Source organism: Microcaecilia unicolor, chromosome 8, assembly GCF_901765095.1.
Source record: "Microcaecilia unicolor chromosome 8, aMicUni1.1, whole genome shotgun sequence".
NCBI lineage: Eukaryota > Metazoa > Chordata > Amphibia > Gymnophiona > Siphonopidae > Microcaecilia > Microcaecilia unicolor.
This window is the reverse complement of record NC_044038.1, coordinates 158,314,097-158,375,044: the sequence shown is the minus strand read 5'-3', so window position 1 is coordinate 158,375,044 and position 60,948 is coordinate 158,314,097. Positions and strand designations below refer to the sequence as shown.

Genomic DNA, 60,948 nt, shown 5'->3' with positions numbered 1-60,948 from the left:
TCTGCTTTTTCCAGGGTTTCTTCTGCACCAACTTAACTTGCTCATCTAGAAAGCCACCACCCTATCCACAAAGAAACATTTTCTGATGTTGCTCTGAGTCTACCTCCTTGAAGCCTCATACCATATGTAACTTTATTTTAATTTTATTAATGGGAATCTGAACCCACTATTATCTTTTTTTTTTTTTCAGTCGTTCTTCTTTTTTGGAGGGTTGACCATACACCTATCTGTAGGTAAACAGCTTTTGCTGTGCCCCTGCCTTATATTCTTGAAGTTAAAAATGGAGCTTTTCCGCTGTCCAGCCTGCCGTGGCTGTCTCCTGGATCCTGCCACAGTTTTTTGTGGACATTCTTTCTGTAAAAGGTGCTTAGGGAAGACTTTGCCCTCGAAGTGCCAGGCCTGTGGACAGCGGCTAAAACACATGGGCATGAAGGACTTGAAGAACAATGTTGTGCTGGTCACTGTGCTGGACAAGTATCTACACAGAGAGGCCAAAGTAAGCAGATTGAAAAGCAACCTGCAGGAGCTAATGGAGATTAAAGATTATGAGGAAGCCCTGAAAACTGCCCAGAAGGGTGTTGAAATGGGTAAGACACCGGGATGGGCTGCTGCTGGTAGGAAGGGGTAACAACTAAAGAGTCGAAGGTCTTTGAGTCTGAAAACAGGAGACCATTTAGAAATTGTTTTTCTGTGAATATATTGGGTCCGATATTCAGATGGCGGTGGTGAGCGCCGATGGAATTATTCCCAGATATTCAAAACGGGGCCCTGTCTGAGCTTCAGCTTTGAATATCCAGTTATTTTTGAGCCGGCTAAGAAATAGCCGCTTAAGTCAATATTCAACAGAAGTGGCCATGGACTAGTGCATAAAAATAGGACAGACTTTGACTCTTTAGTTGTTACTGAATATTAGCACTTAAGCGTCCAAGTGCTGACTCCGCCCCTGGTACGCCTCCAACATAGCCGGCTTTGAGTTTGGTGCTAACCACGATATTCAGTGGCACATAACAGGTTAAGTGCCACTGAAAATTAGAGGCTAGCCACCACTAAGGGATTTAACCAGTCAGCGGTCGGCTAAATTGCTTTCAATATTGGCCCCATTCATTTTAAACATAGGAAGAGACTTACAGGTTTGAATGACTGTGCTTAATTGATAAAAAAAAAAGATGCTCTTAGCATGCATGAAAAGGCTAACCGCAAATGGTCAGATTCTATATACGGCGCCTAAAAAATCTGCTCAGAACTCAGTTTTGCCTAAGTGTATTCTGTAAGATTTACGTTCGGTATATAGAATACTCTTAGTCGATGTCATTGAGCCTAAATCTGCGTTCGCCCATTTACACCAACAAAATCCTGGTGTAAATCCTGGCATGTAGATTTAGGTGGACTGGGCCATATTCTATAACTATGTGCACAAATTTTGGAATTCCCATGAAATGCCCATAAACACGCCCCTTTTGAATTGTGCACATTTATTTTGAACTGTGCGTCTTGGCATTTACCGCCAGCTGATTTTTACTGTGAGCTAAAAACGCTAGCTGGGCTTTGTAAAAGACCCCCAAAATGCTAAAAAGCCCACAGATATAACATAAAATGGGATTTTTAGCATTTAGAGCACACTAATCATTAGTGCGTGATAAATCCATCAGCGCATCTTAGTAAATGGAGCCCTTTGTAAGCACTTTAGGGTGGGGACATATTGTACCTGAATATTTATCACCACTGGACAGTGTTATATACATCCAATAGCTTCTGAAAATAATAAACATTATAAGACCAAAGATAAAGGTATTTACATCAGAGAACTACTTTATACAGTGTGCACGTTTAACACTCATAGGATTTATGAACCATACAAGCCAGTCAGAAAATGAAACTCAACAGGATCAAATTAGAGTCCACAAATTCTCAGCCTAAAATAAACCTAAACAGCATTATTAAAAACTCTTTGAATGGTGTCAGGGCAGCTTGACCTGTGTCTTCTCTTTGTTTTGCTGGTATGGGTGTCCTTGACATTTCTCTTAGTTGCATAATTTCTGGGGTTTTGATTAATGGCACTTTACTAATGGATTACAGAGTGTTTGAACTCATGCTGCCCGATATGCCAAGTGAGTTAAGCTTTCAGTAGAGGCTTATCTGTATATTTTAAAAAGTCATATGGATAATATTGGGACAGTTTGGAGAGGTTTCAGCTGGCATAAATATCGGCATTGAACTTTGGGCTCAGGAATCGGCTCTAAGTGCCATTCTATAGAGGACGCTCATTCTGGAGTGTCCTTTATTAATACCAACAACAATAATAATAATATTAGAAGAGGGGATTATTTATTTATTTATTTGTTACATTTGTATCCCACATTTTTACACCTATTTGCAGGCTCAATGTGACTTACATAGTACTGTAAAGGCGTTCGCCAAGGCGGGTAGAGAAACAAATACATGGTGATGTTGTGGTCGATTAAGGTTCAGGCACAATGGGAATCGAAGAGAGGAGAGGTTATATAGTGTCCATTACGAGCTTTGGTTTTGCTGTGTTGCAGAGTGTAGGCATTTATGTTGGGTCGGTAGGGTATGCCTTTTTGAACAGGTTGGTTTTTAGTGATTTCCTGAAGTTTAGATGGTCGTAGGTTGTTTTCACAGCTTTTGGCAGTGAGTTCCATAGTTGTGTGCTTATATAGGAGAAGCTGGATGCGTAGGTTGCTTTGTATTTGAGTCCTTTGCAGTTTGGGTAGTGGAGGTTTAGGTATGTTCGTGATGATCTGGTTGTGTTTCTGGTTGGTAGATCTATGAGGTCTGTCATGTAGCCTGGGACTTCGCCGTAGATAATTTTGTGGACCAGGGTGCAGATTTTGAAGGTAATGCGTTCTTTGATTGGGAGCCAATGCAGTTTTTCTCGGAGGGGTTTGGCACTTTCGAATTGTGTTTTACCAAATATCAGCCTGGCTGCTGTGTTTTGAGTGGTCTGGAGTTTCTTTGTGAGTTGTTCTTTACATCCCACATAGATTCCGTATGCCAGCAGTCTGAGGAAGGCCTCTGTTAGACCACTGATCCAAAATGGGAAATGTGATCCATCTGTTGTGAGTAATTGTAGGCCAATTTCCTCTCTCCCATTCTTTGCTAAAATGATTGAAAAGGTAGAGTATGTTCAACTGGAAGAACATCTGCAAAAACACAATATTTTGGATCAAAACCAGTTTGGGTTCAGGGAACATCATGATACCAAGACACTTCTTATACTTATTTATTTATTAAGGAGGGTAAGGTGGGAGATAGATTCTGGGTCAATGTCGTTTTCTCTTCAGTATATGTAAGGTAGATCACTACTTGATTCAGGTAAAGCAAGTTTTGATAATTATAATAATTTTCAGTTGATTACCTTAGATGTTTTGGCAGCGTTTGAAACCATTGATCATAATATTTTGCTTAATCGGCTATAAGCAATAGGATTAGAAGGGAAAGTTTTAAAATAGTTCCAAATCCTTTCTCACGTAATGAAAATGTTGCATTGTGAAGGCTAATACTAGATCAGATGAGATGTATTGCATAATGGGAGTCCCTTAGGGCTCCTGTCTTTCAGCAGTATTATTTAACATTTTCTTACTTCCCTTGTGTCAACTCTTACATTGCTTGAGTTTACAGTTTATAACATGTGCGAATGATATACAATTTCTTTTATCTGTTGATAAGTCATTTGACGATTGTTTCAAATTGTTATACCTTTATCTTACAAGTATAGAAAATTGGATGAGAGGAAATTGACTAAAACTGAATATCTCAAAAACCTAAATCCTATTTTTGTGTAGTTTTGAATCAGATGATGTTCCTCTTTCTTTTCAAATGGGTGGTTTTACTACTCCAATTCTTAAAAGTATTCAAAACCTTGGAGTCATGATGGACTCCACATTGACTATGAAGTGCAGGGGTCACCAAGATAATTCAGCAGGTATTTACAAGTTGAGGATAGTCAGAAAAATAGTTCAGAGCATAGTTTGTCCTTCATTTGACTACTGTAATGGTTTATGTATGGGAATTCCTAAAACTTCCTTGAAAGCTCAAGTACCATAAAATGCAGTAGCCAGGGTAATTTCCGTAGTCTTACATTACACCTTCATAGGGCCAGATTTTATATATGGTGTCTAAAAAATCTGCATGGAACTAAGCTTATTCTGTAAAATATAGGTGTGGTGTATAGAATACGCTTGGTTGATACCATAGTGTGACCAATTATGCCAATAAAAACCTGGTGTAAATTCATGGTCATAGATTTAGTCGCAGTGACCTATATTCTGTAATTACGGGTGGAAATTTTGGAATGCCCATGAAACGTCCATAAAATTAGAGCTTGTTAAGTGCTGATTACTTTTTTGCTCCAATTAGGTTATGAGTGTATCTCCGCACAGAATCTAGGCTCCATATATAGAATCCAGGGGATACATAATTACAGATTTTACACTGGCTTCCTATTGAACAACGAATTAAGTTTAAAATTCTGTTTCCTGTTTTTAATGTTGAAACAATTGCATTTCTGTTGCACTTCTCTCTAGCTTAACATTCTACCAGCCCACTAGGTCGTTAAGATCATCACAAAAATATTAACTAAATGTTTCCTAAACACAAGTAATATGACGAAGAATATAGATCTATTTTCTATATCATTGGTCCTAAATTGTGGAATACCTTGCCCTATGAGCTGCATGCTGTTCAGACTATTGTACACTTTAGAAGGGGCCTAAAAACTTTTTTTTCCAACAGGTATGTGGGACTGAGTAAATTATTATACTGTTGGAGACTAATATGTGGCATTTATTTTCTCAAGCATATTGGTCTGGGAATGAGCTATTAAGCAGTACTGATTATTATAAGGTCTTGGAAAGTTGAGCAAACTAATCATCTTTTAGAATAACGAGTGGAGGAGAAAAGTCACAGTTGTATTTTAATTTTGTTTTTATGATTTATTTTATGGATTTATTAAGTTTGTCTTGATTTACTATGTTTTTAATTGTTATCCATTGAGAATGTTTAGATAATATGGATTACAAGTGAATGTTATTACTATTACTATTATTCATAAATCAAGAAAATTTCTTAACCCAACAAATTTCTATAGCCACATGCTCCACATACCAAGCCCAAATGACTAGGTTCAGTTAAGTGTCTGGGTAAGCAACCATCCTTTAGCTTTGTAATGAAACATCAAATAATGCAATTCAAAATAATCAAAAGTGTTGGCATGAACTTTTCTCTTGGAGCCTGTTGGCAAATAGACCATTTGCTGCTCATTCTACAAGTCCTTCCTCTCCCCTGAAGATTCTCTATGCTTGTCCCTTGCTTTCTTGAATTCAGATACCATCCTCATTTTTACTGCCTCCACTGGGAGGCCATTCCATATATCTACCACCCTTTTCATACAGAAATATAGCCTTTCACTCATCCCATGATCCGTTGCCTAGAGCTTCTTTTCCATTGAAAGCTTCCTGTGGAGGTATTTGCATCTCTCTCTGATGTCTCCCCTTTTCCTTTTTTCCTTCATGTTTAGATCTGTCCCCAAATACTTTGTTGAATACTGTTGACCTTTTTAGTCCTCTGGATCTAGTTGGTTTAAATCCTTTTGAAGTTGTGGCCTCCATATTTGCACACAGTACTCCAAATGAGGTCTCACCAGAGGCACTATCACCTCTTTTTGCATGTTGGCTATTCCTCTCCCTATGTACCCAAACATTTTTCCTGGCTTATGCTGTTGCCTTATTTACCTGGTTGAGCTTGTACTGGTAGCGTTGCTGAACAAATTTTTGTCTCACCCCAGCCCCTGAAGATATGTCACTCAGAATTTGGTGTTCTGAAGTGTACACAGCCTTGAAAAAATACCCAGAAGCCCTTGAAGACCTGGAGATTGTTTGTAAGAGAGAAGCTGAAGACTTTGAGGTGAGTGGCTGCCAATGGACATGCCCTTCATAATTAGGGTGACCGTCTACCTCCTTTTCAAAAGAGGCAGGCTGAACCTGTTGTGGCTTAACATCTTTCCATGCATGGAGTCCTCTTTTCCTCCAGTATATGTGAACTGATCTTCTGCCCAACCATTGTGGACATCCTGAAAATTGACTGACTGAAGGGTCACCAGGATAGGTTTGGGAAGTCCTGTCCTGCATTTATATTTTGAAAATATATTTATTAAGTTAACCAAAACAACATACATTTGGAATAAAAAGAATACAGTTGAACTACCCGTAAATGTTCATGGGAACATAACCAACGTAGTCAACTTTAGCCCATTTGTAACCATGCAAGACCTTGTGTACAATAACTCGAGGGGAATGTGCACTACAGTTGAAGGAGTAATACTGGCATCCATTCATGCTGTCTGGCTTACTTTTCTGCCACCCTACCTTTCCCATCCCTCCAACCCTCCCACCCAATTCCATAATCCCACACTAAAAAATATTTTGTATTTTCTAGTACGGGAGGTGTGCCCATGGGTGGAGAGTAGGTGTGCCTGCACTAATCGGGTAGCGTGGGCACATTATTATGAGCTACTCGATTAGCACAGGAGTAGCGCGGAAGCCCTTACTGCCTCCTAAATAGGTGGCAATAAGGGCTCCCACAGTTATGGGCTATGGGCTAATGGGAAAATTAGTGCATGCTCAAATCTAAACAAGGTTCTAAATAAATAGCGTAGGCACACTCTTTTTATGAAAAGGAGGAAAAAGCCTCGAGCAAACTCCTGGACTCAACAAACAGTCTTCAAGGAGTTGGACTTCCTCATCATCAGCAAAAAACCTCCTGGGGCTCTTAATAATACTTTTCTATATTTAAAACTCTCAAACTAGGTATAAATTCAAATTTAGCTTTGTAGTATTGATCTTAGTACATTGGGCTTTCGCTGGCTAGATTGAGTGGAGATTTATTGGCCTGTGATCCTGAAGCAGAAAGGGCAATTCGAAACGCTGGCCGTCGTTGATCATGGTCAACTCTTGGAGAAACGTGCTAAGATCAATACTACAAAGCTAAGTTTGAATTTATACCTAGTTTGAGAGTTTGAAATATAGAAAAGAATTATTAAGAGCCCCAAGGAGGTTTTTTGCCGATGATGAGGAAGTCCAACTCCTTGAAGACTGTTTGTTGAGTCCAGGAGTTTGCTCAAGGCTTTTTCCTCCTTTTCATAAAAAGAGTGTGCATAGGATATTTATTTAGAACCTTGTTTAGATTTGAGTGTGGATACAATCAATAAGAAGGCTCAGTTCCCTATAAAATTGTAGAGTTGAGTTTGAAAATTAGTGCATGGCCATTACAAATAAATAGTGCTAGAAGTGGTCACAGCATGTGGAAAACCCATGTGCTGATACCACCACCAGCCACTTTGTAGCATGGCTTAGTAAAAGTACCCCTTAGTGTGCTTCATCCCGGCACCTAACTTTAGGTGACCTACAATATAGGGAATTAACCCCGAGAATATACATTTCTAAGGAGCCCATTTACTAAGCTATTATAATGTATTTGCACACAATAAAATGCATTACTGCATGGTTAATGAAAATAACAGCCACAATTTACAATTATCATACATTCTCATGCATTATATGTTGGTCTGTTGCTAAATCAGGTAGAATATGACTGGTAATGAGCTGTTTTGCATGCAAGGCAACTCGTTGCCATGTTGCTATATAATAAACTGTTTTTCATCAACCATTAGGGTTACTTTAGCTGTTTGGCAGATATTAAGTAAATGGGGTTTTGAGACAGGTCATGAATCCCATGTGAGGAAAGAAGGTATTTAGGGTTCAGCTACAGATGGACCAGCAAGAGATGTGTCGTCACCCAGCAAGATTCTGATGTACAGTGTGAATGATGGGTAGAGAGGAATGGAAGGGTATCGTTGCAAGGGGGTCTTGGTCGGGATCTTTCTTTCATGGTGTGTCTTGCTTTTCAGGGCTTCTATCAGAAAGGGAAGGTGTTCCTGGAGATGGGTGAGAAGGTGATAGCTCTATACCAGTTCCATCACTGCCTGACATTGACCCCTCATTTTCCTGCAGCTCAGAAGGAGATTGTAAAGGTGTCTGTCATGTCTCATGGTGCGATTGTAGAAAACCAGCACGGATTCAAAAGGCGTGAGAGAGCTAAAGGGGCCCTTCTATTAAAGGGCATTAAGCACTTACTGAGGAATTCCTTATATTGCACTGAAAGTTAGGTGCTACTTCCAGCATGGAAAAGCATTCTAACAGATGAATGGTGCCAAACTGGGGCAGAAATGGCAGATCCACATGAAAATACACTTAGATGCTCATTTATAGAATAACGCCTAAGCGTTTCCATGGCAATCTGCAAAAGGGGCATGGCCATGGCAGGAGAATGGATGGATTGGGGCGTTCCCTTAAACTGCATGTATTGTTATACAATAGGGCCTATCCACACCCAACTTGTAAACTAGGATTTACACCTAGTTTCAGTTGCTGAAACTCACACCTGAGGAGTGCGGATCTCTATGCTGCATGATATTCTATAAAGGACACCGCTTCCAGAACACCTGTTATTGAATAACATCCAGCGGCAAGCTTTTTGGCAAAGAGCCCGGGAATATACCGGTCGCGCTGTGAAGGCAATATTGATGTATATTGTTATGCACATTATGTGACACATTGTATTACATCAAGCTGAGATATATGTGAAGTTTATATTAGGCAGTAAAGGCAAGTGGTGGATGAATGTTGATGAATGTGAGTGCAGTTAGATGATGTATGTCATCTGTTTTTGTAATAACGAAATTGTTGAAAATAAAAAGTTAAAGTTTTTGTTACACTACTGGAGTTTTTAGTGTTTCTGAATTTTGAATGCCATATACTGAATCTAGTCCTTAATGCACAGAAGGGCCCTTTTACAGAGGGCCGGTAAGTCCAACTCGGGCTTACCACTCACTCTTCTAGTACTACCACCGGCCCAGCGCAGCTGTCGGCAGTAGTCCTGCCCTGTGTGCCATTTCCATGGAAAAAGAAGACCCCTGGAAATGGCTTGAGTGGCAGTAACCCGGCAGTAATCAGGCATCACTGCATGCTGCCCGGTTACTGCTGGGTTAGAGTGGGAGCCCTTATTGCCACCTCAGTGGGTGGCGGTAAGGGCTCCCCTCCGCATGGCCCTGTGGTAAGAGTTCTCTTATTGCATGGCCATGTGTGTCTGGGGGCTTTTTACCCATTACGGTAAAAAGGGCCCTGGCATGCAAGAAAAATGGCCCCTGCCACTAGCGCAGGGTCCCTTTTCTCCCAGCTTGGTAAAAGAACCCCAGAAACAGGCTACCACATGACCGCGTTAAGGGGTTTTATGATAGTTAGCCTGTTACTGCTTATTAAACTGTGCATTACTTAATTTTAAAAAATATCTGTGTAGGGGGCGTGACATGGATAGAAAGTGAGTGCGAAAGGTGTCTGGTAGTTAACATGCTGCACTTACTGCACACTAACCCAGTGATTCTGTAAAGGTTGAAAAAAATTGTGCGTGCAAATTTAGGCACATTCCCAATTTGCGTGGGCAATTTAATAGAATAATGAACCAATTAGTGTCAATAATTGACTTTTTAACAAGCAATTATTGACACTAATTAGATTTAATTGGGACCAACAAACGTAAAGTTGGGCACGAGATCCGTGCTTAAAATTTATGTGTGGTCCAAAAAAGGGAGCATGGAAATGAGATGGTCATGGGCGTTTCGGGGCAGAATGAGGGCATGGCTTTGAATTACGCATCTATTTGCTATATATTCCAAGGGAGGTCTGAGTGTTGTTTCCCCAGGAGTGTGTCTGTTTTCATTTTCTATACTAAATTAATAACTGGACCTCAATGTTTCCACTCCTGGATTGTCACCTTCAAAGGTGCATCATTGCCTTGCATTATCAAATGGATTCCAGGATAAATTGTGGAGCTAGTCCTATCATTGGTCCTATATTTTCTAATTTTAATTTTACCACCAGTGCAGACACCAATGTAAAAAACTCCTAATGAGAAAAACTATTCGTGTCTCACTGTTGGTTTCTTTCAAACATACACACCCTGTGAAAATGTAGATCCCCTATGGGTGAGGTTTATAAAAGAGGGTGCTATAATAATAAAATCACGATGTAGGGTCCCACGGTAAACACTCACCACTTAGGGAAGGTACAAAGAAAGATGGGGAAATTCTGTATATTATACAGTGTGCAATTCAAGATGTTAAACGAATTTCCCTAGATGTTACAAAAATGTAATGATGACAATTTTGCACACTAAATGTTGGATTTAAATAATTTATTGCACGTGATGGTTTTAAAGTGCAATGAATGTTTTATAATAACAAGTAAGTTCAGCTCACAATAACTTTCAACTCTTGTATAATTTCAGGAAAACATACGCTGTGAAGCGATCAATTTCTATTCAAACCACAACTTAACACATCAGATAAGTACATTAATCAATTTTTCCTCTCTTTACCCAAACTTTCACCAGTTTTCATACACATAAACAAGGGAATTGATTCTTTGTGTTCAATTCTTTGTTTCAGAACCCAAATTTCTACTTAAAGTGACTCAGACGGTTTATGGACTACTGTCAGCAATCAGGTAAGTACCCATATTTATACATAGTCCCTTAAATTACTGAACGAGATGGTGGCTGGAACACTTAGCTGCTCTGTAGACTTTTCTTGTATGATGGTAACTTTGGTCTTTTGTGGTAGTTGGTGCACGTGTCGCTCCTGTGATGGTCCTCCTATGTTGCCCAACAACCTCTGTACCTGTACTCTAGGTTAACCAAAAGAAATTGAAACCCTGTCTCCCTATCTTGTGGGAATTTTTATAAGGATTTTTGTTATTTCAAAACTGTGGCCAACCTACCTAGATTAAATGAACAGATAATTAATGTTCCCTATTGCAGAACCTGCCTTGTTACTTTTCCCTGCCTAATGAGGAACGCTCTTCTGCTTATATTGACACACCTTAGGGTCAATCATTCCTTTCATACTTCTGACAAAAATCATTTAGGAAGAAACTTCAATCTTACCAACATTTTTTTTTTTTTATTTCTTACACCTCACTGATGTCAGGCTCACTTTCTCACTTTCCACACCTTTTACACCAATGCCCTATTAAGCAGTGGTTCCACCAAGGACAACAGTCTCGTCCAATCTCTTAATCAGCACAGATTCTCACTACAGTCAGGTGTGGTCACAACCCCGCTCCGCAGCAGGTCAGTGGAAACACACCAGAGTTCATGCACACTCACTGCCACTAGCCACCTTCACTTGTTACCAGCAGGTTATTATACAGCTTATTGTTACGTCTGTGCTCACCTCGCCCTCTGGTGGCCAGAACTAGTGGCTGCTGTGGACCGTCACCCGTTCCAGATTTCAGTCCGGTCCGGATCTTCCGGGCTTCCAGACTTGCTTGCTTGGATTGAACCTACACAGCACCCGTAGTTTCCTGGTGATTGTTGCAGCTGAGCTCCAGGTGCTGCTGGGCTTATTAGCCATTCTGACACCTTGCTGCTTGGCCTTTGCATTGCGTCTACGGCCCTGGTATGTTGGTGCTTTTGCACTTCAGCCTGAGGTTGTTTCCTTGCTCTAGTTCTTGCCTGAAGTCTTGCCTGTTCTAGTTAGTCTATGTTTAGTTTAGAGTTTACTGTATTGCTTGTTTCCCAGTCTTGTGTCTTGTTTGTATGTCTTGCCTAGTTCTGGGTTTATCTGTGTTTGTTCCCTGCTTCAATGGCTGCTTGCAGCTTTCCGTTCAGTCTTGTGTCTAGCTGTGTTTGTTCCATGTTTCAGTGGCTGCTCGCAGCTTTCAGTCCTGTCCTTTAGCCTATCCTTTCCCTGCCTTGCTGTCCCTGTGCTGCCTAGCTGTTATCCAGTCCTGCCCTGTCCAGTAAGTCCTGCCGGCCACCTGAAGCCTTGAGCTCAACTCTTGGTGCCCTGTCTCTAGCGTGGGGTGGTTTTGCCTGCCACTGCCGCTCCTCGGCAGTGGCCCAAGGGCTCACAAACCCAGTTTCCAGCTTTGAAAACGTGACACTTATAGCCTATTTCAAACTCAGGCAAGCCTTTCTGTATAACCACTGAGCAAACTAACACATATGCACTCCCTCAGTGCCAGTCAGGTATGCTGTGGTTATCAGCTTGTCTATTCACACAAATTTCTTATACATATAAGGGCAGAGCATCTTTCATGCAAGTCTATCTCCCTTGTACCTTCAGTCCCTCTGTTCCACAAAATTCCACTCTCTCTCAGTCATCCACTGCCCTGCAATGCAACACAATTTTTCCCTCAAACTCGCACACTGAATTACAGTCAATTTCTCTCTCTCAGACCAGGACACTCATCACCCAGGTCTGGCTCCTTCAGCTTCTTCAGTTCCTCTTACCTTGTATCAGACAACTCTTTATTTAAGCTCTCTCGTCTGTATAAATCAACTCTTACACACACACAGGCACAGCACCTTCCACACACAGGTCTGTCCTCTCCTGTGTCTTTAGTTCCTCTGACCTTGTCACCAGCCCTGTCTCCCCTAGCAACAGGACTGCAGCTTGGCCATCTGACCTAGCAGCACCAACAAGACGCTAGCTTGTGGCAGGTGAACTAACTTTTATAGTTTGTAAACCTTTCACAAACTCCATTTTGAAATCAAATTTTCCCATTAAAGTGTATGGAGAAAATGGATTTCCATACAAAAGACACGATAAATTACATTACACTTTAATAAGAATTATACCATCATCCAGGCCACATTTTCCTGAATCCAATCCATGTTTTATATTTTTTAAACCATAAACAGGCACCATTTCACATCATTTGCATGTAAAACCCCCCAAAGTGCCAGCAGACCCTGGGCAGCCCTAGCAGACCCAGGATGGCTCCTTTACAGGGGACACCCAGCATTTTATTTATTTATTATTTTACTACCCCATCTACAAAAACACAGTACTTAAACTTTTAGAAACCTTCATTTTTCTGTAAATTTTCTTCTAAGCTTCCCCCACACCTTATATTTCATCATTCAAGGAACTTTTGCTGCCCATTCTCAAACCTGCACTTATCTTATATAATGTGTTCTCCAGCCGGCTGGTGCAGTTGAGTCTCCTCTCTCTGACTTCCTCCGCTGTGACTTCCTTCCCCTCGTTATGGGTGTGGACAGCTATTGTCTCAACAGTCTTTCCGTGCCTTGAATTATTTCATTCTTTTATAGGTGTGGATATAAGAAGCTATTGTTCATCCGACAAGAACGTCTTGTTTCATGAATAATTTCGCTGCTTCAGGAAAACCTATATCCTTCTTTTACTTTTTTGCATCCGGTTCCGTTCACCAAGATGGCTGCGATATTTAAACTAACGCTGTCATGAGACTGATCCAATCAGCTGCTATTTGCCATTAAAGTGACCTTTTAATAAAATGCCTTCCATTCTACATTTTTATTCATACCGTTTGGTATTATTGTATTGAATTGGAAGATCAGTCGCTGTTCACGTTGCCATAATTGTTTTATGTCCCCCCCTCTCTTGCCCTTATGTATTATTTCCAAAATCATAAATTTCATCTGGTCAAAAGTATGCCCTTCTTTCACACAATGTTGTGCCATAGGCGCTTCTGGTCTTTTATGAATTACTAATAAAAAAGGCCCATTTCTGTATGAAAGGAAACGGGCGCTAGCAAGGTTTTCCTCCTCCCCTCCCTCGCTCTCTCCCTCTGTCCCCTCCAAGTCCCACAACCCCCTTTCCTCCCCTCCGATTTCCATGGCTTCCTCCCTCCCTCTGTCACTCTCCTTCACTCTGTCCTCCCTCCGAGTTCCAGTCCCCCCTCCCTCCCTCTGTCATTCTCCTTCACTCTGTCCTCCCTTTGAGTTCCAGTCCCCCCTCCATCCCCATCCCCCAATGTGCACGTCACCCCCCCTCCAAAATCACCAACCCCCTCTCCCCCTCTCTTACCAGGGGTCCCGGCGGCAGCATTAAAGAGCAAGCAGGCTCAGCGACTCTGCTGCCTTCCCTTCTCTTCACTCTGACTCTGGTCCCGCACTCATTTCCTGTTTCCGCAAGGGTGGGACCAGAGTCAGAGCTCAAAGAGAAGGGAAGGCAGCAGACTCACTGAGCCTGCTCGCTCTTCAATGCTTCCGCCGGAACCCCGGTAAGAGGAGGAGGAGGAGGGGGTAGGGAGCCTCCTGCATGCAGGCGTCGCCGCTTCCAACAGTTTTTTTTCCACTTGTGTTTCAGCTGTTCCTGTGGTCCCGCGGGACCACAGGAACAGCTGAAACAGAAGAAAAGGCTGTCGGTAGCGGCGTCCCTGCGTGCAGGAGTTAAGAACTTTTAAGCAGGTGGCTGTTAAAGGGAGGGCGAGAGAAGGGTGGAGTGGGAGTGGGGTCCTGAAACGTCAGAAGGGGGTTGGGGGGAGGGTGTTTGCGGCGCCATTACCATCATCGGAGCTCCAGCAGCACTACCAGTAGTTTTCACCTCTAACGTTCTGTTTTGCCTGTGTCCGTAGTTGGTCTGCTGGGAACATGTCATAATGCGGCCAGTGACGTCAGTCTGTTCTAATGTGCCTAGCAGACCAACTCCAAGGGAGCCACGGTCCCAGGCAGGTTAGAACGTTGGACGTGAGAATTATTATATAGGATGCCATGTTTATGTTCTATTATTCGTGTTTTAAACCTTCGCGATGTATGCCCAATGTAGATCTTACTACATGAGCATCGGCATGCATATATTACATTCGACGAGTCGCAGTCTGTTTGTCCTCTCACTTCAATTTTTTTCTGACCATGTTGGCACAGAAGTACCGATCCTTCTAATATATTTGGACAGATACTACATTTTCTACATCTCTTATGCATTCCTCTGGTAGTTTCTACTTTAGTCCACACATCTGACCTGCACAAAGTATCTTGCAAATTAGTGTTTTTGGTGCTGAAATAGGGTCCGTGTCGAGTCTTGTGAGGAAATTACACCATAAAAAATTTTTCTTTGGGAGGGGGGACAGCCCTCCCCAAACTATACCCGTGATGAGCAAGAATGTCACAGTGCAGTTGTACCACAACAGTGGAAAGAACTCGCAGACTCCCCAAGCCTCCTTTATTGATTTTGATTTTCATTACTTTATATATCACTGAGCACCAGAGTATTAAAGTGGTTTACAGAACAAAAAAAAGAATATGAAATACAATGAGGGGTATAATTGAACGAAAACGTCTATCTCCATGGGCGTTTATCTCCGAGAACGGGTCCGTGAAGGGGCGGACCGAACCGTATTTTCGAAAAAAATAGACGTCCATGTTTTATTCGACAATTTGTGAGCTGGGCGTTTTTGTTTTTCAGTGATAATGGAAAATTAAAGTGCCCAGCTCAAAAACGAATAAATCCAAGGCATTTGTTCGTGGGAGGGGCCAGGAGTCGTAGTGCACTGGTCCCCCTCACATGCCAGGACACCAACCGGGCACCCTAGGGGCACTTTTACAAAAACAAAAAAAAGGTAAAAGAGCTCCCAGGTGCATAGCACCCTTCCCTTGTGTGTTGAGCCCCCCAAATCCCCCTCAAAACCCACTGCCCACAAGTCTACACCATTACTATAGCCCTAAGGGGTGAAGGGGGGCACCTACATGTGGGTACAGTGGGTTTGGGGGGGGGTTGGACGACTAAGCATTAAGCAGCACAATTGTAACAGGTAGGGGGGGGATGGGCCTGGGTCCACCTGCCTGAAGTCCACTGCACCCCCTAACAACTGCTCCAGGGACCTGCATACTGCTGCCAGGGAGGTGGGTATGACATTTGAGGGTGAAAATAAAAAGTTGTGAAACATCATTTTTTGTGGTGGGAGGGGATTAGTGACCACTGGGGTAGTCAGGGGAGGTCATCCCCAATTCCCTCGGGTGGTAATCTGGTCATTTAGGGCACTTTTTGGGGCCTTATTCGTGAAAAAACAGGGTCCAGGAAAAGTGCCCTAAATTCTAGCTACAAACGCATACTTTTTTTCCATTATCGGCGAAAGGCACCCATCTCTGTTCGGGTGATAACCACGCCCCAGTCCCGCCTTCACCACGCCTCCGACATGCCCCCGTCAACTTTGTACGCTTCCGCGATGGAGTGCAGTTGAAAACGTCCAAGTTCGGCTTTCGATTATACCGCGTTATTCGTTTTTGGGAGATAAACGCCTATCTCCCGATTTAGGTCGCAATATAGGCGTTTTTGTCTTTCGATTATAAGCTGGAATGTATACTAAATAACTAACAATTAGAAAAATAAGATAACAATCAATATGATTCAGAAATTGCAAAAATGAAATAACTAACAAAATCAATCTCTACAATAAAATTCAAAGCATGATTCCAATAAAAAATCATATGGAACAGTTCCAAACCATGTTAAAAACCAATACCTTCATCCTATACAACCCCCCCCCCCCCCAAAAAAAAAAAAAAAAAAACAACACCCCAGACTGAAGATAAAACCTGGGGCACAAAGCCAAAACGGGGAAGAAACAATCTCCACAGAAAAGTCCAGAAACAAACAGTGGAGATAACCAAACAGGACAAACCTGAGACCAAGTGCCTGATCTCTTCCCTTAAGACTTACCAGAAGTTGAGTTTAACCTCTGGAGACTGCTAAAATCTTTTGTAGGTCAGTCTCTGTGCCCTGGATTGGATAGGCCAATGAACTTGAACCTTTGGACCACTGCAACACTCCTCTGGCAACCAATACATAAGCAACAGATGTTTCTTGTGACACTAACATTGGAACTTCTGCTTGTTTACTTGAAGGGAGAGGAGGAGGCCGGAGAGAACCATGCTCTTCTCCACCAGAGGCAACTCAAGCCATTTTCAGCACAACCTTGGGTCTCTCTGAATGGTGAAGAAAGAAACTTCAGCACTTCCAGAGAAGCATCAGAGCCAGGAGAGGAGGCAGTAGGTTACCATTTTAAACCCAAAGGTTAGTGGTGAATAGGGACTAAGCATATATGATAAAAATATTTGTTAACTATCACTTCATCCACATCGCCTATTGTATTGACTGTATTAAGAAAAAAAGTCATTTTAAATTCAGTCTGAAAGAGGCTGTCCAGTTCCTGGTCTGTGCAGTGCAGACAATACTGAGAACATTTTGGTATCATGCATCGAGATCACATTTAAATGCAACAGCATAAGATCTCTACTCATCTTCTGTCTGATAGCAAGGCAGCCGAGACCTGTGACCAGAAGTGTTTGAGTTCAGCACTAACTGCAATATTCAGCGGCACTTAGCCGGTTAAGTGCCGCTAAATACAAGTGGCTATCTCTCTCATGGCTGTTCATTGTGGATATCCTGAAAACATGACTAGATATGCATGCCCCGAGGACTTGGTTGAGAACTACTGCACTAGGGTAATCTGGTTAAACGTTGTCCTAATAGAAGCTGATGAGCGATAAGGGCATCCTTTAGCCATCAGTCTGAATTTGAGAGATTCAAATGTTACAGAGCATATGCTACAGAATACCAGTAGATGGAGTCATAATCTGTTGTATAATGGTAAACATGATGATTTTATAATGGCAGTGTCAGTCAGGTTTTTCATTCAAGATTTAACATTCCTCGGTATGTTTCTCTGATTAATGCAGCTGAGCTGTGATTTCATAAAGTATCTTCAGCCAGTCTGTGAAAGTGTGGGCTGCCAGCAGGATCACTGCAGGAATTATGGAGCTTATAATCATTGCATTGCTGGAACCAGCACTATCCTATCTGCTTTGCAGGTCACTTCTTGCTATGCTGTTTGCGTCTGTGGTTTAGGTGTTCTTTATTGACAAAAGTTGCTTTAAAAAACATGCATCATCTGGGCTCTGTGGCTTTTTATGACTTCCAGGCATGGACATGCTAGTGAAAAACAGTGTTCTTCAGAAATGTGTTTATACATCAAGCCATAGGCAGAAAAATGGCCCCACCAATATTTTGCTGGATACATCACCAGAAATTAGTGCTTTGGCCCTGTTTCAGGGTGGACCCCTCTTTCCTATCTTCAGCTGATCTGTTAAAAACTGTTTGAAGATTTTGATAGCAAGATGATCACATTTGCCGTTCCTAAGATGTACTTAACTTGGAGATTATTTTTAGATCAACCATGCCTCCTCCTCATGGCAAGATAATTTGGAGGCAGTACCTCCAAGAGTGTGTTTTACCAGGAATAACTAGTCTGGTCAAGTTCTTTCCTGCTGTACCATTGGGCCTTGGGAATGAATAGATTTGGCCACACTTCTGTTTACCAGAACAAAAGACAGTCAGAACACACTTTTTTCTGCATAATTTCTTACACACACAGACATAGTTGTACCACAAATAGGTCGACTTCTCAAGCATTTGGGTGGTTATATATATATTGTAAGATTATGTATGACTTATTCAATATTTTTTCTTTGTAATCCACTATAATGCTTTATTGATGAGTAGAGTATTAAGCCGATGAATCAAATCAAATCAAAGCAAACCTTACACGACACAAAGGTTTCATATTGGTGTGAAAATGGACAGGTGCCAAGATATTGGCATGATTTTCAGGATCATCTCTATCATTGTTGAATTAGTATGGCTAATATGCACTATTGGTATTTAAATGTTTATGACAGTTTTATATTTGTGGGGAAGGCCATAGAAGAGAATGACCCTGAGAGAAAGAGGTGACAGAACATATCTTGATACATACTTGAGCACTTTAAAATTGAATCCACCTTTCTTTGCACAACACAGATATGTTTCCAAGCAATAGGTTCCCAAAGGACAGATATCTTTGCTGTCATTGACATTATTTGTGTGACCAAAAACAATTGTAGACATTCAGGGGCTTGAGGCTGAAGAGTATTTTGAGCCTCAGAGGCCTTTCTGAGTTAACTGATTGTTTGGGTTTGAGAGTAGAGCTCATGTCTATGAGCTTTGAGGTAGAAAGCAGAGTGTTTGATGAAGCCATTATAGTATCTATACGACAGAGTGATTGTAGAAGGGAAAGTGGTCAGATGCCAGCGCTCTCATTCCTCCCAGGGGTATCCCCATGAATGTTTCCTTCTTTAATACAGTCTGTTGCAACATTCTTTCTGTCAAGCTCTTGTCTCACTTTAGAGTCTGACCCAGTGGTGTTCCTAGGTTGGCTGCCACCCAGGGCGGATCGCCACTGCACCCCACTGGCACATCACCCCCCCCCCGATGCATCACACCCCCCCAGGAAATCACATCCCTGCAAATCACGACACACCCTCCCCAGCGCATCACCTCCATTCCCCCAAGAGCATCACTCTTACCTCCTGGGGATGCAGGGAGCAGTAGCACAGCTATCGGCTCCGCCAGTTCCCTGCCCTGGAACAGGAAGTAACATCAGAAAGGGTAGAAAACCAGCGGAGCCGAGAGTTGCGCGGCTGCTCCTTGCACCCCCTTGCAGTGTGCACCCAGGGTGAATTGTCCCCACCACCCTGCCCTTGGTACACCACTGGTCTGACCACTAAACTTCAGGCATCCATAGCTGTATATTCCTCCTGCCTATTTTGCTGTTTCTCCTGCTTCTTCCTCAAATCCAAGTGGTCAGCTACCTATATTCTGAACTCTGTTTCTTTACTGTGTCTCCCAGACTGCCTTTCTCCAATATAAGCTCATGTCTGGTCAGTTTAGGATCTTCCTGGACTACATTTCCCAGCATTATCATGACCTCACTTCCTTTCAGGGGTTTTATACAGTATGCTGCATTTCAGAGTTGTGTGGGTGCAGGAAGGACCTTGCGTTGCTCCCTTTTATGACTTATCCGGTATGCTGTTTTTTTGCACAACCCTTTGAATATATATGCTTCCACATCTTCTAGACATTTTATACAGCGATACTAATATTTCCTCGACATTAAAGGAATGCTATATAGCCCCTGACGCAGCCCTGCTGGGCGAAACACGGTCTGTGTCGGGCTGATACTAAATATTTTTGTTATTTAATAAAATAATATTTCTCTCTTATCAATCTGCTCTTTTGTGTTTCCATTTTGGAGTTTGCAGACTGGTTGCCCTGTTGTTTTCTTGGACCTTCCCTCCCTGTGTCCAGCCCTCGTCTTATGTAACTTCCGGTTTCCGCGAGGGCGGGACACAGGTAGGGAAGGCCTGAAGGGAGGCGATCTGTGACTGCCGCTTCAAATGCAGGGGGCCCGGAGCTGAGGAGGCAGGCAGGTGAGACCGGGGACTGCAGCGCCGGCGGCCTGAACCCGCCGCCAGGCCCCCCTTGGAGGCCTGGGCCCGGGGAATTTTATCCCCCTTGCCCCCCCTCTCGGCAGCCCTGGATAGAACCCCCCCATGTGACTAGCGCACCAATTTTATAGAATAGTCCTAGTACATACGTACGTAAATGCCAATTTGTGACATCATTCACACGTGTAAGTACACCTGGTCTATAAGTTGGTGAGTACAATTTCTCTAATTTCTCTCTTAAAATTTCCCTATAGAAATGTGGTAATTTTGCATGGTTCTACTTATCTCTTTTTAGACCCTAAATAGTTATTGAATTTTGTGTTTGGCAAGAGGGAACTATTGCAACTACTTCGAATTTGTGTACTTAATCCACTGAAACCCTGGCTCCTTCCAGTTTATAGATTTATTCTAAGAATTTTCTTGTAATATTATTTTCCTCTCTCGGTCTATGTGGTCTGAAAAAGCCAATATTTTTCTTTAATGTTAATGGGTTTTTCCCTTTATTTTGTTTTATGGCTGTATTTCCTGACAGGTTGTAGTAGGCATGATTATTGTATAATGTTACTTAAATAAAAAGTTTTTAAAAAAAGAAAAAAGTGTGAGCAAAAACAAACAAATAGGACTCTCCAGTTTGGAGGGAAAATGACTTGATAGGGGATATGATAGTTTATAAAATCACAAGTTGGGTAGAATGGTTAAAACAAATCATAGCAAGTATTTCTTTTCTTTTTTTCACACAGCGCTATAGAATCTGTTGCTGGAGATTGTGGTCTGGGCAACCAACACAGTGGGAATCAAAAGAGATTTGGACAAGTCCTGGATGGAAAGTCTATAAAGGATTATTAGCTAGGTGAACTAGGAGAGCCATTGTTCTCCCCTGAAATGACCTATAAGAAATAGATCTGCTTTTGAACCAGACTAGCTACTGTCAGAGATGGAATGCTGGGCACAATAGATGTTGGTCTAACCCAGCATGACTTTTATGTTCTTACTAGTAAAACAGGCCCGTTTCTGACACAAATGAAACGGGCGCTAGCAAGGTTTTCCTCGGAGTGTGTATGTTTGAGAGAGAGAGAGAGAGAGAGAGAGAGAGAGAGAGAGAGAGAGAGAGAGTGTGTGTGAGAGAGAGAAAGTGTGTGTGATGAGTGAGAGAGAGTCAGACAGAGTGTGTGTGTTTGTGTCATAGAGAGAGAGAGTGTGTGAGAGACAGAGTGTACGTGTGTGTGAGAATGAGTGTGTGTGAGAGAGTGTGTGTGTGAGAGAGAGAGAGAGTGTATGTGAGAGACAGAGAGTGATTGTGTGTGTGTGTGTGTGTGTGTGAGAAAGTGAAGCCTTCAAGCCTTGAAGCATTCGTGCGCTCTGTAAGGCTCCATCTTCTCAATTGACACGTAGTTCCGGAACGTTGCAGGAATGCTTCAAGGCTTGAAGGCTTCACTTTCTCGGCTTCAGAATGTTGGAGGTGTGTTTTATTATATAGGATGAACATGCATGAGATATATATGTGCATATATGAGTAATGCATGCAGATGTCCCATGCATGTTCATTAGGAATATTCCATAAACACGAGTGGCTAGGGAGTCTTGAAAACCATTTTGAGCACTGCTGGTATAATGTAATATTGAATAATTTGCATCCTTTTTATTGTCCAACAGCTTTGCAGACTTTGGTTGTATATTGGAAATTCAGACCGTGGCATATTTGGCTGATGGGCGCTCTCATGTCGAGACAATAGGAAGGCAGCTTTTCCGGGTACTGAGGCGAGCCCAAAGAGATGGATACCACAATGCTGAGGAAGACAAAAAGGTCAACTCATGAACTTTCTTTGCTAATGGTAGATCAGACATTTTTTAGTTACCAATGTTCTGTTCAGATTTCAGTTTGAATTTGTTGAATGTCTTCAATTTCTACAGGATCTAAAAGGGCTGTGCAGGCTCCTCTACTGAAAGTGTAGCTACCTCTGAGATGGGCATTGAGGAAGGTTGAGAAAGAGGAATGTGATGAAGTTAGAATAGTTGAGCTGCTCAGTTTATGCTTTTGTAGGTTAAAATCATGTAATAACTGGATCGTCAATGACAAGTGAGCAGACAGGGTCTGAGTTTCAAGTTTAAAACAGCCTGGAGAATATCCACTTACTCAGATCATTGAATCGGTGGAACATATTTCAGTCCTATACAGATTCCCCGTCAATTTTTTGGCCACACTGATGTTCTATGGCGACACCAAAACCCGTTCAGTATTTTGGTTAAAGCAGGGGCTTAGCCAGACTTCGGCGGCAGAGGGGGTCCAGAGTCCGAGGTGAGGGGGCACATTTTAGCCACCCCCCTGGCGCCGCCGACTCCCCCCCTAATTTTTGACCCCCCTGCCACCACCACCACCAACAACTTTGACCCCCCTCTGCCGACGACCCCCTCGACCCCCCTCCCACCGCCAACCCTCCCCCGCCACCGTCGGCTACCTTTGCTGGCGGGGGACCCCAACCCCCGCCAGCTAAGGTCCTCTTCTTCCGGCGCAAGGCTTTGTTCTGTTTCTGTGAGTCTGACGTTCTGCACATGCAACGTGCAGGATGTCAGACTCACAGAAACAGAACGAAGCCTTGCAGATCAGCCAGCAACACGGCTGCTGGCTGATCTGCAAGGCTTTGTTCTGTTTCTGTGAGTCTGACTTGCAGGACATCAGACTCACAGAAACAGAACGAAGCCTTGCGTCGGAAGAAGAGGACCTCGGCTGGCGGGGGTTGGGGTCCTCCGCCAGCAAAGGTAGCCGATGACGGCGGCGACGGGGGAGGGTTGGCTGCGGGAGGGGGGGGGGTCGAGAGGGTATTCGGCAGAGGGGTCCAGGGCCAAATCTATGGGGGCCCAGGCCCCCGTGACCCCACGTAGCTACGCCACTGGGTTAAAGATGGTCTTTTAGGATGTCACTAAGGGGCCCTTTTACTAAAGGGTTGTCGCGTGGCAGCCCGGAACTGCCACTGGCCCAACGCAGATGCTGGTGGTAGTTTCACCCTCAGCGTGCGCCATTTCTGGCGCTAGTGGAAATATTTAAAAAATATTTCTTCAGGGGTTTTACCTGGCAGTAATTGCGCAGCGTCACACGATGCCTGGTTACTGCCAGATTAGCACGGGAGCCCTTACTGCCATCTCAGTAGGTGGCGGTAAGTGCTCCTCCAAAAATGACTGAGCAGCAAATGCGAACTTACCGCATGGCAAATGCAAACGTACCATTTCTTTTTTCAGCCTTTTTACCCGCTTTAGTAAAAGGGGCCCTGGTGCATGACAAAAACAGCTGCCGCTGCTAGCGCAGGGGTCTTATTACTCTAAGCTATGGTAAAAGCGGCCCTAAGTCTCCAAGTCAATTAATGTTGATTAACTGGAACTGAGCACAATGACAGATGCCATTTCATTGCGTAGGAATCAGGGAAGATCTCCAGGTCAAGACAGATTTCCCATGGGCAAATGACTATAGTGTTGAAATGGTGGCTTAAATTCAATGTTTCTTCATTCTTCCTACTCTTTTTTCTGCCTGTATTTTTCACTCCATTTCTTCTGCCTGCTTACTGCTTTCTTCGTTTTCATTTTCCATTTCTCTTTTTCTCCTTTTTACTTCTATTCTCCCAATCTCCTCTTCTTTTACTCTGTGTTATGCTCCTAACTTTCACTGTTCTCGCCATCTTTTTTGTGTGTATCTTCACTGGAATGCCTACCTTCTCTGGGCTTCTTGACTTGCCCATGCCTCTCTCTTCTCTTATTCTCCTTTCCTGGTTCAGGTGGAAGACGATGAGCTTGCCGAGTTGTATAGATTGCATGATCACACACATAGGAGCCAACTTTTCAAAATTATTGGGGGCGCTAAGTCCAGTGGGAATAACCCCTCCCTGGACACATGCAAGGAATTTTCTCAATATTGGGGGTGCTCAAGCATCCACAGCACCCATAGAGTCGGCTCCTAGGATCACACATACCAGCAGGTGGTGGAGAGGTGGATTTCTGAAAATAAAGTGGACTTCTCCAGAAAGCATTTCTTGTCCCATGGACCTCTTCCTGCCAAAGATGATGACATTCAGGTAACTGTGTAAAATAAGGTGTATATTTGTTTCTTTCTGTGCAGAGATTTGCAATGTTGTGTTAATCCACATGCTGGGTCTAATCTGGGAACTGACACTGAATATCCCTGTCTTGCTTGGCCACCTGAAGTTATCTAGATGCTGGCGCTGATACCTGGAAAACTAACCATGCAAGTTAGGACACTTGTTTCTGCGATTCTACTTGCCTGAATAGTTATCCGGACATCAGCACTGAATATCATTGGTGCCCAGATAACTTCCAGGTTTGTCCCGACTCAGCCTCGGACTACATCAGCATTAACCGGAGACTGCCACGGCCATCAGAGCAGATATTCAGTGGAACTTGAATATCCGCATTATTTTTTATACCACAATATCTACCATTCCATGCAGTGTACAAACTAACATACAAATTGTCATAAAAACACATAAAACAATAGTCATCATAGACAAAACATTGTCTCCTAATTAATTCTTCCAGTTTAAATTTAGTTTGATACTGTTACTCATCCCAGTCCTGGTTTCATATCCAGCAGACCGCCAAGACCTGTCGTTTCTTTCTTTACAACATCCGTAAAATCCGCCCCTTTCTTTCCGAGCACTCTACCAAAACCCTCATCCACACCCTTGTCACCTCTCGTTTAGACTACTGCAATCTGCTTCTTGCTGGCCTCCCACTTAGTCACCTCTCCCCTCTCCAGTCGGTTCAAAACTCTGCTGCCCGTCTCATCTTCCGCCAGGGTCGCTTTACTCATACTACCCCTCTCCTCAAGACCCTTCACTGGCTCCCTATCCGTTTTCGCATCCTGTTCAAACTTCTTCTACTAACCTATAAATGTATTCACTCTGCTGCTCCCCAGTATCTCTCCACACTCGTCCTTCCCTACACCCCTTCCCGTGCACTCCGCTCCATGGATAAATCCTTCTTATCTGTTCCCTTCTCCACTACTGCCAACTCCAGACTTCGCGCCTTCTGTCTCACTGCACCCTACGCCTGGAATAAACTTCCTGAGCCCCTACGTCTTGCCACATCCTTGACCACCTTTAAATCTAGACTGAAAGCTCACCTCTTTAACATTGCTTTTGACTCGTAACCACTCGCCTCCACCTACCCTCCTCTCTTCCTTCCCGATCACATTAATTGATTTGATTTGCTTACTTTATTTATTTTTTGTCTATTAGATTGTAAGCTCTTTGAGCAGGGACTGTCTTTCTTCTATGTTTGTGCAGCGCTGCGTATGCCTTGTAGCGCTATAGAAATGCTAAATAGTAGTAGTAGTAATTAAAAGCACACTGGAAAACATATGTTTTTTTAAACATTTTTAACATTTTTTAAATTGAGTCAGTGATCTGATCATTCTCAAGGAGGCTGGAGGTTTGTTCCAGAATGTAGGTCTCATGAAATTTAAAAAAATGGAATTTCTATGTTGTTCAAGGCGTAGTACTCAAAACAATGGAATATTAAACAAATTGGCACAGTTTAACTGGGCAGGAGCAGGGTCAGCTGACGGGACTGTGGCACCCTGAGCCACCTTAAGCATTGGTGCCACTCTCCCCATGATCCGGTAGTTTCCCCCTCTTTTAAGTTCAACACTCCCTCGCCAAAATCCCAGTCTGGTATCTCTCCCTCTCCTCTCCCTCCCGACCCACAGGAAGGAGAAAAGAGAGAGGGAGAGTTGGACCAGGATTCTGTGCACTTTGTTACCGGCACCTCGAGCCAGTGCCTCACCTGGCCCATAGGTTGAGCCAGCCCTGGGCAGGAGCATCAGTGGAAAGAGCAGGATTTTGAACTCTGCCTTCCTGGATCATAGCTCACCTCTTTAGCTATTAGACTTTACTGATCCATTCCTTGGAAAGAACTGAGATTAATTCTGCTTAGGGCTTGATTTGAATGGCTGTCCCAGCGGTAAAAGGCAAAGCTGCTTTCTCTCTCCTCATCTTTTCAGGTACAAGGATTATTTCTAACAGCTGGTTTTACAGTTCACATTGTTACAGCCATGCATTTTAACAGGCTGCCTTCTAGCAATTGTCTTATGAACTAAAATAGCATTCTAAGTCTCTTAAGAGATATTATAGTCCCTAAATAACATCACCGGACTAACTTCAGTTCCTTTAATGTTCCTTGCTTCTCATAAAATTGAGAGACTGCTGGTACATGAAAGTTGAGCAGAAAGCGGGAAGGTATAAAGCGGGATGCACTGTGCAGGTATGTGCCTCATTCATGCCTTTTCATCATCTTTCTGATAATTCAGTGCAGAGAGAGATTAGTCTTGGACTAGTTAATTGGATTAGTTAATTTAGTTGCAGCTAATCCCAGTTTAAATATATGAACACGTACAGAAAGTGTTCCATATTTAATTCAATAGTAATTCTACAGTGTGAATAGAAGAACAGGTGAAGCAGGAGTAACTAATCCAAGAAAGACTTTTGCCTCCATTTTAAAAGCTTTTTCACATGTAAATAGCGATTTTAGAAAGCTGCTTTTTACATGTGGAGATCCACACCAAACAGAGATTTCAAGGGGGCAGGGGGTGGACTGACAGTGGTCAAGGCCCCCGGGCAGTAAAGGTCATTGGGGCTCCCATGGCCACTACCTACCACCCCACCACTGCACTGCCACCCCCTACCACACACTACAGCTCCCCCTACCATCACAGTTGCTAACCCCTCCCACGTACTAAACACCCCTGAGCCAAAGTGGGCCCTCCCCAGTCCTAACTTGAAGGGCCCTGGTGGTCTAGTGGATTCGAGGGCAGGAGAGAACCCTAATCTTTCCTGCCCACTATTGCTACTGTGCCTGTCACCACTGTGTTTCCAAAATGGCAGCCAAGACTTCCTGCAGTAGTCTTGTGGGTCTTGGCAGTCTCATGAGACTGCTGCAGGAAGTCTTGGCAACCATTTTAAAATCGTGGTGGCGCTGCCAGGCAGAGTAGCGGCAGTGGGCAGGAAAGAGTGGGATTCTTTCCTACCCCTGCAGAGGCTGAGTGGAGTGTTGGCACATACCAGGCTGGCCAACCTGGTAAGTGTGGTAAGCATGGCAGAGGGGTGCTGATGTTTGGGGACACCAAAATTTTGCTGTGACTTCTCTTACCTGTTGCACCAACCCTAAGCAGTTGGTAAGAGATGCATCAGATCACAGGGTCTAGGCTGATCCCCTTCCCTTCTGCAGTCTCCTCTTGCCCTGCAGCAGCAGTGCGTAAAGCAACAATGATAAACCCTGGGGAGACTTTGATTCTATGTGTTTGCGAAGGCCCTGCTGGTCCTGCCCCCTCTGATGCATTTTGTATATGTCAGAGGGGGCGGAACTAGGAGGGCCTTCATGTGCACATGGACTGAAGATCCCCTGAAGTTTATTGCGGTTGCTTTGTTCAGTGCTGCTGTGGGCCTGGAGGCACTCAGAAGCAGAAGAGAGGGAGGTAGGTTTGAGGTGAAATGCTGAACTGGGGGGGGGGGGGGGGGGGGGTAGAGGGGAAGAGAGAGATGGACAAGTTTATGTGATCGTTGTGGATGAAGGGTTGGGATCCGCTAATGTTATTGTTTTTATTCTTGGTTTGATGAGTTACTCTTTGTAAAGCACATTTAGACAATTTTGCATAATTTGAAATGAATTTACATGAAGTTGCTATTCCACTTATATAACATCCAAGAGGTAACCAGTATTTATAAATGAATACATAAAAATAAGCCAGGGTTTTGATCTGAAAATATTGAAAATGATCAATACGTAGAATTTCTTCTTTCTTGTTTCCTCTTTGGCAGGCTTCTCCAGATGGACCTGCCTGGTGTTGGTGGCTTCTGGCTATCTTACCGCTTGACCCAACCTATCAGATGTTGATTCTCTCAATGACTTCTCTCAAGGACCGTCTTACTCATATGAAACTTATCCTAGATGTTTTTCTGCAGAACCATACTTAGGAGGAACCAAGGCATCCTATGGAAGGAGACGTGCAGGAGGTGGAAGAAAAACAGAAAATCCCTTACTTTGGCACTTTTATCTTGGATATTTTTGAGTGGAACCTTAACTTCGTTTTTGCTATTAATTATTTTTGTGGACATTGGCTGGGGAAGTTGTGCAAACTCTGCAGTTGAACATAAGTATCTTGGATGCAGCTGACCACACTAGGAATCCCGATATGCTAACAGACTATTAATAGAGGGGTCATTTACTAACAGGTAATGCATGTTATTTGCAACAGAAAAGATGAGAGGTGTTGATTGGCTGATGCAGACGCAGAGTAGATTGAGAGTAGATCAGATACACCAAGGAATGAAAGCAACAAAATATTTATTCAAAACAGATGAAATATAGCAGTGCCCGACCTGGCCACATTTTACTTAAGGATTGACTGCATCGGGTTCACAACTGTTAAACAGATGTAATTCAAAATACTAATCAAATAAACATACTGGTGTGCAGTAAACCCACATTGGGTTTACTACTGTTTTTTTTAAAAGGGTCCCTCAATCCATTAGCACATGTTAGTTAAAAGAACCCTTTCTATTTTTAGTTTAGGCTGGCCAAATTAGGCAACACTGTTGGACACTTCCTAAAAGGAAAGTCCATAAACCATTATTAAAATGAATTTGGGGAAAATCCACTGCTTATTCCTAGGATTAGCAGCATAAATTGTATTGTACTGTCTTGGAATCTTGCCAGGTACTTGTAACCTGGATTGGCCACTGTTGAAAACAGGATGCTGCACTTGATAGACCTTTGGTCTGACCCAGTATGGCAATACTTATGTACTTAAATAGCAATGCTGAATGCTGAACATACAGATTAAATTAAATGCTGGCTTCAGTGTTTAATTTAAGGTGGTCACTGCACTTGCTCAAAATTCATCCCATGTACTTTTAAGTATTCTGTACTTCTAACTGGATCTTTAGACAAAATGAATTAAGCAGCATAAAATGTATTGTACTGTTGTGGGATCTTGCCAGTGTTTATTTTCTCTGAATCTGCCTTTGCTAATCAAGCAGCGGAAGCAGTGGCCCATCTCATCTCTCTGGGCAAAGTTACATATGCCCTCCAAATATCTAGCTTTCCCAACTTTGAATCTGCTCATGACAGGCTTACACCATCAGGCAGTATGGACTCTTGTAATTAGAAAGGAACCCAGTATGTAGTAGATATAATAAGATAGTTTATTACAATCTTACCAATGGTAATACAGGTAGGTTAAGCATTCACATAATGGAACCGCATATCATGGCACGTCCTCTCTCTCTAGCCTTCTGGAGTCTCCCTTCTCTGTTCGTCTTCTCCTCTCGTCTCCTTCTTCTTCTCATCTCGTCTCGTCTCGTCTGCACTAATACTCCTCAAACTGCTGCTTATATACAATTTTGGCCCTATTCATTTCAATGGACCCCAGCTGTCTCAACAGGGCTCCTAGTCCTTATCAGTTGATCAGAATGACTTCACATGTTCCCAAACCTTCCTGTAGCCCCCCCTTTGGATGTTCTCACCCGGGGTGCAGCTGACCCAGCACTATCTCTACGTAACCATAGCAACTCTTGCTTATGACGTCTTGCAGGTGCCAATCTCAGGATTGTTTATAGAGTAGATTGCCCCCACCCTTGCCAGTTCAGCACTTGCCACAGTGAAATGTAACTGTGTCAAAGGTGATCTCTGATTTTTACAAGCTAGCTCTCTTTTGTATCAGAGATGATTCTGATTTTAAGAAGCCTAGCTCTTATTATGAGCCATTGGCCTGTATTTTACTGAGAGCAAGGGCTAGCATAACTCTTCACCAGGTACTTGTAACCTGGATTGGCCACTGTTGAAAACAGGATGCTGCACTTGATGGACCTTTGGTCTGACCCAGTATGGCAATACTTATGTACTTAAATAGCAATGCTGAATGCTGAACATACAGATTAAATTAAATGCTGGCTCCAGTGTTTAATTTAAGGTGGTCACTGCACTTGCTCAAAATTCATCCCATGTACTTTTAAATATTCTGTACTTCTAACTGGATCTTTAGACAAAATGAATTAAGCAGCATAAAATGTATTGTACTGTTGTGGGATCTTGCCAGGTACTTGTAACCTGGATTGGCCACTGTTAGAAACAGGATGCTGGGCTTGATGGACCTTTGGTCTGTCCCAGTATGGCATGTACTTATGTACTTATACTGCCTAGGGCAGGATATCCTGAAAACCTGACTGGCTGGTGCCTCCAGGACCAGGTTTGGGAACCACTGGCCCTGGCAATGAAAGAAGTGAGGCACTGTGATTTCTCAGTGATTTATTTAGAAAAATATAGCTAAGACTTGCAAACACTAATAAAACAAGGTAATTATTTCTCAGTAGCAGTTTTGGTTTCTGTTACTAGCACAACCGCCTATGTTACACAGCTAGCAAGGGGCCCTTTACTAAAGCACTAACATGCATGATATGGAAAACTGCGTACCACAAAATGGGTTAAAGCGGTTTGCAGTAATTTGCCTAACACCGGTGCTAATCGCGTGCTATTTATGGTTTTTTATTTGGGGGGGGGGGGAGGGTCATGTTATGGCGTGGAAGTGTTATCCAGCCAGCGCACTTGCATTAGCGTGAGCTAACCGGATATCACAGATTTAATGTGGGAGCACACAGAGTTTCCTTAATAGAAGGCAGTAAGTGCTCCCACTTTAATATTTTTGTAGGTCTGGCACACTAATGGAAAAATGAGTGCGGGACCTGCAAAATTAAAAAAAGCCCTATTTTTAGGCCACACTAGAAATGGGCTTAGTGCACCGGAAAGTCCCATGTAAAACACGCTGTGCTCATTTCTTAGTGCTTTTTAGTAGAAGAGTTCCAAAGTTCTTACCCTATCCCAACTAATTTAAATTTTGCTATACAGACATTTAAATATTTGAAATGTATTTCATCTACAAGCAAACGTTTTCCAGAGAAGGGAAGGTGGTAGAACTAGAGAACATTAATTGAGGTTGCAGGGGGGCTGACTCAGTAACAATGTCAGGAAGTACTTTTTCATGGAAAGGGAGGAGGTGGAGATAAAAACGGTAACGAAATTCAAAAATGTGTGGGAGAAACACAAAGGAATCCTGTATAGAAGGTGTGGAACCAAACAATTGTAGCTGTGATTACGTGGCAACACCAGTAATTGGGAAGCAAAGTCAGTGCTGGGCAGACTTCTACGGTCTGTGCCCTGATTGTGGCTGGACAGATTCAGCTTCAGTAGTTATATTATGTTATACTAGTAAGAAATGCCCGTTTCGGGGAAAAAATGAAACGGGCGCTAGCAGGGTAATTCCCCCACCATCCTCCCTCCCGAGTTCCAGAACCCCCCTCCATCCGTTCCTTCCGAGTTGCAACCACCCTCTCCCTCCCTCCCTCACTCAGTGACTCACTTGTTTGCGATTTAGCGATGAAAGTTCGCAGCGCTCTCGCCGCAGCACTGCTGTAACTGAATCTGTGTGAGTCGCGCATTGTGCCTTCGCCGCCCCGCCCTCGATGTCATCGCGTTTTGACGTGAGGGCGGAGTTACAGTGACTGCAGTGCAGGTCAAACCTGATATCTCGGGCGCCTCATCCGGCTTGAGGCTTCATTGGAACGTTGGAGGTGCCTTTTATATATATAGATATTAATGTTATATTCCCCTCAACACCTTTAAATAGGTTCAGAGTGGATTGCAGTATAATATAAAACCAGTCAACCAGGCTGGGCGCTTACAATATCAAGAAAAATTACAATACAATAACTGCACAATATCTAATTAGAAAGTACATACCATCTAAATAAATTCATCTTCAACATTTAAGAAAAATTAAGTAATTTGGTTGACATTTCAAAAAAGTAGGTAATCCTGCTTATAATCGAATGAGAAAAACGCCCAAGTTCCGACCTAAATCGGGAGATGGACGTTTATCTCACAAAAACGAATAAAGCGGTATAATCGAAAGCCGATTTTTGGACGTTTTCAACTGCAATCCGTCGCGGATGCGGACAAAGTTGATGGGGGCGTGTCAGAGGTGTGGCGAAGGCGGAACTGGGGCGTGGTTATCTGCCGAACAGAGATGGGCGCATTTCACCGATAATGGGAAAAAAGTATGCGTTTTTAGCTAGAATTTAGGACACTTTTCCTGGACCCTGTTTTTTCACGAATAAGGCCCCAAAAAGTGCCCTAAATGACCAGATGACCACTGGAGGGAATCGGGGATGACCTCCCCTGACTCCCCCAGTGGTCACTAACCCCCTCCCACCACAAAAAAATGAAGTTTCTCAACTTTTATTTTCACCCTAAAATGTCATACCCAGCTCCCTGACAGCAGTATGCAGGTCACTGGAGCAGTTGTTAGGGGGTGCAGTGGACTTCAGGCAGGTGGACCCAGGCCCATCCCCCCTACCTGTTACAATTGTGCTGCTTAATGCTTATTAGTCGTCCAACCCCCCCAAACCCACTGTACCCACATGTAGGTGCCCCCCTTCACCCCTTAGGGCTATAGTAATGGTGTAGACTTGTGGGCAGTGGGTTTTGAGGGGGATTTGGGGGGCTCAACACACAAGGGAAGGGTGCTATGCACCTGGGAGCTCTTTTACCTTTTTGTTTGGTTTTGTAAAAGTGCCCCCTAGGGTGCCCGGTTGATGTCCTGGCATGTGAGGGGGACCAGTGCACTACGAATCCTGGCCCCTCCCACGAACAAATGCCTTGGATTTATTCGTTTTTGAGCTGGGCGCTTTCATTTTCCATTATCGCTGAAAAACAAAAACGCCCAGCTCACACATTGTTGAATAAAACATGGGCGTCTATTTTTTCCCAAAATACGGTTCGGTCCGCCCCTTCACGGACCCGTTCTTGGAGATAAACGCCCATGGAGATAGGCATTTTCATTCAATTATGCCCCTCAATGAGTTCCAAATTTGAGACGACTTGTAAGAGTATAAAGCAGTAAAATATTTCTTAAGACAGAAACCTTAGAAAGAGGGAGGAAGTATATTTAGACAGTTGTGAATATCATACTATAAATAATGTGTATTAATCAGGGAATACATATAACGCGGTTCCACATCTACCAATATCTTATAAACTAGAGAACAAAGCTTATAGAAAACTCTAGTTTCTATTGGCAGCCAGTGGAGCCTTTGATAACATATAGAAATTATCAAATTTGTTCAGACCTTGTTCAGTTGGAGAACAAGGTCAGTGTCGGGCAGACTTCTGCAGTCATTCTATATACCCTGATCGTGGCTGGATAGATTTGGATGGGCTGGAGTGGGGCTTCGATGACAGCTTCAGTAGTTGGAGAACAAGGCCAGTGCCAGGTAGACCTCTACAGTCTGTGCCCTAAAAATGGCAAAGACAAATCAAGATCAAGTACACATATATAGTATCACATCATACCTTTTGCCAGTGGTTCTCAAACCTGGTCCTGCAGGCGCTCCAGCCAGTCAGGTTTTCAGGATATCCACAATTAATATTTATGAGAGAGATTTGCATGTAGTGAAGGCAGTGCATGCAAGTCTTTCATGAATATTCTTTGTGGCCGGCCATCTTTTTCGATAATACGGTTCCGGCCAGCTGTAGCGCTGCCGCCAAAATAGATCGCCGGCGATCTATTTCATCGGCGACGTTCGATTATGCCCCTCCACGTTAAATATCAGTCTGTCACAAATAAAGGTAATTTTAGCTAGCAAAAAAAATGTCCCATCTCTTTAACAAGGCATACCACAAAGATCAACAAATGTGAACTCCTACACATATATCCAGATCTGTTTTACAATACTTGCTTGTTAAACTACTATCATGTTTTTTCATTATCATATTACCCAAGATCCTTCTGTAAACTAAATGTATATTTTCTTATATATTTCCACTATTCATGATGTATTGTAAGCCACATTGAACCTGCAAAGAGGTGGGAAAATGTGGGATACAAATGCAACCATTGGAGCCGACTCTGTGGGTGCTGTGGGTGCTTGAGCACCCCCAATATTGAGAAAATTCCTTGTATGTGTCCAGGGAGGGGTCATTTCCATTGGGCTTAGCACCCCCAATAATTTTGAAAAGTTGGCTCCTATGAATGCAACAAATAATAATAAAATAGGGTCCGTTTTCGGCCATGAATACCTGTTTAATGCACTGAATAGCAGCAGTTAGAGGAGTTCACATGCTTACCAGCTGCTGGTTAATAAATAACTCCCTTAGATTATTGATGTGATAACAGCTGAGTAACACCACTATGGGGTCCTTTTACTAAGGTGCGCTGAAAAATGGCCTGCGGTAGCGTATACGTGTGTTTTGGGTGCACGCAGAATCATTTTTCAGCGCACCTGCAAAAAATGTCTTTTTAAAATTTTTGCTGAAAATGGACGTGCGGCAAAATGAAAATTGTCACATGTCCATTTTGGGTCTGAGACCTTACCACCAGCCATTGACCTAGCGGTAAAGTCTTGTGCGGTAACCGTGTGGTAATGAACTACACGCGCCAAATGCCACTTGGCACGTGTAGCTGATGGACGCCAGAAAAAAAAACTGTGGAGGGGGGACGCGTAGCGGATGCGCGCCAAAAATGAAATTACCGCAGGGACCACATGGCAGCCGGGTGGTAACTCCATTTTGGCGTGAATTGGGCGCGCGTAGACACTTACGTGGTTTAGTAAAAGGGCCCCTATGGACTCAATTCTATAAACAGTGCCCAAATTTGGGCACTGTGAAAAATTAGCGCTAAGCGTTATTTTATAAACAGCACTCAGAGTTAGGTGCTGTTTATAGAATATCATTTGACACCGGGATCCATACACAATTTTGGGTGCGAGGATTTACACCAACTGAAACTTAGTGTAAATTCTCGCACCTAAATTAGGTGCAGATCTCCCTTATTCTGTAACATTGTGTGCAAATTCCAGGAACACCACGATCTGCTCCTCCCACGGCTGTGTCCCCTTTTTGGATTTATGCATGGATCCTGATGCCTAAAGATGCGCATGGAAATTTAAATTAATGCCAATTAGCGCTGATAACTGAGGATTTGCGCCCAGTTATCAGTGCTAATTGGCTCATCTATCAATTAAATTTTGGGCACTAATAGGGTATGTGCCCAAATTTATGTGCACAGTTTTGAGTGCCATATATAGAATTAGGCTGTATATGCATAGACAGTATGGTCACCTTATTATAGGAATATTCATTGCTTCTGCTTATCCCTGTGATGGTTATGAATAGACATATTTTTTTATATTTAAAAAAATACGGTGACTGCTAGGTTTGATTATCGACCTGGCTAAATTTAGCACAGTGGACTAGTTCTGGTCTAGCACTGATTTTGTATGCACTAAGGTTACTTCCCATGAAGCAATGTTTTTAGCAGAGCACTAATCTGTGTTAATTGTGAAGTAACATGCTGAGCTAAGTGCAATTAGCATGCAAAATGAGCTGCATACAAAATTAGCTTCAGTACATCAAATTGAGCAAAAGTGTAACACAGTTTTTACTTTTTCCATAGTGCTGAATGCTCACTTGATCTTCAAAATTGATGTAAAGTTTTAACTTGTCACTGATTTCAATAGAAGTCAATGGGAAGTTAAAAAATTAGCCACCACAGACTGAAGATCCCTAAGTTGGCAACTCCTGGAGATGGGATTTTTTTTTTTAATTTGTACCCTGTGCTTTCCCACTCATGGCAGGCTCAATGTGGCTTAGGTACTTATTTGTACCTGGGGCAAGGGAGAGTTAAGTGACTTGCCCAGAGTCATAAGGAGCTGCCTGTACCTGCAGTGGGAATTGAAGCCAGTTCCCCAAGACCAAAGTCCACCACTCTAACCACTAGGCCACTCCTCCACTCCTATTTTGGGGACCCACAGAAACATGATCTCTTGATCTAAAAACCTCCAGGTCCGAGGAGTTCCTCCCTTGGGACCCCCAAGCCAGGGAAACCTGGCCTGGGACCCCTCAGCAAGAATGTCCAGTCACCAAGCAACCTCCAGCCCACCCAAGTGCTCCCTGGGACCTCCTCTGTAACCTATGGTACAGCTGTCATTTCAGTGCTGCTGTCTTTACAAGCATGCAGTCCATCCAAGGCTGGCGTTAGGGGTGGGCAAGCAGGGCAATTGCCTTGGGCCCCCATGTCACCGGGGAGCCCAAACCTGCTTGAAGTTGAAAGAGGGACAATCTGAAAGCAAGCTTTGGGGCCCCTCCCTACTATCTGTCCTGGGCCTCATCATGTCTAGCAGCTGCCCTGAGTCCATCTGTTAATTAGTCTGGGAAGTGCTATGGCGGATAGAGAAAGATGGTTGACCCCCTGAAACAGATGGTAGGAGGCAGAACAAGCATAGTCAGACCAGTTGGAGAGACAACATCAGATTAGGGAAATTGTGTGCAGAGGTTTGGCATGCTCAAAATATCACTTTCTCAGTAGGCTTCAAAAGTAAAACAAGGCATTGCCTAGGAGTTCAGGGGCATTAGCCCAAAGACTTGAACTCTGGCTTCTCTGGTTCTGAGCCTGCAATTAAAAACACTAGGATGCTACTCCAGAAGGGTGATGAGGAGCTAGGTACATAAGATTCCCTCAAGAAGTTCCTCCCTTGAGCATAGGAACTAACTTTTTAAAAAATGATTGGGGGTGCTAAACCTAATAGGAATTACACCTCCCTGGACACAGTCAAGGAATTTGCTCAATACTGGGAGTGCTCATGCATGCACAGAACCCACATAGATGGCTCCTATGTTGTAGAGTAGTGGTTCCCAAACCTGGTCCTGGAGGCACCCCGGCCAGTCACGTTTTCAGGATATCCACAATGAATATACATGAGAGAGATTTGCATGCAGTAGAGGCAGTGCATGTAAATCTCTCTCATGAATATTCATTGTAGATATCCTGAAAACCTGCCTGGCTGGGGTGCCTCTAGGACCAGGTTTGGGAACAAGTGCTGTAGAGGATGTGTAACAGCTGCTGCAGTGGAGGCAGCGTTTCTTTTATGTAAGGAAGAGAGCAACAGTTTGTATGCAGGTAAAGGACCAGGGAACTTGTACATCTGTATATGTATGATGTTTTATTTGTTAGTCTGTTTTGAGTGTGGGACCAATTAACGACTTGCTGCTAGAGCAGCTAATTCAGGAAAAATAGCATACCAACTGTGGAAGGGTATGCAGAGATATTTATTGGGATTTATTAACCACCTTTCTGAAGAGATTCACCAAACATTCACAAGAGATATATTGCATGTCCTAGGAAGAGATGACAGCTGCAATGGGGTGTGCGGAAAACATGTTGCATATCACACTGCGAATAGTAGATGTTTCATGAGAGTAACATCACTTCTGGTAGGAGTTACACTTGTAAGTGTTGCCCAGTATTGTGCTGAATAAATTTGTGGCCATGGCCACTCCATGGGAAAGAAACGGCCAGAGTGGCGGCTTATTTAAGTCCCGAGTCAGGGAGATCAATTGGGCATGGGGGAAAAGGTCAGAGTGATGCAAAGTCCCATTTGACCATAAATGAATGGTGCAAAAGTCTTTGTTCTTTTTTTAGCAACAGAATTGTTACAGTCAGGTTACTGCAGAAATAATTTAGATTTATTAATGTCATTTCAAGAGAAGGACAACATTTGACTCTCGCATACTTATTATTGCCCGTTGTTTACCTACACTAGATGGTTACCTTCATTTGAAAATGGGTCTAGATTTTATTTTACAGGTCATAGTCACTGTTTAAAGTACTTGTGATGTAAGGTAATGTTTCTGTATTTCCACTGGGTGTCATCAAGAGACTGACCAGAATAGAAAGACTGAACAAATGCAAATCAGAAATGGATTTTTATTACCACTTTGTGTTCCTGAAAGTTCGCCAATACTTCAGAAACTTGGTTTAACTACGTGCTGCACTTCATCGAGTTTTGCTTCTCTGTTGCATAGTCCACGAGCCAAACTGAGCAGGTTCAATTCTCCCATGTTGTTATGGATAGAGATTTACTGATAAATATCCCTTAAAAGCACTGGAAACTGTTGAGTGATTTTTCTATGAGCAAGCAGTGCAGTCCATAGTCCATACAAATGTTTGCATAGAAATGGATGTGTGGCATTCTCTTCTCCTAAAGGAATGACTTCAGCTATAGCCTTTCTGGCAGGGGCATAGCTAGGTGGGGCCATGGGCCCCCACAGATTTAGCCCTGGCCCCCTCTACTTTTGCCCCCCCCCGCTGCTGAATCTCCCCTGCCACTTTCGATTCCCCCTCCCACTGCCACTGCTCCTCCCCCGCCGCCGCCACCAGGTACCTTTGCTGGCGGGGGTCCCCAACCCCCGCCAGCCGAAGTCTTCTTCAGCGCCGGTCTTCGCTGATCTGTTTCTGTGAGTCCTGACTCCAGACATCCTGCGTGCACGTCCTATATGTAGCCCCACGCAGGATGTGCATGCAGGACATCAGGAGTCAGGACTGACAGAAACAGATCAGCGAAGGCGCCAGAGACCGGCGCTGAAGAAGACTTCGCCTGGCGGGGGTTAGGGACCCCTGCCAGCAAAGGTACCTGGCGGCGGTGGCAACAGGGGAGGGGCGGTGGTGGTGGGGTTGACAGTGGCACGGGGGGGTCGAAAGTGGCAGGGGGTCATCGGCGGCAGGAGGCGAGCTAAACTGTGCCCCCCCACCTCGGGCACTGGAACCCCCTCCTGCCGAGGTCTGGTTACGCCCCTGCTTTCCGGTGCACATGAGTGTGTGCTATCTGTATTCCTCTAAAATAGTCAGGGGCCCTTTTACTAAGGTACGTCGAAAAATGGGCTGCGCTGGTGTAGGCATGTGTTTTGGGTGTGTGCAGATCCATTTTTGCCGAAAATGGATATGCGGCAAAATAAAATTTGCCCCATGTCCATTTTAGGTCTGAGACCTTACCACCAGCCATTGACTTAGCAGTAAGGTCTCAGGCGGTAACTGTGCGGTAATCATCTACATGCGTAGAATGACGATTACTGCCTGGTTTTTGTCACGCACCAGAAAATAAAAATTATTTTCCTGTGCGCGTAGTGGACCAGCATGTGTCAATTTTGAGTTACCGCCCGGCGTGGACCTTGCGGTAATTTCATTTTTGACACATGCTGGGCGCACGTAGGTGTCTATGCAGCTTAGTAAATGAGCCCCTCAGTTAAAACAGCTAAGGTATCACCTGACATCCTATCCCTGCATACATTTTTATGACATCACAAAGCAAATGGAATTAAGGTTCACTTCAGCAATATATGCCATAGTTCTGTAGACATCAGTGTTTCCAAAAGTGACATATAGCTACAAATATGTATGTATTCAAGCTGATGTTTTCATGTAAGTATTTTCCATGCAATAATTCCTTAGCTTCATCATCCAGCAAAATCTGGAAAGTCAAAAGTATGCATGTAGTTTTATCCATGCAAAAAGCTGTAAAATAGCCCTGTAAAATATATGGTCCTTAAAGAATGTTCTTGCTTTCTCAAGTAGCTCTAATAAAGGGATGGGGAATCATTCAAAAGTTATGAGAGTTCTAGATGCTTAGGCTCTGCCATTTGCTGGTTTTGCGTACCATTTTCTCAACTGTTTCTGATTGGTAATAGTAATAATGGAAGCAGCATTGCTTGTCCTTCTCCCCACTCAGAATTTGCCATTCACTGAATAAACCAACATAACCATCTAGGTAAGGAGGTGCTGCATGCTCCCCGTGGAAGTGCTGTGAGTGTGGGGCATGCTCAGATTCTGGGTGGATGAATAGCACTACAGAATCCAAATATAAATCATTATAATCACATTCTGGTTACCTAGGAAGATTTGCTGTCATGTGATACAGAGCAGTGTTACTTCAACAGACATGATTGCTTTTGCTCCTGAAATATAGATCTGTACTTCCAAGAATATGGTTTTCTGACAGACGGATTTCTAGATGCCTCTATTCTTAGGTGTTTTTAATTTTATTTAAATTTTCCCAGGGATGAATTACATAAGGTAAAATGAATCATTTCATGTTCCTATTCTATATCAGATGATAGATGGAGCTCAGTATGACAATTCGTCTAGGAAATCCAAGTCAAATCTGTTGGTTTTCAAGAATAAATGCAGAAAAAAAATCAAAGAATTAGGTAATAGATGCTTCTTTAATATTTTAATAGTAACTTATGATGTTCTATGGAAACTTGTGCTTTATGCCTATGTTTAATGTAATGTCAAGATTTTGAGCAAATGCAGGTTTCAAAGCATATTCATCTGTTTGTCACAGAAGAAACTGGAGCATACATAATACATCCGAATAATCCATTTATTATTACATTCTCAAATGTACAGTATTGCATAGGCTCCACAGGACAAACAGCTGAGACAGACTGCAAAAGGTAAGGAGAAGACACAGTCTGGGTAGGGGCAGCATATAGATATGCCAATTGGGTGGAAAAAGTGGGAAAGAGGGGCTGAGGAACAAAATAGAGGGAGTCTGCACTGGGGAGGAAGATGGGGCGAGAACCTAGTTTTGGAAGAAAGAGGAGGATAAGCTAAGTTGGACAGAGAAAAAGGGATGGACAGTCTAGGCTGGGAAAAGAAGCTACATTGGGGAGGGAGCAGAGAGGTGAAAGTGTGTTGAGGAGAAAGGAGAAGAGAGACTGGACAGTGAGAGACAAATTGGGCTGGCAAGGGAGAAGGAAGAGGAAAACTGAGAGGAGGAAGGAGAAAGGTAGAACTATGCTGTTAACGAAAGGATGGGGATAACAGCCTTAGGGGTCCTTTTACTAAGCCGCGGTAAAAAGTGGCCTGCAGTAGTGTAGACACGGGTTTTGGGCACATGCAGAATTATTTTTCAGCGCACATGTAAAAAAGGCCTCTTTTTTCACGAAAATGGACGTGTGGCAAAATCAAAATTGCCGCGTGTCCATTTTGGGTCTCTGATCTGACCGCCAGCCATAGACCTAGCGGTAAAGAATTTAGGCAGTAATGACCTATGCACATCAGATGGCACTTGGCATGTGTCCGCTACGCGCACCAGAAAATAAAAAATATTTTGCAGACGTGCGTAGTGGACACACACCAAAAATGAAATTATCGCAAGAGCCACGCAGTCAGGCAGTAAGTTCATTTTGGCGCATGTTGGGCGTGCGTAGACGCTTACGCGGCTTAGTAAAAGGGGCCCTATGTTAGTAGTATGTAGGACAGGAGGGTTTGCTTAATGAGGAAGAAGGACTGATGCAAGTTATTTTGGGGAAAGTGAGAAGATACAAATTAGGTTGGAGAGAAACAGGAGACAGGGTTGGTGAGAAAAACTGTAGAGGAAACTCTTTGAGTTGGAAAGATGTGAGGAGAGGTCTGGGTGGTAAAAAATGTGCAGGGTTAGAAAGAAAGGGGAAAAGACATGGGTGGTCATATTGGAGGAGGGCAGTGCTCCTTCACATTTATTTTTCACTTCAACCTGTTTGCTTCCCTCTATAATATTGATTTCCTTGCAGGAACTAAAACAATTGACAGATGGGACCACCAACTGAGATGAAAATGGTAGGAAATAGGAAATCAGTGAGCTAAACATTGGACTCTCCTCTCTTTGCTATAATGCAAATATTAAGATGAGCAGTAGTGCTAAATCAGAGACTGAGATGATACCCAACATACAATGGTTTCAAAGTGAGATTTACTCCTGTTATGATATGCACAAAACTCACCCATTTGGAGCCATTGTTCCCAAGATAAACCACTAAAATTTGTAAGACAGAATTAAAACAGGCAATCCTGAAAAGTGGCAGAATTAATTTCTCCTAGACAAACTTTAGCTACCAGAAGAATGCCCATTTATAATTCCAGTCTATTCTAGAAATTTCATAATTCAAAGTGTTCTAAATCCATCTCTAGATTTGCTATGGTATGAAATTTGTTTTGAGTGCCAAATCTACAGCATGAAATGTTCTGTTGTTATTTTCATTAACAAAATAAGTATTTTTGTTGAACCTGTGATTTTGACCACATGGCTCTATCCATATGGTTCTTAGCCATTTGCTAAACATCAGCTTATATTTAGTAGTACTTCTGCTAATGGCATCACTATTCCAAATATTAGCTCACTAAACTTATTCCTTTGTGTAAGAAGCTGGGCAAGTATGAGTAGTTAATAGAACAGAAGCTAAGCTCCACCTCACAGTTTATTAATGACTGGTACTGGGTCTAGGTTATCAGGCCCGCATATTTCTTGAAAGAGAATGAAAAAATGATGGATGATCATAAGTACAAAGACTCTTCTCTCCCCCTTGCTGAAATGAGAATCCTAGTTTGTTATATAGCATGATATGATGAATTTCAGAGTTATTGATTTTGCTGAAAACAGACTTTTTGAGTGTAACTTACTCAGAAAGCAGATTGCCTCTATCCTCCCCCTGAAGACCACTGAAAGCCTGGAACAATAGAACTGGCTAGGTGGATACAGGAAAGTTAATCACCAGCAGTCAAAAGGGCTGGACATGACAAAAGGAAGATCATCTGCCTGAAACTCCCAGACAATGACTCGTGTAACCTTGTAATCACAGAAACTGGACATGACAAAAGAATGCCCATCTACCTGAAACTTCCAGACAATGACCCACCTAATCTTGTCAAGTATATTTGGGTGTCTATGCCACAGCAGATGGTCAGCTAGGAACCCTAATGATATAGTTTAAACATGTGACCAGCTAAATCAACATTTCCAAGTCTCCATCTCAAAAACCAAAGAGAACCATTCAGCTATCCCTGAGTTTTGGTTGGTCTGATACACCCCACATGAACTACCCTCATGGCCCAACAGGAAACATTATAAAAACTGGAATACAGTCTCTGTCTTCTCGTCTTCTTCTCCCCTTCTTCTTTTCTGGACTTTGGACCTGCACCTTTTTCTGGATCTTCACTTGCTGGACTTCACACACACACCCAAGATAAGACTTGCTCCAGGTTCCATTTCCAACAAATCTACAAAAAGATTTCTTTTCCGGCAAGGATCCACCATCAGTGCTACAGAAACAAGATTTCCTTCACCACTCCAGCCAGCAGCAGAAAGAATACATCTGAGTCTCAATCAAAAACACTTCCTTCCCCAACAAAGGATCCACCATCCAGCTACAGAGAAAAGACCTCCTTCACCACTCCAGCCAACAGCAGAAAGAATACATCTGAGCCTCAATCAAAGTGAGTTACTATTAAGCCAGCATAATTATTAATTCTGCCTTGCTAACAATATTTATTTTCTGGCACATTTCCCTTGTGTAAAATCCCTAAAATGCCTTCTAAAATCATTACATTACCTGCATTGTAGATAAACTTTATTTGTTCCTGAGAATAAGAATCTAGTCCTTATGTTCTGAGCACATTTCCTTAAACATTATACAGTGCAGGTTAATGCAATTACCCAAACAAATATATATACCTTTACCCCATTACAGTTGTAACTGCAGCACATTACCCTGAACAATTAGTAGGGCTAAATTGGAAAACATGATATGCTGCAGGATGAAAATGTACTCCAGGAGCCCTAATAGTGAAAAGATTGACCTAGTATGGTTCTGGGTGACCAATCTATAATTATATATTATTTTAAATTAATCGAGATGTCCTCAGAGATGTAAACTCACCTAAGCGAGGCGCCTCCTGTTAGGAAGCCCTCTGAGGGTGGACAAATTTCTCAATTATAGGACTTCTCTGAAGTAATTTTGTGACAATGTTCTAAAGCAAAACACCCTTGTGAACTCTAAACTTTAGTCCTTTTATAAATTTTCACAAATCTCAGAACTGAGTAAGTCAATCCTAACACTCCTATAAAAACCTCATGTGCATCCCATATCTCTGATGTGCGCCAAAACTTGCTATAATTAAATCACTATATAATGTCTCTATGATAATAATGCACTAATAAGTGCTATTATATCATCTTTTGTTGCATGTTCTTTTAATTGTAACTCACCTTGGGTGTCTTTTGGTAAGGCATAGAATGAAATCTAAAATAAATACATGATAAATAAATAAATTATTGTTATTATTATTATTTGTTGCATTTGTATACCACATTTTCCCACCTATTTGCAGACTCAATGTGGCATACATCGTACCGGAGGTGCATTTCCAGTGTTTTCAAATACAGAGTGATGTTGAGATAAAGTTCATGTGGGACAGCCACATAAGGTCGTTGAACAGTGGGAGAGTTGTGTTTTGTGTATTTTGAATTCTAGTGTTGTTGTGTTGCAGAGATCAGGCATTTGTTGGGTTGGTAGGGTATGCCTTTTTAAAAAGATACGTTTTTAGTGTTCTCCGGAAGTGTAGGTGGTCGTACAAAGTTTTCATGTCTTTTGGTAATGCATTCCACAATTGGGTGCTTATGTAGAAAAAGTTGGATGCGTAGGTTGATTTGTATTTGAGTCCTTTGCAGCTTGGGTAGTGTTCTGATTAACCTGATATTCTATTGGTCAATATTTGTAAGCTGTCCAGATAAGTGCTACTACTACTACTATTTAGCATTTCTATAGCGCTACAAGGCGTACGCAGCGCTGCACAAACATAGAAGAAAGACAGTCCCTGCTCAAAGAGCTTACAATCTAATAGACAAAAAAATAAAGTAAGCAAATCAAGTCAATTAATGTGTACAGGAAGGAGGAGAGGAGGGTAGGTGGAGGCGAGTGGTTACGAGTCAAAAGCAATGTTAAAGAAGTGCTGACTGGGATATTCAGAGGCATTATCCAGTTAGTGCCTCTGAATATCCTTACAGATCACTTCTGCACTATGGGGGTCTTTAAAAAGGTGTGGTAGCGTTTTTAGCATCTGTAGTTTAGACGCCCATAATATTCCTATGGGCATCTACACAGATAATTCACGCTAATTACTAGTGCACCCTAAAAACTCTACTGTACCTATGTAAAAGGGGCCTTATGAGTTTAGTGTTTGGGTGGAGTATGGGCGGAGCCAAGGAGGTTCAAGAACTTACCTGGATAGTGGCAATATTCAATATGCTATCAGGAAACCTAATCTGAATGTTGATCCATTAGTTGCACTTTTTTATTTTTTTTTTAAATTTTCAAATTATATGTCACATTACAAAAAAAGAACAGAAAAATACATTTATAAGCTGCATTTTTAATAAAAAGCAGCAAAAATCCAATTTATATCTCACATTAATGAAGAGAGGTGATGTATATTTGTGAGAGACATTGCTGAAGGGTTAGAAGGACATATTTGCATTTGTGCGGATGACATGAAGATAGCCAATAGAGTGGATACCCTGGAGGGAGTAGAAACCATGAGAAGGGATCTCCAAATATGGAACAATGGTCAAGAGTCTGGCAATTAAAATTTAACAAAGATACTGTATGCCATATAGATACACCAGTGTGAAATTTATGGAGTAGAAGGCAGGGAAGAGGGTCAGGGTGACAACTAAAGAGCCGTTAACCAGTTCAATGATGTATACCCAGTTTCTGAGCACTACTAAGCATATTAATTAAAACTAAAAAAAAGGAAGATTGACTGTAGGTTTCTGTATTGTGAACATAGTAAAAGAAGGGAAATCGGACTGTTTCTAATACCCCAGTGTATAGCGTCAAGGAGTGCAGAAATCCAACAAGATGTACCAGATAGGAGGAGAGAGATTGGTAAGTTTTGCTCAGGAGAGTGACCTTGGGGTGATGGTCCGAGGATTTCAAGGTGACGAAACAATGCAACTGGGTAGTGACCATGGCCATAAGGATGCTAGGCAGCATAGAGAGTGGAATAACCAGCAGAAGAAAGGAGGTGTTGATGCCCCTTTGCAAGTTGTTGGTGAGGCACCACTTGGAGTGTTGTGTTCAGTTTTGGAAGTTGTATCTTGCTAAAGATGTAAAAAGACTTGAAGCAGTTCAAAGAAAGCCAACGAAAATGGTATGGGGTTTGCATAGCGAGACATATGAGGAGAGACTTCTGACCTGAACATGTATACCCTGAAGGAAAGGAGAAACAGGGGTGATATGATACAGATGTTGAAATATTTGAAAGGTATTAATCTGCAAAAAATTTTTTCCAGAGATGGGAAGGTGGTAGAACCAGAAGACATAAATTGAGGTTGAAAGGGCGCCTACTCAGAAATAAAGTGAGGAAGTATTTTTTCATTGAGAGGATGGTAGATACCTGGAATGTCCTCCTGCAGGAGGTGATGGAGATGTAAACAGTAACAGAATTCAAAAATGCATAGGAATCCTGTTTAGAAAGAATGGATCTGAAGCGCCTTAGTGCAAATTAGGTGGCAACACCAGTAATTGGGAAGCAAAGCCAGTACTGCATGCCCAACTGCTGTCAGTTGGGCACAAGCAGTTAGACCAACTTTTGGCAAGCATAAGTGCTTACGCCCAAAGTTAGGACTGAGAAGCATGTCAAGCTACTATTCCGTAAAGAGTGCCTGCACAGAGCCTGTTTTACAGAATACAGTCTTAGCGCAGATCATAACAGAGCCTAACATTGGGCACCATTTACTGAATCTATCCCTTAACCCCTAAAGTGCTGCTATTCTGTACATTAAAGATCTGATAACAGAAGCAGTAAAAATAAATATGCTAACAGGTAAAGAAGGAAATTTTCTTATAGAAAAAAATCCTCAGACACCTAAAATATATTTCTTACCAAAGATTCATAAGCGGATGAAAGATCCGCCGGGACGTCCAATTGTCTCCACTAGGTCATCTGTCTTAGAACCTCTGTCTCAGTTTGTGGACCTTTTTTTGAAAAATCATGTACAAGACATGCCATCCTATATAAAAGATTCTTCTCATTTTTTAAGAGAGATGGAAAATATCGGGAATGTGACGGAAGATACCTGGTTAGTTACGCTTGATATAGTGTCTTTGTACACACGGATCCCCCAGTCAGGGGCTCTAGAAATAATAAAACAAATTGTTGAGGCAAGAAATGGACCCCAGCGGATTACATCCAATTTTATTGTCCAATTGGCAGAATTAGTTAATCTGAAGAATTATTTTTGGTTTGATTAAAAATTTTGTCTACAAATCCAGGGTGTAGCTATGGGGGCTACCCTAGCTCCGTCTGTGGCAACACTCTATATCGCTCATTTAGAAGCTATGCTGATCTACCCATCTGAACATTTCAAACCAGTACGAATGTGGAAACGTTTTCTAGATGATATCTTTTTTCTTTGGACCGATTCTGAACAATCTCTCTATGAATTTACTGCTTGGTTAAACACATTGGATTCTAATATTTCATTTACTATGACTGCCAATAAGACATCGATTGAATTTCTGGACTTGTGGATATATAAAAATGAAACTGGACTATCTACTACCTTATATCGTAAGCCTTCAAGCCGTAATACACTTCTACAGTTCAACAGTTGTCATCCATACCATCTAAAATATAACCTCCCAGTTAGTCAATTTTTGAGAGTGAGAAGGGTGTGCTCCACTCTTCAGGAGTTTAAAAACCAATCCATAGATTTGAAACAATGATTTCAAGTGCGAGGATACCCTACATCATCGATTAGAAAAGCATATTTGCGGGCTCGTTATGCTCAACGGCCCTTATTATTAAAAGAAAATATGCCTGATGCTGAAACTCGAGAAGAAAAACTAACCTGTGTTCTTCCGTTCACTACAATGAGTCAGAAGTTGATACAGATTATTAAAACTCATTGGCATATTTTACAGTTATTTCCATGTTTTCCAGAACCCCCTCGAATTGCATATACTAGGGGAAAAACAGTGGGGGAGTGGTTGTCAAAGAAGAAATTTCTTTACTCCAGTGGGATAGAAGGAAGAGGTGAACAAGTAGAATGTGGTCATTGTCAGTGGTGTAGAACAGGAATAATGGGCCCCATTTGGTGTGTCCCGGGTAGAGACAGTATCATTCGATTGAGAGAGAGAGTCACATGTGATTCGAGTAATGTGGTATACAGTATTATCTGCCCCTGTGGACTGATTTATGTAGGGAGAAGTGCTAGACCGATAAAAGTTCGATTAACAGAACATAAATCCAGAATTACTACTCAGAATATGCAGGCACCTCTAGTAGCCCATTGGCTAGATAAAAATCATATGGTTGATGAGATATGTTGGAGAATCCTGGAGTATGTAGGCCCAGGGGAGGAGGGAAGCTCAGTTAAAAAGCTATTAAATTACCGTGAACAATTTTACATTTTTTCTTTAAATACGGTATCACTGGCCGGCTTAAATGCCGAGTTAGAATGGGTGTCACTAATTGGTTAGACCAGTGAGACTCAGTTTTAGATGTCCAATAGAGCCCAGGGGAGGATCCATGATGTCAGAGATAATTAAAATATTTAAGTAAGAGAGGAGAACGCCGGCGCCATCTTGAGAAGGGGTAAACCCGTTATAATAAAGTAGAGCTGATGCTGGGAGAGACTGTAGGTAAGAGTTTTTGATATTTAGAATTTTAAAACTACCTAGGTTTTGAAAACTTATGAAGGAAGGTTTTCTAACTGCTGGGAAAATGTATTAATATATTGGGTTTTTTATTATAGGGGACAGCCCTTCACACAGCTCGGTGCAGAGCGAAACATGCATGTCAGGCAGTTGAACCCTTTGGTCTGATTACAAAAGAAAAGATAAGTAATTCAATTGATAAAAATAAAAGAGTTTGAAATTTAAAAATTAAGAAAATCGGCTGAACCGATGAAGAAGTGGGCGCTAGCTACATTGCCAGGTTTACATTTTTGGCAATGAGCGCCGCTGAGGTTGCCTTTGAAAAATATGAAAACATGAAAATTGCAAATATATGTTTTTGAAAAAACTTCTTATATGTTTGAGAGCTAGAAAACTCTAAAAATAGTGTGAAGATTTTTGCTCTAATTGAATTAATTACTGGACCCAATTCTGATTGAGATATCTGTTAGAATCTATACGGGACTGGTGCATAGTTTTCTAAAATTAGCCACGATTTGGTTTTTATTCTGTACATTTGTGCATGCATATGTCATGTGAGTGCCAGCGTCCGGTTTAGATTTGCTCTTTAAGGGACCCTTTTACTAAGCAGTGGTAAAAAGTGGCCTATGGTAGTGTAGATGTATGTGTTGGGTGCACACTGGGCCAGTTTTTACTGAATCTACAAAAAAGGGCTTTTGTTTTAATGAGACAGGAAAAGGGCTTGCGGTAAAAATGAAACCAGTGTGCGCCCAAAACCAGCATGAGCCCTTAACACCACCCATTGAGTTAGCGGTAAAGGCTCATATGCTACACGCGCAGTGACTGGTCAGTGCACGCCAAGTGCCGATTACCGCCAGTTCAATGCGGAACTGGCGCATGTAGGAGGAAATGAATAATTCATCCATGCGTTATAGGCACATGCCAAATCTGAAATTACTGCCAGGAGGGCGCGCTGGCCTGTAATCTCATTTGGGCGTGCACTGCATGTGTGTAGAGCCTACCGCGGCTTAGTAAAAGGGCCCCTAAATGTTGTGTATGATTAATTGCAGCCTGGTGTCTGTGCTTTGTCTCTTGGTACCATGTTCACTCTATAGAAGTGTCTGTGTGATGCTAGAGTGGGCTTCTTGCATGAACTGGCAGAGTCTTATGACGGATGCAGGAGTTAAGCAGGGACTTTAAAAACCTTTTAACACAAATACCACTTTATGGAAAAGGTTTCACTGATGTTCTCGTTCTTCTCTGGTCCCGTTACGGCTCTGTATCCTTTCCTGACCCCATCCTACCAGGATCTAGTTTCCAAGCAGTCCCCAAGGTAAAGCCTTGCTAGTCTGTTGGTTTCAAATGTCATAAATAGTTCATGGGAAGAAAGCAAAATCTATTGTGCCTTTGGGGGTATATTTAGGTTTAAAGAGAGCCAAATGTCCTAAAATGGATATAGACGTTACTGCATCAGAGTGGTTGAACATGCAGCTTTTTGCTTATCTAGAGCTGTGACTTTAAGATTAATAGGTTTTAGAAACATGGGTTAAATGCTTCTGTGCGTGAGCACACCCACTCACAGAATAAATTAGAGAAGTGTATAAGCCACTGCTGGAATACCTGGTAATTGAATAGAATCTGCCCAGCGAGCAACCACTTCCATCTGGAAATATAAAAAGCCCCCTTTGTTTCTTTAAATGGAATGCACTGTAGCATTCAATCAATCAAAAACTTTCAACTTGTTAGGGGAGCTGCCGTAGCTGTCGAAAGAATAGTTGGTGTTGCAGCTGACTAGCGACGTGATCGCATCTATTGAAAGAAACGGCATTCAGAATTGGAGGTGCAATTAGGTGCTCGATGGGGGCTGTGCTGGAGACCTGGGTATAATTCTAAAACCTGGCATTTGCTCATCAAAACCCAGAAGGGGCTGTGGAGGCAGCATTTAATGCTCTCAGTGGGGAAGAAATGCTAACCCTTGCACAACGGTGACACCTATGGGTGGGATTCGGTGTGTAGGCACTCTGGGGTCTTATGGCAATTGTGGGCTGTGGCCCTCAATCTAGCACTGCTATTGCAACAGTTGCAATGGAAGGAGAGTGAAAATGACTTAAAAATAGTAGAATCCCTGATGGTGGCTGCAATGAAGGCTTATGACATGTTAGCCTTAGTTGCAATAGAATCCAAATGAATTGGAAGCTCAAAAGATCAGAAATGAGACAGCTGAGCCAAAGACAATTACATTCTCTCTATTCCTTGCTAAGCAGCTGCTAGGGAATAAAATGCACAAGCAGAAGAAGACCAGCAGATTAAGGGGAGAATGGGATAACAATATACCAAAATGACCATTCAAGTTGTTTTTATGTGAATTGAAAAACCAAGTACTGGCAAATTCAGTACTGTGTAGAAAGTATCAGACCAATATTCAAAGGCAATTATGCAATCGCTGGCTGTCGGCAGTCATTTTAAAAAATGATATGGATAATATTGGGTTTTAAAATTGCTAAACGACTTGATATTATCTTTATTTTTGTAGGCAAGGTTAGGGGAAAAGAATAGAGGTGCTAGCATTTTAAAATGATTGAGGGTGCCAAACATTACCTCTCCCTGGACACAGTGCAGGAGCTTGCTCAGTATTGGGGGTGTTCAGCATCCATTGGCATCCACAGAGCTGGCTCCTATGAGGAAGAGAGGGCACTATGTGGATAAGGTATACATTAAGTTTAGGCCTGAACTGTCCGTATATTTAGTGCCTCTATGTGGATAATGCTGCTCAATGTATGGAATAAAACATCAATTTTGGTTGAAAAATGATCTCCCTAGTTCCAGAATGTTAGCACTATTGCATGCGAATATAACATTCATGTGAGCGCACAAGTCACTTAGAGCCGGATTCAGTAAATGGCGCCCAAAGAGAGGCATCTGAAAGATCTGCGCTAAACTCCTCGCTCTACACCAAGTACCCTTTAGAGAATAGTGCTTAGAGCAGATTCTTCCACCCAACATTGGTCACGAGGAGTTACACCTGCTGAAACCTGGTGTAAATCCCGACGATCAACTGAGGGCAGTTGGGCTCAGAAATCCAAGTACTCTATAACATTGCTTCTAATTTCTAGGAAAGCCTCTGATCCGCCCATGCCCCTCCCCCTTTTGAGTAGTATGCTATGGAATTTAGGTGTGAATGTATTGGAATAACGACTAAGCCAGATGTGTTGATGCAAAATCTAAACTACACTTGGGGGAGGTGTAGTTAAGGTTCAGCTATAAAGTGAATTTCTTGCAACATTTAAGACTAGTAATATGTAAATATGATACAGACATTTAAGTACAGTGCAATCCGCTTAAGTGCAAGGGTCTGGGACCAAAGAAATACATACCGGAGTGTGCACTTAACCGTTGTGACCCAAAGAAGCTTGACATCTGAGAAACATATGTACAGTACTGTTTATTATTATACGTACAGTATACAGTCTTTGTTAACTGACGTTAGGCTTACTTGAAGTAATCAGTTATAGTCCTCTGTACACTATTGGGTCTGTGAGCTCCATAGACTATGTCTGCCAGACAGTAAAAACTGTCATAGCACTGACATCCAGAGGACTCCAGTTAGGCCCACACGGTGTTGAGACTCTCCAGCGCTCTTGCAAAAGTGACAGGAGGAGGTTGTTGAATTTCGTCAGCATGTGCCTCATCATCAGCTGTTGTTGCCTGCATGTAGGCGCATATCTCAACATCAGTGCTATTGTCAGCTGTTTGTAGATTGTAATCAACAGCTACGTAGCGATGAAACTCCTCTTCAGTAACACCGGCTGGGATATCAATAACCTGTTCATCTGACGCGTTTGCAACAGCTGCATCTGTTTTGTCCCTCTCCACATCCTTAATAAAGCTTGCCCGCTTGTAGCAGTTCACAATGGTTGCCTGTGTAACATGATTCCAGGCTTCTTTCTGCATATGTAGGGAATCCAACAGTGATAGCCACTTCAACAGCACATTTATCCTTGCCAGTCTGGTCATCCATAACACCCATTAGACGACGTAGCACAAGAGCCCGATAATGTTGTTTGAAATTGGCTATTATGCCCTGATCCATAGGTTGGATCAGAGAGGTAGTGTTTGGTGGCAGGAAAACCACCTTGACATTAGACAGCCTGACATCATCCCTGTGTGCAGCACAATTATCACAAAGCAGCAAAATCTGGCGCTTTTATGCCTGTATTCTAGTGTCTAACTTCTTTAGCCACTGCTTCCAAATTTCCCCAGTCATCCATGAATTTGGGTTAGCCTCGTATGACACAGGAAGTCGCTTATCTTTCTTGAAGCAACGGGGCTGTTTGCTCTTTCCAATGATGAGGGGTTCCAACTTCTCACTCCCATCCATATTGCAGCAAAGGAGGATTGTCAGTCGGCCCTTCAATGATTTACCTCCAGTAGTTTCGGCATGTTTGAATGCAAGTGTTCCATCAGATATTGCTCGCCAGTAGAGACTGTTTTCGTCAGCATTGAAAATGTCACGAGGTGCAAACTCGTTCAAGATGGTAGGAAGAACTGAAACAACCCAATTTTCAGCACCAAAGTCATCAGTGTCTTGTTTCTGACCATGCTGTTTCTTGAATTTTATGTTGTTCCTCTCCTTCCATCTTTCCAACCATCCAACAGTGGCTTTGAATTCAGTTAGTCCAAGACTTTCAGCTAGCTGGTTAGCTTTCTCCATAAGCAGTGGACCACTGACAGGAAAAACTGTCTGCTCCTGACTCGAGAAAACCACCGAAGAAGAGCATCTTCTACCTCCTCAGCTTTTCCCACCCGTTTTCGTTTCCATTGTGGATTTGTATTGTTTTGCCAGTCTTCCAGAAGCTGGTCTTTCTGCTTCACGACACGTGAAATTTGACTGGGATTGACACCATATTCTTTAGCAATAGATGCTTGACTTTGTTTTCTAATTTTTTAAGAACTTCTGTTCGTTCAGCCAGTGTTAAAGCCTTACAGTTCCGCCGCGACGATGATGACGATGACCCCAGTGTACACTCTAACAACATTCTTTCACTTTTTCTGCCTGTGGCAGTTAAAGGGGCGGTAAATTTGAAATCTCGTTGGCTGTCAGGCGCCAATCGGCTTCCATATTCCGTGCGTGCGCTTATGCGGAGTCTTTCCTGCAGAGGAGCGGTCTTAAACCATGCATATAAGCGAATGTTGCACTTAGTGGTGCGCCGAAGTTTGTCCCCATAGAAATTTATGGTGCCAAAAACGCTTATCCGACGTGCACTTAAATGGAGTGCACTGTATATATGTGGCATAACCGCACAGGAGGCAAGTCTCTTTCAATTGAAAGGAAATTCTGGAATGAGGGGGCATAGGATGAAGGTGAAAGGGGATAGACTCAGAAGTAACCTAAGGAACTATTTGTTCACCAAACGGGTGGTGAATTCTTGGAACGGCCTGGTGGAGGTGGTGGAGATGAAAAAGATACCTGAATTCAAGAGAGCTCGGGACAAGTACAAAGGATCTCTAAGGGAGTGAAAGGGAGAGTAGATGGGATGGATGTGGTCTTTATCTGCCTTAATTTTTCTCTGTTTCTAACAAAAAATTCATGTGCATATGATTAACTTGGGCTGGTGACATGAACACTTTAACTGCCACTGTTGAAACACTTTAGTACACTGGCCCTTATTGTATATTTCTTTTAATAATTCTTAAGAGAATTTCTAATGTGGTAACCAGTGGCGTTCCTAGGGGCGCTGACACCTGGGGCGGATTGCCAATGCGCCCCACCCCCCGGGTGCAGCGCCCCCCCCCGGAACAGCACGACCCCCCCGGCGAAATAACCCCCAGGGTGCAGCGTGACCCCCTGGCGAAATAACCCCCCCCAGGTGCATGCCGCTGGGGGGGGAGGGGTGCTGCGCGCCTGTCGGCTCTTCATTTCCATGCTCCCTCTGCCCCGGAACAGGAAGTAAACTGTTCCGGGGCAGAGGGAGCATGAAAATGAAGAGCCAACAGGCGCACGGCACCCCCAGTGGCGTGCACCCGGGGCGGACCGCCCCCACCGCCCCCCCCTTGGTACGCCTAACTTCTCCCCAATATAAGGGAGCCTGTCCATTCACAGGTCTTATCCCACATCATGGCTATTTTGGAGAGTTACGTTTTACTTCCAGTGTTCATCATAGCTTAGTGCTCAATCACGTTGCATAGTCTCCCTTATCTCTTTGCCAAACATAAACTAATATTTCTGAAGGCTGAATATGCCTTAGATATGGGTTATCTTCCTGCTACCTTGCCCCCTTTGCTTGATCGTGCTGCGTTATCCTCTGTGTTAGTACCAAGCAAGAAGGCCGTTCTGATTTTTGCCTCCATCTGAATTATTTCTGGGCTGGTGCATTTATTTATTTTCTTTCTTTCTTTCTTTCTTTTTTGTCTTTTGCTTTCAGCTCACTTCAGTTTCTTCTGCTGCTGTTCCCATGGTGATTCCAACTAGAGAAAAAAAATACACAAGTGGTACTACTGCAGTATTTAATAGTTGGTGCATTGTATTTTGCTTTAAGGTGCACAGTGCTATAGCTTTCTCAGGGCCCTTTCAGTATAATTAGGCTATTACTTTGTTAGTATCTTAAAGCCCCTGAACTGGATACCATCTGCCCAAGTGATTGATACTCTACATGAGAAAATATCACTGGTCAAAATACAATCTGTAGTATAATCTGGTCAAAAATCCTCAGATAACCCAGAAGAAATCACAGCTACAAAAGGTGGATAACTATTTTAATCCATTTTAGCTTGTACTATTGAGGGTTTATAGTATTGCTACCTCAGTAGGGTAATCAAAATTATACCACTTAGAAAGCTTTCGGATGAGAGAAAAAACATGACAAGATAAAATTGGAATAGTGAACATGAAATCATCAGACCACTTTTTAAAAATCTAATCATCTCCCATCCTGAAACAAAAATATTTAATTCATGCTCAATAAGAACCAAACCCAGAACTTTAATGATCCTCCTCCATCTCAGAGACCAAATTCTTTCTGTTATATATAATATAATTCTAAAACTCTTCTTGCAGGCCTTATCTCTTCTCTTTCTTAACATGGTTCCTTCAAGCAGAGAGCATTTCTGAGAGTGCCAGCATCCCAAACTGAATAAGGCAGAAATAAAACATTGTTCTAGAACAATATTAATGCTAGGTTGATTTTAATAGCACTGCATGCTTGATTGCTTATCTATAATTACTCTGTTCCTATTCTACTCGCCCCCTGCCTCCTCCCTTCACACATACATAATTATTACCCTGGTTTTTAAGAGAAATTGAGCAGCTCAGATTCTTAAAGTTACAGAACAGAAGCAGAGGGCCTAAGGGTCTCCCAAAGTTTGATTCTTACTGGAATTACAATTAAAACAAAATCTACCATATTTAAAGTGGTTATGTTTTCATGTTTAAAACATATCATGGTATCACTCCTATGTCTTTGGAGACAGCTATACGTCCCTTTGTTCCTTGTCAGTCAAAATGATCTTCTCATGTAGGTTAGTCTGAACTCTGTGGTGAGTAAATGAGTGGAAACATTACTAAGACAGAGGATAGTGCAGTTTCTGGAATCCAGTGGATTGGAGGACCTGAGGCAGCATGGTTTCGTTTGAGGTAGGTGACGGTTTTTTCAGACCAATCTGATTAATTTTTCTAATGAGGTGACTAGTGAGTTGGATCAAGGAAGAGCACTAGAGGAAAGGGATGTTACCAGTTGTGTGCCACAGCAACTGGATCTTAACATTTTTGTAAGCTATATTGCAGAAGGGCTATTGGGTATGGCTTGCCTCTTTGTGGATGACAGAAAAATCTGCAATAGAGTAGATAACTGGATGGTGTAGATAAAATGAAGAGGGATCTAGCAAAGCTAAGATTTAATGCTGAAAAATGCAGAGGACTACATTTGGGCTGCAAAAACCCAATGGAGTGGTATGGTATAGGGGGTGAAGTACTTCTTTTCATGAAAGAAGAGCAGGACCAGGGGCTGATCATATCTGATGATCTTAAGGTGTCAAACAGATAGAAAAATGCTTAGGGAGAGGAATGAGCAGAAGGAAAAAGGAGGTGATGGTGCTTCTGTAAGTCTTGAAAATGAGATCTAATTTAGAGTACTGTGTACAATTCTGGGGGCAGCATCTTCAAAAAGATATAAACAGGATGGAATTGGTCTGGAGGATGGCTACTAAAATGTCAATGGTGATTGTCACAAAGCATTTTGGGACAGACTTAAAAAAAAAAACAAGTACTCAGGCTTTTCCAGTAGTACTTGAACCAACCACCTCTGGATTACAAAACCAGTGCTCTAACCACTTGGCCACAGCTCCACTCACTTGGATGTCCCTCCCTTTTGATTATGCCCCTTCAGGTCTCTCTCAGCCAATGACAGACAGGGGTCTCTCTCAGCCACTCACAGACAGCTAAATGTGCTGTGATTGTCTTGTAATCCAGAGGTGGCCGGTTCAAATCCCACTGGTACTACTGAAAAAGCCGAGCAAAAATAGTTTTGATTTAAGACGTCCCTGATGAGCACTTGGATTTTTTTTTGGGTGGGAGGGGATTGGTGGCCACTGGGGGAGTAAGGGGAGGTCATCCCCGATTCCCTCAGATGGTCATTTGGTCAGTTGGGGCTCCTTTTTGAAGTTTGAGCGTGAAAAAAAAGGGACCAAGTAAAGCCGGTGAAATGCTCGTCAAGCCTGGCTTTTTTTTCCATTATCGGGTGAAGCCGACCATCTCGTGAGCACGCCCCCATCCCACCCCGTCCCGCCCCCGTCCCGCCTTCACTACCCTACCGACACACCCCCTTGAAATTTTGCTGGCTCTGCGAAGGAAAGCAGTTGAAGCCAGCCAAAATCCGATTTGTGTCGGAAGATGGCCAGCGATCACTTTCGAAAATGAGCTGGATGGTCTTTGGGGCAATTCTATAACTTGCTTATTCCAGTTAGTCACACCGATGCTGCATGTTGACCACCAATTCTACAATGGCATCTGTGTGCCAAGATGCCATTATAGAATACTAGCATGAACCCAAATTGGTACGCCTAAATTTAGGCATCACCATTTATGCCAGGTCAGTGGCAAAGTGCATAACTTATAGTGTTTTATAAATTATGCATACAAGATGGAGACATGCCCATGCCCCTCCCATGTTCAGCCCATACCTATACCCCCATGCAATCTTTTAGAATAGTGCACATATGCATGTAAATAGTGCTTTTCTGTGCACTTATGCACAAAAGCTCCCAGATTCTATATATGGTGCCTACAATTGTGTGCTGAATTGTGGGCATGTGCCCGAGATGTGTGCGCAACTTAATTGAGTAATCATCCCTTAACTATCAATAATTGGGTGCCAACAACCAATTATTGGGGTTAATTGGCACTCATTAAAATTTGCAAGTGCATCTGGTTGCACTATTCTATAAGGCATGGCGCCTAACTCTACTAGTGCATAACTCAAAAGGAGGCGTGGCCAAGGGCGTGTCAAGGGCATTCTAAAAGGTTGCACTATAGAATACGGCCTCAGCAAGCCTAAGTTGCACACCAGCATTTACTCCAGGTTTCTGCTGGCGTAAATGCTGGCGCCTAAAGTTAGGTACGGGAATTGGCGCTACGCATAATTTGATAAAGGGCTCTGGGATGAGTGTCCTATATTGAATAGTGCTTAGCATAGATTTCTTTGGGCTCGAGGATTTACACCTGCTGAAACCTGGATTACATCCTGGCACAAAAGTTGGGAGCGGATCTCCATTATTCTATAACACTGTGCCTAAATCTTGTGAACGCCCTTGACCTACCCATGCCACTTCCATGGTCATGTCCCCTTTTGAGTACACAATCCAATTTAGGCACCCATTGGTCTAGAAAAGCGCACAGTCAGATGTGTGCGCAAATCATAATTTGTGCAATTAAGCACTTGCTAACTTCAAAAATTAAATCATTGAAACTCATTTACTAATTGTTTTGCACTTGGATCTGGGATCCATGTCCAATTGAGTGTGCCCAAATTTGGGTGACCTTTATAGAATCCAGGGGTTGGTTTTTGTCCGCTGTCATTTTTCTCTGTTTCTTTTCTATTTAAATCAGACGCTGACAGCTGCAGTTGAATATTGGGCAGAATGAAATCAACACCTCGGTTTGCAGATGTGGTTGAAAAGCAAATAGAATCTTAGGAGTCACTTTTAAATGAATATTTAAAATATTTATAGACTACAACTATCCCGAGTGTACATTATAAACATACATAATAAAGTAAACATAAGTCGCTTAAGAATGACATTACATAAAGCATATGAATGAAGCAGTACAATATTCAAATTATTCTTCACCATTAACTCTTGATCGCCAAATGCCTAATTAAAAAATAGGCTCTGTATAGATCCAATGATGCAACCACACATTGAGTTCTGACTGCCCCATCTCATAAAGGATATAAAGAGGTAGAAACTAAGGGGTCTTTTTACTAAGACTATTGTAATAACTGAATTATTGCCACATTGGCTTGGATATTCAAGAATATTTAAGAACCTTTTAGTAACTCCTTTTGGTGTTTTGGATTTTACAGTGTTCACCATAAGCTTTTGTTTTTTTGAAGTTTTGATAAGTTTTATAAAGTGACATGGCACGTAAAAACATAAGAGTAACCATACTGGGTTAGACCAATGGTCCTTCTAGCCCAGTATCCTCTTTCCAACAGTGGCCAAGCCAAGTCACAAGTACCTAGCAGAAACCCCAAATCGTGGCAACCTTCCATGCTACCAATCTGAGGGCAAGCAGTTGCTTCCCTATATCTGTCTCAATAGCAGACTATGGACCTTTTTAATCCAGGAACTTGTCCAAACCTTTTTTAAATCCAGATATGCTAACCACTGTTACTATATCCTCCAGCAAAGAGTTCCAGAGCTTAACTATTAGTTGAGTGAAAATAATATTTCCTCCTATTTGTTTTAAAAGTATTTCCGTGTAAATTCCTTGAGTGTCTCCTAGTCTTTGTACTTTTGGAATGAGTAAAAAATCAATTTACTTCTACTTGTTCTAGACCACTCAAGATTTTGTAAACCTCAATCATGTCTCCCCTCATTCGTCTCTTTTGCAGTCTGAAGAGCCCTAACCTCTTTAGACTTTCCTCATATGAGAAGAGTTCTATCCCCTTTATCATTTTGGATGCTGTTCTTTGAACCTTTTCTAGTAGTGGAGGTTTTTATTTTTTAACCAGTGATAGAAATATAGACAGATTGTATTATTTTTGTAACAGCTGACTTTTTTTTCACTGAATTTTTTCCCCATTATTTTTTGTATTTTTTACATTGTTTTAGTTTATATTTAGAGCAAACTTTCTTGATTTTCTGTTTAAATTCCCTTACCGTTCAATCCTATCTACCTCTTCCGACAGTCAAATCCCATCCCTTTACTCCACACTCCCATCATCCCTCCAGCACGTAATTGGGGGCTGTTGGATTCACTGGTGGCTGTTGGGGGGACAGGAGTGATCCCCAGTCACTCCTGCCCCATTGGCTGGTGGTCTCAAAATGGTGCTTCTCAGTCTCTAGCAGTAGTCAATCACTACTGACTCTAGGGTCAAATTAACAAATAAGGGCATGATTTGAATGGTTATTTTACACTGGTTTTGGCATCTGTTTTGAAGACACCACCCCATCTAAGAAACACATGAAAAATATTACAGCATGAAACCATAATAAATGAGAAACATTACCTTAATCAATCACTAGCACTTGTACAGCAATTAGTTGGTATCAGTTAGTATAGACTATGTTATCGTTACTCATTAAGCTAAGCAACATGAAGGTGTCAAGAAAATGTCTGCTTTATTTACATATTTTGTGCTTGTTTATGTTTCACTCTCACTCTTTTATTTCATTATTTTGTCTGCTTGTCTGTCACATTTCTGCTGCTTTGTTGACACGTCTTCCTCCTTTATTCTCAGCATTGTGGTATTTTCCATTGCTTTGTTTATATTCCCATGGCAGAGCCATTGAGTGATTTGTGTCTCATTCCATATTCTGGGCATGGGAGGTGAAGCCAATAAACACACCAGTGCCAGAAGGCATTCAGTAGAAACATTCTTGACATTCTTTGTGGCATCACACAAATGATCTTGAATTCAACAACTGGAAAGCCAGTTATGCCCCCATTCTGAACTGGTAGAAAGCATCTTTATCGAATAAGACCCACCAATAACTCTAAAGATGGACTTTGAACTCTAGTCTAGATAGGTGTTTACATAGGGGTCCTTTTACTAAGCCGAGTAAGCGTCTACACGCGCCCAACGCACGCCAAAATAGAGTTACCGCTCAACTACCGCGTGGCTCTTGCAGTAATTTCATTTTTGGCGTGCGTCCACTACTCGTGTCTGAAAAATATTTTTTATTTTCTGGCATGCATACTGGACGCACGCCAAGTGGCAT

The 60,948-nt window shown here is 42.5% G+C and overlaps 1 protein-coding gene across 1 annotated transcript; it reads left to right on the top strand.

Annotated features, from left to right (window-relative positions):
• The first annotated feature begins 280 nt into the window (after positions 1-280).
• LOC115476847 (LON peptidase N-terminal domain and RING finger protein 1-like) lies at positions 281-28,139 on the top strand. Its single transcript, XM_030213421.1, has 10 exons — positions 281-587; positions 5,804-5,922; positions 7,925-8,102; positions 10,520-10,577; positions 16,632-16,912; positions 20,418-20,424; positions 21,817-21,967; positions 23,928-23,966; positions 24,111-24,224; positions 27,984-28,139. Exons 1-10 carry the CDS (start codon positions 281-283, stop codon positions 28,137-28,139), a joined length of 1,410 nt encoding a protein of 469 aa, XP_030069281.1.
• The last annotated feature ends 32,809 nt before the right edge of the window (positions 28,140-60,948 follow it).

Coding starts and splice junctions, on each gene's coding strand:
- LOC115476847 (XM_030213421.1), top strand. CDS start 281: ATGGAGCTTTTCCGCTGTCCAGCCTGCCGTGGCTGTCTCCTGGATCCT. Junction 588..5,803: donor CCAGAAGGGTGTTGAAATGG/GTAAGACACCGG, acceptor GTCTCACCCCAG/CCCCTGAAGATATGTCACTC. Junction 5,923..7,924: donor GAGAAGCTGAAGACTTTGAG/GTGAGTGGCTGC, acceptor CTTGCTTTTCAG/GGCTTCTATCAGAAAGGGAA.